Source organism: Nuphar pumila, chromosome 9, assembly GCF_984573655.1.
Source record: "Nuphar pumila chromosome 9, dmNupPumi1.hap1.1, whole genome shotgun sequence".
Lineage (NCBI taxonomy): Eukaryota > Viridiplantae > Streptophyta > Magnoliopsida > Nymphaeales > Nymphaeaceae > Nuphar > Nuphar pumila.
The window spans coordinates 14,684,790-14,756,878 of NC_143257.1; the positions used below are offsets into that span (position 1 = coordinate 14,684,790).

General features: G+C 38.1%; 1 protein-coding gene across 4 annotated transcripts; it reads left to right on the top strand.

The window, feature by feature from the left end:
- The first annotated feature begins 7,855 nt into the window (after nt 1-7,855).
- On the top strand, nt 7,856-47,255 carry LOC149828452 (uncharacterized). Of its 4 annotated transcripts, XM_090017583.1 has the most exons (7): nt 7,856-8,044; nt 8,158-8,433; nt 34,950-35,200; nt 35,297-35,387; nt 46,036-46,102; nt 46,916-46,954; nt 46,987-47,255. In XM_090017583.1, the coding sequence occupies exons 2-7, from the start codon at nt 8,378-8,380 to the stop codon at nt 46,999-47,001; spliced, it is 519 nt and encodes a 172-aa protein (XP_089873709.1). In that variant the 5' UTR covers nt 7,856-8,044; nt 8,158-8,377; the 3' UTR covers nt 47,002-47,255. The 4 variants fall into 4 exon arrangements, with proteins under 4 accessions (XP_089873709.1, XP_089873710.1, XP_089873711.1 ...); XM_090017584.1 differs by lacking the exon at nt 46,036-46,102; XM_090017585.1 differs by having other exon boundaries at nt 7,857-8,044; nt 34,945-35,200; nt 46,916-47,255.
- The last annotated feature ends 24,834 nt before the right edge of the window (nt 47,256-72,089 follow it).

Consider the following 72,089-nt stretch of genomic DNA (forward strand, 5'->3'; position numbering starts at 1 on the left):
CGTGGGAGAACATGAGATGCCCATCACTTGGATGGGCTCCACACTTTTTTTCGATATCATTTGTATCTCAAATGGATGGCATTGGAATGGTTTAAAATGAATGTCTTACAATGAGCCTATTCATTGTTTTGATGGTTGTCCATTTTTAAGATGAACGACATCCAAGGTGCCTCTAACGCGATCCTTACTCGATGCTGCAATGGACGTGATGATGTTAATGTTTGACAAATAAATAAGGATAATATCTGGTGTTTACATAAATATAATCAATTTTTTTAATCCCAAGGAAAACCACTTCACTCACTTTTGAGCTAATTAGTGTAAAAACCTTGGTCTCCTATACCCACCAAACATTATACCTAACTTGGACCATGTGACAAGAGAGGTGCCCATTTTGGGTTTGAACTCATGAGCTCCTTCAACTTGGTGGCTCATATATATATATATATATATATATATATATATGTATGTATACATGTACGTGCAAACACATATTTGTGCCCACCTTAATATGAATTTTTGGCTCTGCCTCTGGTTTGTCCCATCTTAAACCTTGTTTAAATATGGTCTTGCTTGGTTTAATCTTAATTTAGGTATCAATTAAGCTCTACCCAATGCAGGGTTTTTTTTGAACTAAGTGAAAACCCCCTATCATCAACTGCATATTGGCCAGCCTTCGGTTAGTAAAACCCTATATATATATATATATATATATATATATATATATATATATATATATATATATATATATATATATATATATATATATATATATATATATATATATATATACATGCGCGTGCAAACACATATTTGCGCCCACCTTAATATGAATTTTTGGCTCTGCCTCTGGTTTGTCCCATCTTAAACCTTGTTTAAATATGGTCTAGCTTGGTTTAATCTTAATTTAGGTATCAATTAAGCTCTACCCAATGCAGGGTTTTTTTTGAATTAAGTGAAAATCCCCTATCATCAACTGCATATTGGCCAGCCTTCGGTTAGTAAAACCCTTGTGGTCCCCTTGGCCACTGCGAAGAACACCCAGCTTCGACCTTGATGCCACCTGTTGGTTTTTAACTAAGCCCAATCTTAATTTGGCACAATAGCCTAAAAACCTAATTGAAACTTACCCAATCAAATTGGTATGAAAAGGTCTAACCTGAATAATATGCATTATTGTCTATTTCCTTATCCTATGGGCTTGGTTCTCCGCTGGTTACTGAGTGGTGCATTTGACTAAACCCAACATTGAACTCACATGAATTGACCTTAGGCCATTTGGGCTAATGAACTATAGTGATAAATCTCCCTAGATTTATGAAAATCTCACAAAAATATCAAGAGAAATTACTCAAAAGTTATAAATGGTAATTTCTCATGAGCTTTTTGTCAAAAACATAAATATCACATTTTAAACATGATACTTAAAAATTTTGTTTTCTATTCCTTGCATCTGCTAGGGTTTGCCCTATACCTTTCTCCTCTCCTTGCATTCCTTTATAGGAGGCTGAAATTAGGAGGATGTCAAAATTACCTAGAGGTTGTTAAAGTTTTCTATTTGGCTCACGACATCTCCCACCTATTTTTTGCAGATGATGTAATGCTTTTCTGTAATCCTTCAGAGGACCAAGTGTAGAAGGTTCAGAGCATTTTTTTGGAATTTGCATGTGGCAAGCATAAAAATAAATAATAAAAAATCAGTCATTGTGCCTTTAAATGTGAGTTCGGAAGTGGCTTCCCAGATTTCTCAAATAGCTAGGTGGCAACTGAGTTGTTTACCATTGAAATACTTGGGTTTACCTTTGTGCATAGGCAAAATGAACTCTTCTTTTAGCCAACCTCTTATTGCAAAAATTCAACATCAATTGGAAGCATGGAAAATCATGTTATTATCATATGCATGGAGGCTACTTCGGATTCAAAATACTCTTACTGCAATTCTTGTGTTTTGGATCTTGTCTTTTAAGGTACCTAAGAAGATGATGGCTTAATTCGAAACCATGTTCATAAACTTCCTATGGTTAGACTCGGATTTCAGGAGAAGGCCAAATTTGGTGCCGTGGGAAGTGCTTTGCAAACCAAAAAATGAAGGTGGTATTGGGATACGTAAGATTGACGAACTGAATATTGCTTACCTGGCTAAGCTTGCGATTGATGTTTTCTTTGGAGACTTTATCTGGGTAGAGTTTATGTGATCCAAGTGTCTATATAACAAAAGCTTATAGGGAACCAATTCGGATGGAAATTCTGGAGTTTAGAAGGGGATCCTATGAGGATGAAAGAAGATTGAACCTATGATGTCTTGTCAGGTTATGGATGGGACTATTACTCAATTTTGGATATACCCTTAGCTGGGTCCCCACTACTATCTCTCATCCCTGAGGGAGAAAGACACATGATTGTTAATATGAAAAAAACTTGTGTTAAGGATTAGTTTGCGCTATGTGAGAATCGACTTGCTCCTTTTCTAGGCCTTCAAAGTCTATGGCCTAAATTAATTGGTTTTCAGCTCTCCCAAGGCCTTGATAGACTGTGGTGGAGAGGCTATGAGTGTGCTGCGAAATCAGTAGAAAGGATATCTGGAATTTCATTCAGAAAGACACTCCATCTCATGAGTGGTATGATTATGTGTGGCAAAAAAGAGTTTCACCTACTGCATGGGTTGCTTATTTGGCTGACCTTAAATTCTTTGAGAAAAAGAGGGCACCACATTTTGACCTTTTTTGAGAACTAAAATGGTGGATGACATCGTGTTTCCATCCTTCGTGGCTTAAGCCTTGTTGAGACATTACACTGAACAATTTGTTGTAATAGAGAGGCCAGTTACTCAGAATAAATTTATATCAGTGTTTGTAAAAACATGATTGATAGTTGATAACTATTAGTCACCTGAACCTAGTATTCATGTGATCAGATGTGCATCATGTACCTATAGAGGGTGGGATCTTCTCTCCTTTGCCATCTACAATAGAGATAAATTTATTTGCTTAGGAGGGATGAAGAGAGCTTCAACCTCAAATTTTATTGAAGGAGATTGTCTGCATTTTGTTATCGTCACTTCAACAAGAAACACGTGTGCATGATTTCCATCAACCAAAGGTGGTGCAGTAACGCGAGGGGAGCTATCAAGGGACACCGATCGTCAATCTGAGTGGTTGCTTGAAACAATTCTTTTTTCTCCAAGGATGTTTTATGTAAAGGCCCTCTAATGACAATGAACTCTATTCTTTTCATGATTCGATCTTGTAATAATTTGATTTGGAAAGACAAGCCACTGGATTGGCTATTCCCTGGTTGAGATAATTTATAAATGCATTATTTTTTAATATAAAATTAGGGTAACCCCCCAAAGTTCTTGTTTAAAAAATAATATGATATTTATGTTTCTATAAGCTATTTATCATGAAAAATCATGTGGTTTTTATTTTTAAATATTTTAATTATATTTTCTACTAATTTTCTTTTATACAACAACAAACAACAACTACGCCTTCATCCCAAAACAATTGGGGTCAGCGATATGAACCAAAAAAGAAATTCATTTTGGGTCTTCAACATGAATCCTTTTCCTCCAATCATTTCTATCCAACGCCATGTCCTCGGTGAGGTTCAAAGCATTCATATCCTTTCCTATCATCTCCATCCAAGTCTTCCTAGGCCTACCCCTACCTCTTTTAACTAATATATTTTCCCATTTCTCCAACCTTCTAACTGGAGCATCATTAGGCCTTCGCCGAATATGTCCAAACCACCGTAAACGATTCTCTCGCATCTTATTCTCAATGGGTGCAACACCTACCTTCTTACGTATCTCTTCGTTCCGAATCTTATCTTTTATTGTATTTCCACACATCCATCTAAGCATCCGCATCTCAGCTACACTCATTTTTTGAATATGATGTCTCTTGGCAGCCCAACATTCCGTACCATATAGTAAAGCGGGTCTAATAGTCGTCCTATAAAACTTTCCCTTCAACCGCAATGGCATTCTACGATCGCACAACACTCCAGTAGCACTTTTCCATTTCATCCACCCAACCTTTATCCTATGATTTACATCTCCATCAATTTCTCCATACTTTTGAATGATAGATCCCAAATATTTGAAATAATCATTCACCGGTATATCTTGCTCACCAAGCTTCACTACACTCCCATCACTACTTCGTTGCTTACTAAACCGACATTCCATATATTCAGTCTTACTCTTACTCAACTTAAAACCTCTAGCTTCCAATGTCTGTCTCCATAATTCTAACTTAGCATTAACCCCAGCTCTAGACTCATCAATCAAAACAATATCATCAGCAAACAACATACACCACGGTACATTTTCTTGAATTGATCTCGTAAGCTCATCCATCACTATCGCAAATAGGAAAGGGCTTAAAGCAGATCCTTGATGTAACCCAACCGTTATCGGAAAATTGGTTGTCACCCCTCCACAAGTGCGGACATTGGTTACTACTCCTTCATACATATCTTCAATTATACTAATGTACTTGAGAGAAACACCTTTCTTCATCATTGTCCACCAGAGAACGTCCCTAGGTACTCTATCGTATGCCTTCTCTAAATCAATAAAAACCATATGCAAATCTTTGTTCCTCTCTCTATATCTTTCAATAAGTTGTCTAAGAAGATGTATAGCTTCCATAGTTGATCTTCCAGGCATAAAACCAAATTGATTCTCCGATATCATGACAACCTTCCTCAACCTAGACTCAATCACCCTCTCCCAAAGTTTCATAGTATGACTCATGAGTTTTATACCACGATAGTTTGTGCAATCTTGTATATCACCCTTATTCTTATATAAAGGCACCAAAGTACTCTTCCTCCACTCATTAGGCATCTTATTTGTTCGCCAAATCAAGTTAAAAAGATTTGTCAACCATTCTAAACCTTTCTCTCCCAAGCATTTCCAAGCCTCGATAGGTATACCATCTGGGCCAACTGCCCTTCTTGACTTCATTTTCTTCAAAGCCTCTGCAATTTCTTTCTTTTGAATCTTGCGCATGAAGTCACGATTTATCTCATGAAAAGGAATGGAGAAGTCTCCAAGATCTTGAGCATGACTATCATTAAATAGCTTATCAAAATAATCTTTCCATCTCTCCTTAATCTCCTCATCTTTGACTAAAACCCTTTGCGTTTAATCTTTGATACATCTAACCATACCCAAATCCTTCGATTTCCTATCTCTCATCTTTGCAAGCCTATAAATATCCTTCTCGCCTTCTTTGGTATCCAACTTGTCATAAACCTCCTTATATACCTTAGCCATCGCGTTTCGAACAACTTTTTTAGCTTCCTTCTTTGCTATCATATACTTCTCCAAATTCTCATTATCACGACTCTTACTTAGATTTCTATAACACTCTCTTTTAACCTTAATAGCTAATTTGACATCCTCGTTCCACCATGATGTATCCTTACCTAGTGGTGCACCGCCTTTAGACTCACCCAATACCTCCTTAGCTACTTTTCTCATACCACCCGCTATCTTATTCCACATTGATTCTGAATCCTCCTCGAGACACCAATCAACTTCCTTAACTACCTGCTCTACTAACATTCCTTGTTTAGCTCCTTTCAGTGCCCACCACTTAATTCTAGGATCTATCCTATGTCTATCCCTTTTGCGGCATTGTCTAATTCTAAGATCTAAAATTAAGACTCTATGTTGTGTAGCTACACTTTCTCCTGGTATAACCTTACAATCGATGCAACAACTCCTATCTCTCTTTCTAAGTAGGAAAAAATCTATCTGACTCGTATTAACCCCACTTTTAAATGTTACTAGGTGAGACTCCCTCTTCCTAAACCAAGTGTTGGCTAAGATCATATCATAGGACAAACCAAAATCTAAAATCCTTTCTCCACTTTCGTTTCTTTCTCTTATACCGTAACCTCCATGGATACTCTCAAATCCATCCCTACTAATGCCTACATGTCCATTAAGGTCACCGCCGATGAAAATCTTATCTCCATAAGATATCTTTTGTGCTACTCCGTCTAAATCTTCCCAAAATTGATGTTTAACGGAATCATCTAAACCTACTTGAGGTGCATAAACACTAATAATATTAATAATATCCATACCTAATACTAATTTAATAAGTAAAATTCTATCACCCTTCCTACGGACCTCAACTACATTATCTATAAACTGACGACTCATAACAATCCCTACTCCATTCCTATTCCTATTTATTCCTGTATACCAAATCTTATATCCCCAAGGTTCTATCACTTTAGCTTTCTCACCTACCCATTTGGTCTCTTGAAGACATAAAATATCAATATTTCTCCTACACATAACATCTACTAACTCTACCAACTTACCAGTTAAAGACCCTATATTCCAAGTGGCTAACCATAATTTTATGGTCTTGGACTAACTTCTTTACCCCCACCCGTCCAACAAAGTGAGGGAACCCTTGCCTATTTGACACCACACCCGGGCGCCGGTGTGACGCGTCGCTTCTGGGCGACGACCTAGCAACCCTTGCACATTTATCACTGCCTCCGGGCCTAGAGAGTACAGCGCGTCGCTCAGTAGGGAACGCCCCAACGAAATTCTCATATTGGTTCATTTTCATAGGATATGACAAAGTTTTTATGCTGGCTGTCACAGGCCTACCGCAACCCTCCTCCTTTATCCGGGCTTGGGACCGGCAGTGTATAACTACACAGGCGGAGTTCTACTAATTTTCTTTTATATTTTAATTTTTTTATTATAGAGATTTTGCTTAAAAATATGAGATTCTAAAAAAAAAATTTATTTTTTCCCAAGTTTTTGGCTGCCCATATTCTGTCGTTTATAACTTTTGTCACCATGTAATGGGCTAACCCTGTTCAACTCAGGCCTTAAGCAAATGAATTAGGTCTACATCTAAATCCTTTAATAAATAAAATAAAAGTATTGGATAACTAAAAGTGATGAATACATATATTCATAAAAGGTTAATTGTGGCCACGAGTTTTAAACTCATGAGTGAACATCCTGTGCAACACTGGCCTAGGTCTCCTGAGTGGCAGCAAGCTTAGGGAAAAGGTGTTGGCCCCTTCATTTCAGGTTCGACTGCCACTTAGTGGGCTACATGAGGGCTTGGGGGTGTCAGTGACCTCACCTTGCAGGTGTGAGCCCATTATGTAATTGGGGTTCTCGGTGAGAGTTGTCACTAAAAAAAATTTTTGCCATGAGGTCACAATTGGGTTGAGGTTGTCTTGATGGCAAGGGACCTAGGATTTTATGCTAACAATCTTGGTGGTTAAAGTTGTTATTTTCCTTGTTATCATGTTTGGAAGCAAACAAAAGTCTCAAGAAAACAAAATTGCCTATGAGATGTTTTGACATGATTACTTTTTTAACTTCACTTGTTTGTATAGCATGAGAGATAGATAGATAGATAGAGAGAGATGAAATAGGGGTGGGTGAGTGGAATATGAAGCTGTTGAATGAGATGCATTGTGGGTGAATGGTAGACCTAATGAAAAAAGCAAATATCAAACTTTTTTAAAAAAACTTTCTTTTCCATTTTTTTTTACCATTTAGAATGAAAGAAAAAGATACAATTTTTTCTTTTCTATATACTTTTTTTACTATTTTTTCACTTCCAAACGTACCATAAAGGTTGAGAGAGAGACAGATTTCAACCAAATGTATATATGAAATAACCATATTCAATGCTCCACTTAGTTATCCATAAAGAGATTAATATTTCAACCAAGTATTTAATAACTATGATTAAATACTTAATGCTCTTTCAAGTTCTAACAGGATATGTCCTTCAAAATAACAAAGTTCTACCGTGATATGATACTGCAATAAGAGACAACTATTGGCAAATGGACAGTGATTACGTAAACGATCCAACCAATAAGAATAGAACAGACAAAAATCAAGATGGCATCCCTCTCTGCAAGGGAAGGTTTTCTTTTTTCTGTTTTCTTTTTTGATGTTTGACCAAATTTTATGAAGGACTGATTATTTTTTGATGTTTGATCGAACCAACGAAGTGATCGCGTTCCGCATGAGGTATAAATTTTCATATTCCTGTTTGGTGTGCATTGTCAATCTTCCTCCTTTTTTTTGATGGAAGTCTCTCTGTGGAATTAATGCCCTAAATCTAATACGGTTTTGCCTCTCAGCTTCCTCTTTCCTTTTCGTTTTTTCTGTATTTTATTTTTTTGCGGGAAATAAGAGGAGGAGGGGGGTTGAGGGATTCGTCTTCCTCGTTGGTGCGGAGATTTGCGTTCTGATGAGGGATTTCGCGGGGTTTGCTGTTCCATCGAAGCCCTAGAGAGAGAGAGAGAGAGAGAGAGAGAGAGAGAGAGAGAGAGAGAGAGAGAGAGAGAGAGAGAGAGAGAGATGCTACTCCCCAGATCTTTCGTATCGTGGATCGGAAGGTTGTTTTCATGTATGGGGTACGTTCTCCCCTTGCCTCTTCTTTTTATCATTAATTTTTTGGGTGCTTATTAGTTTGTGATTGATTGTGTCTGAGAGTGGAAGTAGGGTTTGATTTGAGTTTCAAGTTTGTGTGAAACATTTAGCCTTCAATTACTCTTTTATTCTTCTTCCTCTCTCTCTCTCTCTCTCTCTCTCTCTCTCCCCCTGTATGTGCCCCTGAATTAGTTTCAACTAATAGAAGATCTTGTTCTTTGCTGTAAACTGATTATGTTTTTCGCCTCAATGCTTTAGTAACACTGGGGGTTCAGTTTTTTGGGCCGAAAGGAAAGTTTTTTTTTTTTGTTTTTTGGCCTGAAAAGATTCGGTGGGTGTAGGGAAGAAATTTGGTGGTGTTTTAGGGGAGTAACATACGGGGATGAGAAGAAATAAATTTTCCTGCCGAAATTTTTTCCTTTTTGGGAGATGACATCCGTGTGTGGATGTTGCTGAAACCCCGGATCTAATTCAGAAATGTTAGTGCTTTTCTCTTTCATTACTTTTTTCTGTTTTATTTTGTATTGTCGGTTTAAATGCATTTGAAAATATGTGAATTAGTGTTTTTTCTTCTACTCTAATTGGTTGGTGAATTTTGTTAAAATATGTGAATTGGTGCTTTGTGTTCTTGTCTAGTTGTTTGGTGTTCTTTGTTTTTTTTTGCTGATAATTCATGAGAGAAACAGCAGGGCAGTACATCCTTTTGTTGCACACTTAATTTCCAAAGACTCTTTGTTGTTTTTTCATGTTCTATTTGGTCTTAACTTGCTCAACTGATTGGGCTGGGAAGATTTCGAAACTTCAATTGGTGTTGAGTTTGTAAAGTTCTATGTTAGCTTCTGCTCTGGTTTACTCTCTATGGAGTATGGGTGTGGGTCTGGCTTTGTTGAGCGGACAATGGACACTTCATTATTTCAAACCAAGCTATACAATTTATTCAATTGTGTATTTGTTAGTGCTAGTTATGATTTTTATTTTTTGGTAACTTGGTTTGTTTTCTACAATGGGTCATCGTTGACTGGCACCATAGTATATGACCTATGAGATGCGCTCCTGATAATTGGGCATTAAAATTTTAACTATCATTATGACATGATATTACCAAAGTTAAGTAATTTTGTCAGTACCATCTAGGCGGATCATATGATATACAATCTAGCCTTAATTAATTAGTTAATGCAGTAGTTTATTTAGATGCTATAGCTGAAGGCTGGCACAAGCTCGTAGGATCTAAGCACATGATATCTCATTCTTGCTTCCATGCATGTCTTGAAGAACACTGGATGCATGTCGTTGGTATAACTTTTAAATTGGGAACATATTCGAATACACTGACATATCATTCATGGTCTAGCTGTTCCTTTTGTTATATTCATGGTTTAGGTGTTAATGTTTCATTGGGTACACCTTGGAACTCAAGAGGATTTTGATCCAATCTCCAATAAACTATGGGTAACAAGGCATTTATGTTTTATTAAATATCTCCCTTACATTTTGTTGAAGTCTATAGGGAGGCTGATAACTATTATTTCTCATTTTTTATGTCTTTTCCCATCAATGAGAAGGCACATAAGTTAGATCAGCTGAAAATCCACAATTAATGTGTTCTAGAGCTTGAATAACATCACTCTGTGAAAAGCATGCTCAACAGATGGATGATTCTTCTAGACCAGTTCCAATTCCTCTTGTAATTATAAATAAACATCACATTCATGTCATGGTAACAAAACAAAACATTTCTTATAAAAAATCTCGAAGAGTTACAATTTAGTGGTTGATTGTACAAATTTTAGTATAAAGAATTTTCAACAAGTGCACTATAAGGCATACAATTAATCAATAATATAGCGATGCTTACAGTTTCATTTAGAATATTTTTGGAGCATGACTGGTAAAGAGAAGTGCTCTAGTAGTTTCAACGATATGCCTATTTTTACATTCAGCAACTCTTCTCTGTTCAGGGTTGTAGGGATGTGATTTCTGATGAGTAATTCCTTTTTCTAACTAAGTTTTGAAATTGGTGGCTAACATACTTGAATCAGGTTGTAGGAGTTTTCTTTTGAGAACTGAGTTTCAATCATAACACAAAATATTCTGAAAGTAATTATGTCACTTATATTTTTCGTAACATACATCCGTATCTGTCTCATACAAGCATATATAAATGTAACAAAATAGGTGGGTTCCCCTTTTGAAACAATTATTCAAGAATTCAGTTCAACAACATTAAGTGGTGATCTCCCTAGGAGTCTAGGACCAAATGACAATCCATGACTCTGTCAATTTGTGACTCTTGTAATGCTTCATTGATCTTTTTGAGTTCCTAACAACATTCAAAGCATGTTATAGTCTAGAGCTAGAAATTTGGCCAAGTTCACAGTCATGAATCTTGAACTGTCGCACAAATCCAGAATCTAAAGAACTTTGACAACCCAAGTCCAATAAGTCAAAGTAGTGTAGATGTGCTCTCATATGATTAGTTTCAATCCTCCTTGATAGCTGATAGTACATAGCAACTACTAGGAGAAAACACATCATAGTTATAATGAGTAATTTGTCCAACACATATCAAAATCATTGTGAGAAGACACATGGTATACTTTATTAGTAGGCTAGAGGAAGTAGTGGAACCAACTTTCAGCACAGATATATGATTGCTCAATTTGCATTGAAAAACACCACAAAATGGTCTATAGTTGGTAACAATAACGAGGGGTCCATATTATTATTCTCAAGAACTTTCTTACTAGACTTGGCATTTTTTATAGATACTGACATGAGTGATGCTCCAAATCTCTTCTTTTTCAAGCTTGGCCATGTGAACTTTATGTCTAAGTTTTTTGCAATAATTACACCTCACTCCTTTCATGTTACCTTGAGTAGTGCTACTCTATGTGAACTTAGAAGTATTTCATTTAGTAGGATGTCTAGCAACAACTACAAGTGTGTTCTCAGTAGACCTGACACCAAGTGATTTAATCTTAGTTTCCTCTTTATTTTTTTTTCATGACGAGGAATCCTCATTGAGAACTAGGTCACTTAATGGGCCCACCCTCCTGTGAAATAAACCCCGGGTGGGGTCACCGACACCCAAGCCCTTATGGAACCTATGAGTTAAAGGCACCTACACACCCTGTGGGAGTCAAACCTGGAACAAAGGGGTCAGCATGCGAACCAGGCGGGTGTTAGTCTCCTCCTTTGTGAGATTGGCCAGTGTGTGTGGTAAGGAGGGAATTGTGTGTCTATGGAGCATTGCACTTCTTGATTTATTGAATTCTATATGAAGTGCCATGAGAAACTGTGAAGATTATCCTTTAATTTACTTTCTTCCATACAAGCCTTATACTCTCTTGCATCTGCACTTTGCATGCTTGGATGTAGTTTCCATAAGTGCAAGAGCATCCAGTAACTGCTGCATCTTTGTAAAATCTCTTAATAGACTTATTCTATTGTTTAAGGGTTGTAAGTTCTTTCACCATCTAATACTTTTTCACCTAGTTTGCTTGTTGATATACTTGTTCATGGAAACATCAAGCATCTTTTGTGTATTGAGACTTTGCTAAATTAATTGTCATACATTGTTTGATTGCACCAATACATCAAGATTTCATTTTTGTTTTATTTTATCTTGCACTGTCTAATCTGATTATGATAATCTACATCTATCTTAGGCTTGACCTTTGTTCTGTCTAGATAGCCTCCAACACTTCACCATCTATCTCCATTCTCATGAATTCAGCCCAAAAGCGGGGTTTGTTCTATCCAGTTTGACTGGAATCAACCGTATTGAAACTCCTTTATCAATATTGGCCAAGCAAGGAAATCTAAAAAGGAAGCAAGAAGAAGAAAAGAGAAACTAGAGAAGAAGAGAACACCAGAAGTATTCAATGCATTACCAAAAAGAATGGGATTACCAGACTTATGGGAGTTGACCTCCCTAGACTCACAAAAAGACAAATCTTTGACTGAGAACCTAAAGTTATTTTACAAAAATACACCAATAATAATAATATATACACTTAGGGAGGGGTAACACTATTAAGTATTATCAAATAAAACACATTATACAAAGCATTCTTTAACACTTCCCCTCAAGCTTCAGTTGATGTAAAAAAAATCATATCAAGCTTGTGAAGGGATGTCTGAAAAGCCTTAAAAGGCAAACACTGCAAGTTGGTGCGCCATTCCAACATATATAAGTACAATAACTACTTGATATGCTCTACGAGTAAAGTGACAATTAATTTCAATATGTTTGATCCTTTCATGAAACTCAGGATTCTTTGCTATTTGAATTGCACTTTGATTGCCACAATTGAACATCGTCCTCTCACTCACTTTAACCCCCATATCTTCAAATAGCCATCTTAACTATACCATCTCAGCGGTAACTTGGGCCTGAAGTGAAATGAGGATCTTCCAAGCACGAACTTAGATCCGCACGAGAAGGTGTCTAAAAAGACACTAAAGCATAACCCTTAAAAAAGGGTATAATGGGAAACAAAAGAAATAAAATATTCTTTTATTGATATGAAAAACATCAAATGCTTAAGAAGCATTGGAACTATTTTACAAGAGGGGCTGCACCCCTATATATACAAGTTTGAAAAAGAGAAGAAGAGGAGAGCTCTTAAGGAGCTCTCCTTGTAGTCGTTGGAATGGTCCAACGGTTAGAAATGTAACCGTTGGACCATTCCAATGGTTACCTTTCTAGTTAAGTTCTAAGTGGAACTTAACTAGATAAGGTTAGTCTAGTTCTATTAGAACTAGACACTAAAAAATACAAAAAAAAAAAAATACAGAAAAATATATATATAATAATAATATAAATATTATATATATATATATATATATATATATATATATATATGTTTTACATTTTAACACTCCCCCTCAAACTTACGGTATAATGAGCGAAAGTTTGTCTAAGAAGAAGTGAAAACGAGGAGCAGCGAGAGGCTTTGTAAAGAAATCTGCTAACTGATATTTTGAAGTAACATATGACAGATCAATTGTCCTATGTAGATATTCCTCTCTGACGTAGTGACAATCTATTTCAATGTGTTTGGTGCGTTCGTGGAATGTTTTGTTACTTGCAATGTAGATCACACTTTTGTTGTCACAACACATTTGTGAAGTTTTTGTTGTTTTAGCTCCCATGTCAGCAAACAGACGCCAGAGCCAAACTACTTCCATGGTCGTGGTTGTCATGACTCTGTATTCAGCTTCGGTGGATGATAGAGTGACCTTCTGCTGCTTTTTGTACCTCCACGAGATTAATGATTCACCTAAGAAGACACAAAAACCAGTAGTTGAGTGTCTGTTATGGGGATCACCTCCCCAATCAACATCAGTATATGCAAATAAATCAAGGGAGGAGGACGAAGACAAGAAAAGTCCCCGTGACAGAGAGGACTGGATGTATCTGATAATACACATGACTGCTCCCATATAAACACAGGTGGGAGCGTGTTGAAACTGACTTGCTGTGTGAACAACATGTGCTAGATAGGAAAGTGCCCCAACAAGTTGTCTGTAAGGGGTAAGATCTGCAAGAAGTTCTCCATCATCAATCTTCATTTTAACATTTACAACTTCTGGAGTGTCTACTCTCTTGTCATTAGTAATACCAGACCTAGAAACAATGTCAAAAGCGAATTTAGTTTGAGACAATAAATATCCTCTAGGTGAATAGGCAACTTCAATGTCTAAAAAATATCTCAATCAACCTAAATCAGTCATTTCAAAGTGAGATTTAAGAAGTGTTTTGATCGTTTCAATTTCCTGTTTATCGCTTTCGGTGATGATCATATCATCCACATAGAGAAGAATCCCAATGATTCCTGCATCAGAATTCTTAATAAACAAAACAATGTCAGTTAAACAAAATTAAAAACCAATATCAATCATAACCCGACTAAACCTATCATACCAAGCTTTTGATGCTTGTTTAAGTCCATAAAGGGCTTTATCCAAGCGAAGGACTTTACCCTTAGGAATACTGAGATCTGGAGGGGGTTCAATGTATACTTCTTCAACTAGCTTTCTATTTAGAAATGCATTTTTGACATCCATTTGAAAGATAGACCATTTGATGGAGGTTAAGACAATTAAGGTTCTGACTGTTGTCATACGAGCCACAGGGGCAAAGGTGTCTTCATAATCAATGTCATATTCTTGGGCATACCCTTTGGCTACTAATTGAGCTTTATATCTTTCAAGGGTGCCATCACTCTTGGTTTTAATTTTATAAACCCATTGACATCCTATAGTTTTCTTGCCTGAGAGAAGATCTTGAATAGTCCATGTAGAAGCCTTTTCAAGTGCATCTAATTCAACTTTCATGGCTTCTATCCATTTGACATTATTTTTTGCTTGAAGATATGTAGATGGTTCTTCGTATGAGTGAATTAATGCAATGACAACCCTATACGTAGGTGAGAAGGACTCGTATGACACAAACTTTCCTGGAGGCCTCGAGACTCGGGATGACCATCTAGTTAGAATGTCAGAATATCTGTCAAGTGCACATGGAAGATTAGGCTCTCGTCGCCTGGAATACTGTATACTAGTGTCTCTATGTGTAAAACCCTCGTTTTCCAAAAAAAAAAAATTGGAGCCGGGTCGGACTCGGACCCGCTAGGGTTATCAGGGGTGAGGGTTTCTTTTAAACTCTCTTCTACCCCTGTGCGCCGCACTTCCCCTCTGCCTCTGCGTTTCCCTCTCCACGCAGCGAAACAGGAAACCCTTCGGGGTTTCCCTGTTGGGCTCCTCCCCGATCCCCATTAAAGGCACGTCGAGGGGAGGGAGGGCTTCCATTGCCTGCGCCTCCCTCCTCCTCTCTTGCTCCCGGCGTGCGACCGAACCCCAACGCCGAAGACCTCACATCCTCCACCTCTCGAGGGAGCCAATGTCGCCTCCTCCCTCTTGTTCAGACCATCGCCGTCAGCGACGACGACGACAACCTCGAAGGTATGCACCTTCCTCCCTTCTCTCTGTGTGTGTCGGGAGGCCGACAGGAGGCCAATGACCTCCTGCTGCGCCTCCCCTCTCGCTCTGCATGTGTCAGAAGGATGATAGGAGGCCGACGACCCCTTGTCGCGCCTCCCCCCTCTCTCTGCATTCGCTAGGAGGTTGGCAGGAGGCCGACGGCCCCCTGCCTCCCCTCCCCTCCCCATCTCTCTCTCTCTCCTTTTCTGTTGCTGGCAGGTAGGGGCTCGCCCCCTGCCGCCTCGTGGAGTTTCGGTAGGTAGTGGACGCCCCTACTGCCTCTAGGATCCCAGCAGGCAGGGGTGATGGCTCTGCCACCCTTCTGTTTTCGATAAGCAGGGGCTCGCCCCCTGCCGCCTCTCGATTTTCAGTAGGCAGGGGCTCGTCCCCTGTCACCTCTGATTCCGGCAGTCAGGGGTGACGCCCCTGCTGCCTCTCAGTTCTCGGCAGGCAGGGGCTCGCCCCCTGTCGCTTCTGTAATTTCAGCAGGTAGGGGCACGCCCCTGCCGCCTCCCTTTTCTGGCCGACAGGCAGGGGCGATGATCCCCCTTTTCGATAAGACCAATGGAGGCTCCGCTTGTTTGGTACGAGTTGTTAGTGCACGTCACCATGTGTTAGGACTTTGCAAGTTCAAAACTCAAAGGGGTTTTGCATAGTGTGATGAAGTTTAGGCTGCTAGGCAATCTGTCTATGTTCAAATCTCAATGGCGTCGTCTCTTGTGCAAGCTAAAGCGTGGTGACTCCCTAAGAGGGAGGGTAAGCCCATTGAAGAGACTGCCCCTGTTTGCGATAACAGAAGGTCGACAGGGGACTTAGCCCCTGCTGCCTTCTGTCTTCTCTGCAGATCGGCAAGGGCTGGGTCCTCCGTTGTTCTCCGCCACCCTCTGTAGCTTCTGCAGGGGCAAAACCCCTACCTCTGCCTCCCTTAATAAATGCCAGGTTGGGTCAGGCTCGTAGATGAGTCAGCCCGTCCCTCTAATTTTCTTTCAAATGGTTAATTGATTACCTTTTTCGCAGCTGGCACAACAGAGCACGCTCGCCCCCGTGTCGATTATGAGGTACGAGTCTTCTGTTTTGAATATGAGTGAGAAATCAAATGTCGGTTCGATTCTATGCAAGATTTAGACGTAAAATCCATGGAAAAATGAGTAGATCCATATGTCTACTCTATAATACATGAGAGAGGATCTATGGATCCTCTTATGTATGTTTCTTTTATGTCAAAACATAATTTATTTCATGATAAAATAGCTTGTGATTGTGGCTGTGTTATGGTATTACCGATTTGCATAGATGTGCCTTCGACTCCTTTCATTCTTACGAAAATAAAATTCTATACATGCTTAGTGTTATGCAAAAACAAAGTTTATGTTATGATAAAGATAACTGGTTGTGTTGGCATCATGATAAAATTGATCCCCATGGATCGATTCTTGATTCTCTTTATCTTTTCAAATATAAATCTGTATATGTAGACATGCATATATTCGTCCAGATGTAATATGCATATGTTGAATGCATGAATTCATCTAAGTATAATATGCAAACATGCAAGTGGAATGCATATGTTACCTATAAATCTTGTTGGAGTTGTGTGTATAGCCGTACATGCATATTAGTGTTAATCATGCCTAATGCATACACTTGAAGTCACGATTGCACCCAAGTAAATACAGGGGTCCTTAAATTTGGATATGCATGCGTACTACAAGTTTGATAGCATGAATTTGTTTACTTTATGAAAAAAAAAATTATTTTTCTTCCTTATGGATCCTATGCTGATATATATATATATATATATATATATATGACAAGTTGGATACCAAAGAGGGATAAGGTATATAAGGAGGTTTATGACAAGTTGGATACCAAAGAGGGCGAGAAGGATATTTATAGGCTTGCAAAGATGAGAGATAGGAAATTGAGGGATCTGGGTATGGTTAGATGTATCAAAGATGAAACACAAAGGGTTTTAGTCAAAGATGAGGAGATTAAGGAGATGGAAAAATTATTTTGATAAGCTATTTAATGGAAGTCTTGCTCAGGATCTTGAAGACTTTTCCATTTCTTTTCATGAGATGAATCGTGACTTCATGCGCAAGATTCAAAAGAAAGAAATTGCAGAGGCTTTGAAGAAAATAAAATCAAGAAGGGCAATTGGCCTAGATGGTATACCTATCGAGGCTTGGAAATGCTTGGGTGAGAAAGGTTTAGAATGATTGACAAATCTTTTTAACAAGATTTGGCGGACAAATAAGATGCCTAATGAGTGGAGGAAGAGTACTTTGGTGCCTCTATATAAGAATAAGGGTGATATACAAGATTGCACAAACTATCATGGTATAAAACTCATGAGTCATACTATGAAACTTTGGGAGAGGGTGATTGAGTATAGGTTGAGGAAGGTTGTCATGATATCGGAGAATCAATTTGGTTTTATGCTTGGAAGATCAACTATGGAAGCTATACATCTTCTTAGACAACTTATTGAGAGATATAGAGAGAGGAACAAAGATTTGCATATGGTTTTTATTGATTTGGAGAAGGCATACGATAGAGTACTTAGGGATGTTCTCTAGTGGACAATGATGAAGAAAGGTGTTTCTCTCAAGTACATTAGTATAATTAAAGATATGTATGAAGGAGTAGTAACCAATGTTCGCACGTGTGGAGAGGTGACAACCAATTTTCTTATAACAGTTGGGTTACATCAAGGATCTGTATTAAGTCTTTTCCTATTTGCTATAGTGATAGATGAGCTTACGAGATCAATTCAAGAAAATGTGCCGTGGTGTATGGTGTTTGCTGATGATATTGTTTTGATTGATGAGTCTAGAGCGTTAGAATTATGGAGACAGACATTGAAAGCAAGAGGTTTTAAGTTGAGTAAGAGTAAGACAAAATATATGGAATGTCGGTTTAGTAAGCAACGAAGTAGTGATGGGAGTGTAGTGAAGCTTGGTGAGCAAGAAATACCGGTGGATGATTGTTTCAAATATTTGGGATCTATCATTCAAAAGTATGGAGAAATTGATGGAGATGTAAATCATAGGATAAAGGTTGGGTGAATAAAATGAAAAAGTGCAACTGGAGTGTTGTGTGATCATAGAATGCCATTGCGGTTGAAGGGAAAGTTTTATAGGACGACAATTAGGCTCGCTTTACTATATGGTACGGAATGTGTAGGCATTGCATCCATTGAAAATAAGATGAGAGAGAATCGTTTACGGTGGTTTGGACATATTCGGCGAAGGCCTAATGATGATCCAGTTAGAAGGATGGAGAAATGGGAAAATATATTAGTTAAAAGAGGTCAGGGTAGGCCTAAGAAGACTTGGATGGAGATGATAGGAAAGGATATGAATGCTTTGAACCTCACCGAGGACATGACATTGGATAGAAATGATTGGAGGAGAAGGATTCATGTGGAAAACCCATAATGATTTTCTTTTTTGGTTCATATCGCTGACCCCAATTGTTTTGGGATGAAGGCGTAGTTGTTGTTGTATATTGGATTGTGCTGCAGGGCCCAACCGAGTGAGCTCGGCTGGGGAGTCTGCTAGAGTCTTGGGTTGCGGGTGTGGCCTGGTTTGGCCATACTTTGATAGGCCACGCTGGCCTGGCCTGTTAAGCCCTTGGGGCCCAACCGAGTGGCTTTGCTGGGCAGCCTTGTGGGTCTGTTTTGAAACCTGAGCCGACTAGGTCGGCTGTGTGCAAATTAAAAAGTATATATATATATATATATATATATATATCATTTGGATTGTGTGCTGTCCGTTGTAGATTCCAGATTTTTACCTGCTTATGATTAACACGTTTTGCGTGATCAATATTCTAAAGCAATGTTACTATATGGGTATTTTGTGAATATGTACCAATCTGAATTGTTGGGTCATGCTGTATATATATAGTTACACAAGTAGTCACATGTGTAAAAAGACTTATGAATGAAGGCTTGCATGTGATGTGAGTATGTGGATTAAAAACATGCATTCGATATGAGTGAATGCATTAAATGAAAACATGCACTTGATATAGTTGCACATGAATTAAGTAAATACATGCTAATAAATATTTTTGTTTCATACGCATGATAAAGGTTTGTATATATGGATGTGCATTTAGAAAGCATGTGGTTTATTTTCTATATGATATGTTGGATATGAATGCATGCCTGTTAACATGTTATGGCAAAGTTTGTTTTGGTACAGGTGCATACATGATATGAATGTGTGCTGCCCTGAAGTTCAATTTCTAGACCCGGGTTATGTTCAATGGTGTGGATGTTAACATATGTTATGAATGAACAATTTCATGTGCCTACATTTATGGAACATGTTTAATTATCGTGCATTTATGAATTGGTTTCAAGTGCATGCGTATACATGAAATCGATGTGTGTTTGGCATGTACAATCCTGCATAAAGGTTCTCATGTACTTATGAATCATGAATGAATGCATGTGTGTTAAGTGATTTCATGAAAGTAATTTTACATGGAAGGTGAACACATGCATATGACTATGGTAGCTCATGCACATTGTTAAATTGGTACAAATGAATGTACATTTTGAATCATGTTGGTATCGTTACATAAATTGCTTATTGTTATGATTTTTGCATACGGTACATCGATGATCAAAATGAATCATCATAGGCCTGGAGAGCCTTGGGCTTTAGTTTGTTCTTTATTTACTTTTAATTGCATCACAAAAATCACATTCATTTTGATCTCACTATATATTGCATTGTTCTATGTGTTTCTACGGGCGTGAGTCACGTGATGGTTCTCGCAGGGGTAGATGCGAGCTCTTGCTTTTGCTTTTGCATGCTGAATTGCAAAACTCAATAATTGGCTTTTAATAAAAAGATAATGAATAAGAACAATGTAATATACGTTCTGGGATCTCCCATCGGAAGAATGAGAATCTTAGAGATTCGGTTTTTGGGGGCCACAAGGATACAAAAACTCCATTTGCTTTACTTGGACCCCTGAACCCGATATTGAGTTTCTTTTTCCTGGTCACGGTTTTAGGGAGAGTCCGTCATTTTACCTGGGGGTGGTTTGTTCGACACAACTGTTGTTTTGGTATACCAAGGAAGTGACACTTATGGGCGTGAAGTGTTCCTAGTGTCCCTGACATTAGATGCGAATGTCTAATGTTCCGAAGGTGATTCGGTTTAGGGCTAAGTTTAGAACCCAGTAATAAAATACAACTTGTGTGTTATGTTACCTTGGGAACCTAACTTGACCTCGGGTATTTTACCCGTTTGGTGTATCCGCGGGCAACAATAAATTAAAAGAGGAACTGAAATTGTATGCATTTTATAGAGAATGCATATGGAAAGGAAAACTTCAATGATAGATAATAAAATGTTCATGCATTGTACATAAATCATGCATAATCCTGCTATGCATTAGGACATGCATATTTTATCTGTTGTCTTAATTGTTACATGTTGGTGGATGCATGATGCTTAATTTTTAATGCATGTGAAACGTCCTGCTTAGTTAAATTGTAATTCCTGTTGTTGATTTATGTTCTTTCATGCTTAATGAATGTTCCATGTTGCATGAATGCTAAACTGAATTATATAATTGTCATAGTTGCATTCCTCTAAATTATTGCATTAAATTGTATATGTATTTTTTATGCTCATTTATTTCATTAGAGGGATCTGTACGCAGAACTCTTCGGATTTTTGACCCCCTCTATTTATGGTTTTTTCTCAGCCGTAGGTGATCAGTGAAGCGACTGACTTCTGGGGGAGGTTACGGGTGTCACACGCTTGCTAGACAGATCACAGATGTACATCGTGGCTCAATTTTATTTTATTTCCTTTTCGTTTCATTTAGTTAATATTGCACTCTGCACATTTTCTTTATGCACTTGTCTCAAGACTTATTACTCACTATTTCAATAAATGAATAATGGTTTGGTTTGGTATGGATGATAAGTGTAAGCTCTATTGTGGTGTGTTTGGTTATCCAATTGGGAGTGAAACTGTAAAGGCTCGGGTCTTTGGAAAGATTTCCGCAATGGTTTTCAAAAAAAAAAATGACATTTTCAAGGGGTATGAGTTGGGGTTGTTACACTATGAACTTCTTCATTGTCAACCTTATGATCAAGATCAGTAATTCCCTGATCATTATCAAAGTTATAGTCAAGATCATATTCATCAGATTTTGATGTGAGATCTAACAAAAAAGTGTACTTAGTGATTTCCTTTGGTTTTTCAAAATCAAAGAAGCTCTCCTTTTCGAGAAAGAAAACATTTCTAGACACATATAATCTATTATTTTTGAAGTCAAAACACCTATAACCTTTTTTATTTTTAGCATATCCTAAAAAGATACAAGGAATCGCACGAGGAGAAAATTTATCATTTTTGTCGGTAAAAATGAAACACTTGTATCCAAATATTCTCAGTCTAGAGTAATCTGGAAAAACATTCATAAGTTTTTTAATGGGAGTTATATTTTACAAAAAAGAGGATAGCATCCTATTAATCAGATAGGTGACAGTTAAGGCAATTTCTGTCCAAAAATCTTTTGAGACTTGATTTGCTATTAATAAAGTCCTAGTGGTTTCCATAATATGATGATGTTTGCGTTCTGCCAACCCATTTTGTTGAGGTGTGTATAGACAAGACCTTTGATATGTGATGCCATGCAAATTGAGATAATTTTTAAAATCTGTGGATGAAAATTCTCTCCCTGAATCTGTGCAAAAAATAGTAATATCATTTTGAAACTTGTTTTTAACCGTATTATAAAGTGTTTGAAAGTATGAAAATACTTTAGACTTATGTTTAAGAAAGTAAATTCACGTATGTCGGAAAAAATCATCGACAAAAATAACGTAATAAGCAAGTCCTCCTTTAGAAATTACTGGTGCAGGACCCCAAACATCCGAGTGTACTAATTCAAGTGGTCTTAAAGAGATAAAAGTTCTGTTCTGAAATGATAATCTTTTCATTTTGCCAAGAATATAATCTTTACAATCAAATGATTCAGAGTTACAAAATTTCCTTAAATTTGGAAAATGTTGGATTTTGGCTATATGTGGATGACCAAGTCTTTTGTGCCACAGTTCCAACTCAATTTTTTGAATGTTATAGCAAAAGACATTCTTCGGCATTTCCAAAAAATCCATGTAATAAAGTCCTCCTTCTCTATGGCCTTCCCCAATCAGCTTTCATGACTGACGATCTTGAACCCAACAACTATGAGAAAAAAAATAAATATTACACCTATAATCAGATATTTGAGATACAGATAAAAGATTTAAATTTAATTTGGGAATATGTCTAACTTCTGGGATAGAAAAATTCTTAGTTTTATGATTTTTTTTCAAAATTTCCTATTCCTTCTATTTCAAGAGAAATTTCATTAGCTGTAAAAACTTTTGACACATTTGTTTTATTTTTAACACATTCGGATAAACTTTGATTATTTGGAGTCATATGGAAAGAAGCACCAGAGTCAAGGAGCCAAGAAAAGTTACCTGGATCGGAAAAAGATGAGTCAGCTGCGCCAGTTAAAGCTTCAGATGAAGAGGAGGCTCCTTTGATGAGAGGTTGGAGAATCTCCATTAGTTGAGCCATGGAAACTGGTGCATCCTGATCTTTGGGCTCCGATCCAACAACCTTTGATGAGAGGTTGGAGAATCTCCATTGTTCCCGTATGAACAGTGGTGGGAACTTGCTGAAACTGGCTCAATGTGTGAATTGCATGTTCAATGTCTAGTCTCGTAATTGAAACATATGACAGTGCACTGACAAGTTGTCAGTATGGTGTTGGATTTTCGAGTGGTTCCCCATCAATTTTCATTTTGACATTTACAACTTTGAGAGTGTCAACCTTCTTATTATCTGAGATACCAAATCTGGCAACAATATTCAATGCAAATTTAGATTGAGTCAGCAAATAACTTCTAAAAAAGTAAGCAACTTCTATACCAAAAAAATATTTTAAAAACCCTAAATTAGTCATTTTGAAATGTGTTTTGAGAAGTCTTTTAATGTGTTAAACTCCTTGTTTGTCACTTCTTGTGATGATCATATCGTCCACGTAAAGGAGAAGAATAATAATACCTGCATCAGAAATCTTAACAAATGGAGCTGTGTTAGTTAAACAAGATTGAAATCCAACATTAAATATAACTTGACTAAACCTGTCATGCCAAACCTTTGAAGCTTGTTTAAGGCCATGCAGAACTTTATTTAAACGAAGAGTCTTTCTTTTAGGAATAGTTATGTCAGGTGATGCCTCTATGTAGACTTCTTCAACCAATTTTCTATTTAGAAATGTGTTCTTATCATCCGTTTGGTATATAGGTCATTTCTTCATAGAGGCATGGGCTACTACGGTTCTAACTGTGGTTATCCTAGCAACAGGGGCAAGGGTTTCCTCATAATCTATTACATACTCTTGGGATTATCCCTTAACAACTAACCTAGCTTTGTACCTTTCAAGAGTTTCATTACTCTTGGTTTTTATCTTATATACCAATTGTTTTGGGATGAAGGCGTAGTTGTTGTTGTTGTTGTTGTTGTATACCCATCGATAACCTATGGGTTTCTTTCTTAGAGGAATATCTTGGACAGTCCAAGTATTCACCTTTCTAAAATATCTAATTCTACCCTCATGTCTTCTACCCATTCAGGAAGTCTCTCTGCTTCAACATAATTTGAGGTATCTATATAGGAATGTATCAATGTAATATAAGCTTAATAATTGGGTGAAAAGGACTCATAGGACAAAATTTTTAGGGGGTTTCGATACTCTAGATAACCTAGTTTGTATTTTATTATATTTCTTAAAGGCACATGGATGCTCAGAACTACTACGCCTGGAGTATTGAATACAATTTTGATCTCAAGGTTGTTCTGCACTTATCTCATTATCATGAGATTCTTCTTCATTCACCATATCATTTCTGATATCCTGATCCTCATTAAGATCAACATCATAGTCATCAAACTTTGGAATGAGATCCAACAAGAAATAGTACTCAAGTATTTCCTTAGGATTTTCAAATTCAAAAAATTTCTCTTTTTCTAAGAAAGACACATTTATTGAAACATATAATTTCTTACTTTTAAAATCAAGTATCTATAGCCTTTTTGGTTATTTGCATATCCTAAAAAAATACAAAGAATAGCATGAGGAGAAAGCTTATCATTTTTTAACACTTGCACCCAAAAACTCTTAATCGAGAATAATCAGGAGTAAGTTTAATTTTTTTTCCAACAGGTGATATATTTTTTAAAATGACAGATGGCATTCTGTTAATAAGTTAAACTGCAGTTAATGTGGCTTCGGCCCAAAATTCTTTAGGTACTTGATTTGAAATAAGCAAACTTCTTGTGGTTTCTATGTTGTGCCTATATTTTTTTTTCAACCAAGCCATTTTGTTGTGGTGTGCAGGGACAAAATTTTTGATGTGTAATACTATTTGCTTTTAGGTAATCTTTAAAATCTTTTAATAAAAATTCTCCCCGTGAATCAGTGTGAAAGATAGAGACAACCTTTTGATATTTATTTTTTACCAAATTGTGAAATATTTGAAAGTATGAAAAAACTTCAGATTTACATTTAAGAAAATAAATCCATGTGTGTCTAGTAAAATCATCAACGAAGATTACATAATATGCAAACTCAATAGGTGTTGGACTACAAACATCTGAATGTATTAACTCAAGCGATCGTGTAGAGACAAAAGTTCTTTTTCTTGGAATGACAACCTTTTCATTTTGCGCACATGTAAAATTTTTAAGATTACAAAATTTTTTTATATATGAAAAGTATTTGGATTTTGGATACATTAGGATGGCCAAGTCTTTTATGCCATAAATTTAAATTCAGTTTCTGAACATTACAACAAAAAGTATTCTTAGGTATTTCCAATAATACATGTAGTATAAACCTCCTTCTTTATGGCCTTTCCCAATCAGCTTTCTTGACTAGCGGTCCTGCACTCGACAACCAATAGAAGAGAATGAAACATTATACCAATGGTCAGATAATTGAGAGACAGATAAAAGATTTAGGTTTAGTTTGAGAATATACCTACTTTTTGGAATAGAAAAACTTTTTTAAATGTTTTCGAAATTTTCTATTCCCTTTGTCTCAAGAGATGTCCCATCAACAGTAAAAACATTTGACCTGCTTGCAGTCAGAGATGCCAACAGAAGATACCACGACTCTGACTGATGAGGCTCCTTTGAGTAGAAGTTGAAGAGCTTCTACAAGTTGAGTCAAAGACATGCTTCTAATGTTTTATTCTTGAGTAGCTTTGAGCTCACTTGATTCTTGTGTAATTGAGGTTGCCTTCTTCTTATAGGGTCTCTTTAATTTAAGACAATATGTCTTGACATATCCCGACTCTTGGCAATAATAGCAAATGATTTTTTTCTTCTTAAACTCATTGCCTTTTTCATAGTGATCGTTGTTTGGTCTCCCATAATGTGGTGGTTTGTAAGCATGAACATGGTTTTCCAGCCTAGATACGGCTAGGACGGAGTGATCATCATCTTTAGATATCTTTTTTAGTCAATTTTCTTTTGTACTGTGATCTTCAATGGTATCTTCAATAGAGGGGGCTTTTCCTCTATGAAGAAGAGCCAATTTAGTAGACTCAAACTCTGGTATTATATCATTAATAAATTGATAGAAATGCTCTGTTTCAATTTGTCTTTGGCAAAGTTGTATATCTTTGGGACAATGCTATCTAGGCTCAAGAAGGGCCAACTGGATCCAAAGATCGGATAACTTACTAAAGTATTCTCTAATATTTTTTTCTCCTTAGTCATAATACATATTTTGTCTTCTAGATTGCATATATGTGCAATGTCTTTAAGAGAATACATTCTCTTAAGATAGTTCCATGCTTTGTTTACATGTTCAAATTTCGCTAGACTCAAGCATTTTTTGATGTCAACACTACTAATGAGCCAATACATACTCTTGGCATGCCTTATTCTCCACTCTTTTTATTTTTTTCATAAGTGGTCATAGCATTGGTTTTCTCTACCTCCGTAAGCGGTACTTCTTCCTTCTATCTTAGTAAAAATTAGCTTAGGTTTCGAATTGGACCCACCCACTAATCTCTACAACCCTTTTCCTCATATTAGATGCTTCGTGATCGAATCCCTTGTTATATAGTTTGTTTCATTGAGCTTGATGGGGTTTTATGGTGGCATGATCATTGTCATCCATGTTTACAAGGGCTAAAGGGGGAAAAAAAGTACAGAAGGAGAAAAAGAAAAGAAAATAAGAAAAGATCACAAGCACTCAACTACCAAGAGAGCACCTATAATGAAGAGCACGAACCCACGAGCACTCCACTAAGAGAGCACCTCCAATGAAGAGTACAAACACTCCTCCACAAAGTGAGTACCATAGTCTCACAAGTACTTAAATGGGTCCTGCAAAAAGTCTCTCTTTCAAATCTCGAATAGCACACTTCTTAATGCACCAAAAATTCACCTTGATCTTCCAAGCTCTGATACCATAAAAAAAAACAAGGTCCTCCGAAGATGTTCACCAAATCAACAAAGTGGGCACTCAAAGAGTTCCATCAAAGCACCAAAAGAGCATACACAAGCTGAAAAATGGGCTCACATAAACACCCACTAAAAAGGCAAGAATAAGGAATAAAAAATAATATTTTATTCATCAACATACATGCAAGAAGCATATATTATAAGGGGAGTCATCTCCTATTTATATACACAAGAGGGAGTCTCTAAGAGACGTTGGGGCAAGTCCAACGGCTCCATTTGGAGCCGTTGGGCCAGTCCCAACGTCTCTTTTGACTGGCCAACTTTGTGTTGACTAGTAAAAAAGAAACTAGAAAAAAAAAGAAAAACAAAAATCTAATTTTAACCTAGTTACATTGTAATATATATATGTGTGTGTGTGTGTGTGTGTGTGTGTGTATATATGTAATGCCCCAAAATCTTGGACTTGAAACCTTTTATGAAAAAGGTTGAAAGCTTTAAAATCGATAATTTATCAGAGTTTGAAACAGGAGTTCAGCGGAAAATCATGTTTGAAATAGCAAGTCCCTAGACTTTGGGCGCATTACAACGCAAATTTCTATTTACAAACCGATTTGCAACTCAACTATATTTATTGAAATAAACAGAGCTTTGGTAACACAGTTTTGATAATTCAGAGTTTAATTTAAAAGAAAGGCTTTCAAAGGAGCTTTATACCATATTTACCAAAATGTCCTCAGGAGCGTAACGTCAGGAAAATGGTCTCACCTTGAACTCATCACGTCATCTTGCCATCGCAAGTTGTCTCAACCTGTCCACCACCTGCCCATGAAATGGGTCAGTTTCGCGAAAAACTAGTAGGGGTGCAAAAGACAAGGAGGAACAAAGACTGCAATAAGCAAGATAATACCTCAACTAAATAGGAAAAATAAAACAGAGCTAACCATACATGCTATCGAGTATGGCAAGTAAAACTCCAGTAAAGCAAAGTAGTATCAGATAAAAGTGCTAAACAAGCAAAGTAAGCAACTGTAGCAGTCTGACTAACTCTACAGGTAAGGAGTAACTAACTCCACCAAGTAGTTCAAGCACAGTAAGTCGAGTAATAGAATAACCATTGACAATCATAATCAAGCTTACCATGCATGCAATAACCATTGAATTCTTTAGTCTACTGACAAGTAACTACATTAATCATAAAGTGCAAGTCATTGCACAACAAGCAGTTTATAAGCTACATCTGATAAGCAATCATACGGTAACAGTTATATAGAAATCACAAGGTGTAGGCAACTTGTAAGACAAACAACTACATTAGTTTTAGTTGTACACAGTTCATAGATTACGAGTTGTGAGCAGTCATATTCGTCATAAGAGACGCAAGCCAACAAGTGCTAGATTACAACAAGCATGAACAATTCCACCCGATAGTAAAGAAAGTCACATGCAAATACATTGCAACTAGCGTAATGCTATTATCATAAGCATTTAACCAGTACAAGCAGCTAAACGGTTAGTTATTACTAGCAAGGAACTGCGTAAGCAGCTCAACCAACTGGAGCAGCGCCACAACAGGCGTGCATAGTTCAACGAGTGGTATATGCTGAACTACGAGGTAAACAAGCAAGTCATGTCACAGTACGCATCTCATAATAAGATGAGCAGGTTATATTTATATTCTCATTATTAGCGGGCTACTATGGGTACACACAGGCAAAACGTAGAAACAGTCGAGATCGATCCGGGGGTGTATTATGCTATGTATTTTATGATACCCCGAATGACTGACTGAGTCCGCTCTTAAGGGGATTGCCAGTGACTAAGAGAGTAAATCTCTAGAGGCATTCATGGCCTATGGATGCATCCAAACTTCTGCAGAAATGACCTGAAGGCTATCTTTATAGCATTTTCCCTAACTCTGATGACTGGGGAAGCCAAGTCATTTGCCCGTAATAGCCATTAATGGCTTGTCCATCAGAGTTTTGTACCATCCATTATCTCTTTTGATGAACCATGTCGAACGAGCACGACGGGGGTTTCTTAACCGTCGCCCCATTCTACATGCTCGGGACCATTATGCTCGCTCGAGCATCTTGTCTGTGAAGGCGCATAGTCACCATTATGTGAATTACATGCGCCATTGCGCGTTTCAGGTAACCAGATACCTCTCATCCTACTCACCGCAGTACGCAACGTACCTGTTCAAAAGTACAACTACGATAAGAAGGGTCAACTCATTGTGAGGGTGAAAACATCACCATATTGTGATCTCAAACACGTGCTATTGCACGTTCGAGTTAAACACAGACCTCTCCTCCTGCTCCTCGTAGTCCGATATATCATAGATGACTAAGGGTACGACTACGAGGAGAGGGGCATGGATTTCTCAGAAGAAATCCACACAACAATGCTTTGTTGATAAGATATGGTGTAACCATTCAAGTTCAAACTTGTCATGCTCAGGTCCTTTAGACCGTCACGAGCCTCTTGTCTATTAGGTGAACATCGATATTACATGCTTAACAGAAAGCATCAAAACACGCCTTGAGGTTATTACAAACCTTTCATCCTGCTCTTCATAGTTCAAATGTATCGTACATAACTAAGAGTACTACTACAAGGAGAGGGGCATGGATTTCTTAGGAGAAATCCATCAACAATAATCTCGCGAAAGAAGGTAAAGCACCAACTATCTTAGCTTGGCTAGAAAACCCAATAACTAGGTTTCACCTCAAAGGTGACATAGCACCGGTCTAGTAATAGCGCAGGTTTCTCAGTAGAACCTTCACATGCACATGCTCTTAAACAAGGTTATCCGAGTTGTATCGGATACGCAAATTGAAGTTGTAAACACTTCCCTCAAATACATCGATTTGGGAGATCCAACTGCTATCTCATAAAAGACTTTTGAAATATGCTTTTCAAAACTATACGTTTCGAAAATAGGTTGGTGCTTAAAAGTCATCATTTGGAGAACCAAGTGCATAAGTGAGCATCATGTCTTTTAAGACAAATGAACAAGTTGGAATACGCTCGAAACTGCACTCAGTGAGTGCAAGCCAACAATGAGCAAGCCCATGCACGTTACAGTGCGACGATAGAGTATGATCAATCCGCAAAGTGCGAAACTGTGTGTCAAGCGCAAAACCTCGTAAGCAGTGCACAAAGTGTAAAACCGTAACTCAGCTAATCAATCAAGCAGATACGTGAACACTCAAAGGAATGCACGAGATACGAAACCGTACTTTGGCCAAATCAAACATGCAAGCAAATGAGTACACAAGACAATGCACGAAGTACGAAACCGTACCTCGGTTAACCAGACATGCAAGCAAGCAATATGCAAGGTAGAAGAGCATACTGAAAGGAAAGCCTTGGCACATAAAGCGCGGGGCAACAAAAAAAAAAGTACATAAAGTAAATGCACAACAAAAGCTTGGGCACATAAAGCGCGGGGCAACAGTAAAATAAAGTGCAAAAAGGTAAAGAGAACAAGGATTGTGAAACCACGTCCTTGAATTAAAAGACATGAAATGTAAAGACATGAATTAAAAGCTTAGGCACATATAGCGCGGTGGCAACAGAAAAGGAAAGTACAAAGAAAGTAAAGAGGACAATGATCGCGAAACTGCGTCCTTGAGTTAAAAGCCTTATGTATATATTTTATACGTATACATATATCATCGTCCTCTTTCATTTTTAGTTATCTTTCTTTATTTTAGCATTTATCCGTTCATTGTTCTTTTACGCAAGAATCCCCTACCTTGAGGGGTTGCGGTCCAACATACGCTTGCGAGCGTAGGTAAGCACAGGCTCAAGCTGCGAAGAGTGAGCCAGCTCCGCCGTTCAACCTGCGATGCTTAGAAAGTTAGTGATATGTCGTTAAAAGAAGAAACACAATAAGCACATGCCGAGCCCTAACCCATTATCACAAGATCACAAGGAGGGGCTTGGTTCCTCGCTTACAGGCAACAGAGGCTGAGAATTTGCACCCTGCCTGCAAGGGTGTCAGAGGCAGGGGCCTCACTCCTGCCTGGCAAAAAGTAGCAGGCAAGGAGCAGGGGCTCCCTGCTTGCTAGGACAGAGAAGGCAGGGGAGGGAGCAGAGGTTCCCTGTCAAACCTATCATAACAGGACAGGGGGTGACACCCCCTGTCGGAACACAAATCAAGACAGGGGGGCGTAGCCCCCTGCTGGAAACGAGACAGGCAGGAAAAACCAGAGGCGGCAGGGGAGGCAAAGCTCCCAACCAAAAATCGAGAGACAGGGGGCGGAGCCTCTCACCGGGAAGAGCACACAGAGGCAGGGACTTCCCATGCCAGACGAGTAGTGACAGGGAGTGGCAAGGGGGTTCCGCTCCTGTCGACTTACCGAGAATGGCAAAAGGCGGCAGGGGCTCGACCCTTGCCGGCTTGCCAGCAAGAAGAACATGCGGCAAGGAGCTTGGCCCTTGCCGACCCGTCGGAACCAAATGGAGGAGGAGGGCTTTGCCCCCCTACCTGCCTGACAGGGAGAACACAGAGGCAGCGGCTCCGCCCCCTGCCTGCGGGAAAGGAGCAGAGACAGGGGTCAGGCCCCTGTCTGCCCGATAAAAGCAGAAAGATAGAAGAGAGGAATAGGGAGGGCTCGACCACTCCCCGCCAACCAGAACACAGGGAGGTGGCAGGGGCTCGACCCCTGCCCACCCAATCGAGAAAAAGAGAAGGAGACGACGACAGGGCTCGACCCCTGTCGTCGTTCCCAGACTCAGGGAGGTGGCAGGGCTTGACCCTTGCCAACCTACCGAGAACAAGAAGAAGAGAGGTGGCAGGGGCTCGACCCCTGCCGACTTACCTGAACAAGAGGCAGGCAGGGGGCCCTTGCCACCCTGTCGTCCAAGGCACGAGCAACCCCTCCCCCGGAAGCCCTATGCCCAAGAGAAGAGGCGACGCAGGCGGCAACCCTGCCGCCTGCCAAAAAGGAGAGGGGGAAAGAATGAGGGGAGGTGCTCAACACCTCCCTCCCTGGCAGACCCAGAGCCACCACGATGGTGGCTCTGGTCCACTGACCCTTGAACAGGAGGGTCGAGGGAGACAAAGAAGAGAGAAGGAGACAACGAGGAGGGGTGCTCGGCACCACCCTCCTAGTAGACCCAGAGCCACCCACGATGGTGGCTCTGGTCCACCGACAACAAACAGGGAAAAAGGGGGAAAAGGGATGGGGTTTACCTGGGAAGACCGCAACGAAGGGAGAGTCCACGAATGGCACATGTGAAGGCGATGGCGTTGGGGACGTTGGCCGAGCTGCTGGAGCAAGGGCGATGACAGTCGGTGGTCGGATGAGAGGGAGAGACAAAGAGAAGAGGAAGGGGGACGACGACATTGTCGCCGACGTCTTCCTGTCGTCGGACACGGGTGGCGAAAGGGAGGAGAATAGCGGCATTGGCGGCTGGACGGGAGAAGAGGCGGCGAAGTTGGATGGTCGTCGACGGCTCCGGTCGTCGGTGGCCGCAGAGGAAGGGGGATGTGAGACGGGGATGGGAGGCAGAGAGGAGAGAGAGAGAAGGGGCGAGGGTTTTGCCCCAAGCCTCACCGCCTGTGTCTTTAAAAGATGCAGTCTCTCGATCCTTCGAGAAGCCGGGTCGCGGGTCCGGGTCGGGCTCGGGTCGAACTCGGATCCGGGCCCGACAAGGCAGACCAACCTCGACACGTGTCTGACACGTGCCTTGCACGTGACACGTGTCCGACATGTTTTTTTTTAAACGGGCTTTACCGTGTGTGTGTGAAGAATACATACATATATGTATATATAATTTTTTAAGAGTGATATCCGACCTAGAGATAGTTAGATAGATCATGCTCCCAACTAAACTGACAATCAATTTCAATATGCTTGGTCCTTTCATGAAACTTGGGATTCTTTGATATTTGAATTGCAGTTTGATTGTCACAATGTAACGGAGTCCTCTCATTCACTTTGACCCCCGTGTCTTCAAGCAACCATCTTAACCATACTAGTAGTGTCTCGTTACCCGTATTGGTCAATCCCAAAGTAGCAACTCTCAATACCCAACAGACTGAGTCATCAAACTAGCTAACAAACTGATAATCATCCAAACATCACCTCAAACATGCAACCAACATGTTCTGAGCATAAAACTTGACAAACACAAATACCCCATTCAAGCAATATACTCAAAACATTCACAAAACTGTTTATCGCCTCTGCAACTCATCGATGCCAAAGAATACTTCAGATTTCACAAAAATACAGCCTCAGACAAATACCCAACTCAAAGACGATGCCAACACAAATAATAGGAGCCTCAAACAGATGAAAAACATATCATATACCACAGATTTTTGAAATCTGGTCAGAAAACTACCCATTGCAGAAAAAATGTTGAAAAATTCATATAAAAGCCAAATCTTTTCCAAATTGGATGAGGTTTGATTCAACAAACTTCTAAAATCAAACCCTACTGAGACCCCAATTCTGTTCTTCTCTTGATGATGTCAGCTGAGGCTAAGGCTGAGACTATAGCAACTCCTATGCTGCTCATATGCTTCTTATCTTCCTCAAATGTGGATCTGATACCATATTTGATATTGGCCAAGCAAGGAAATGTAAAGAGGAAGCAAGAAGAAGAGAACAAGTATTCAATGCATTACCAAAAAGAATGGGATTACAACACTTATGGGAGTTGACTTCCCTAGACTCGCAAAAAGACAAAAACTTTGACTAACACCTAAAGCTATTTTATAGAACTACCACCAATAATAATATATACACTTAGGGAGAGGTAACACTATTAACAAATAAAACACATATTATACAAAGCATTCTTTAACATATCCATTACTACTTTCTATCACCCAAGCTGTTCCCCCACTTAATATCCAATATAACCTACCACAATGTGGTAGTATCCATCTCACAACTTATATTAAATAATAATACTTCTAATACACCTGTTCTAAACTTCTAATTAGCTTCCCCAGTCAGTTTACTGCTTTTAGAGCTGTAAACAGGCTGCCTCCAGCTAGTGACCACCCTAAAACTCTTCAAATCACAAGCAACACAACTCAAACGGCCAAGCAACTTTATTTTCAAGCATTCTTTAGTAAAATTGATCTTAAAGGAACAAGTCCAAGCAAACAAACATCGGAATCTGTCTAATAATCTCTAGATTTGAAAACAGCTCAAAGAAGTTCATACAAAACCTTCCAAAAATCATGAAATTTGCACATAAAATCATATAAGTTAATAATCTAGTTGATGTAAAATATCCCAAACCCAAAAAACATCACCTCTATCTTGGTTGTTGAGCTTCTAAGGATGCCCTTCAAGTCCTATCACTAACCACTAGATCTCATCAACCACCTTTGCACACCTCATTTTCTTCCTTTTTTCTCTTGAAGATTTTAAAAACAATCTTCTTCCCCTTATTTCTTTTGTCTTTGATACCGTATTCATGTTGCAAAAAAGGAGAAATATGATGAGAAATATGTTACTTATTAGAGTTTCATCTTACTTCTTAGGTATATATACCATTTACAAAGTTTGACCCTTTTGTGTCTCACTGTACTTGCTGATGAATGAAAATATTCTTATAAAAGAGTCGTAAGTGTAGAAAGGGGTACAAGGTGAAAAGATGAAAAATGCCATTGTAAAAAAATGGTAAAACTGCCCTTATCCAATATATACATAGCATAAACAGCATATGATATAATATACACAATATTTCTTATTACATTGCCAACTTGCTCAACATTTATGATTTTAGAGGAAAATTGCTCGAGCCCATACCTCTTAATTTGGCTTTAAATGCATCTGGTTTTGCTTTCTATGGATTTCTTACCTAATGCTGGTGTTGCTGTTTTAAACATGTGGTCTCTTAGGATTTGCATTCAAACATCATGTGTTTATGGCTGCTTTCCTATGTTAATGTTGTATAACTTTGCACTACTTTGGATGCCAATACTAATCATTTAATTGGTTTACACCTGGCTTGCAACAGAGCAGAGGCTGTCTTGGATCCTGTGCAAAGCCCACTCCAATTATTGCTGTTGATGAACCTTCAAAGGGGCTCAAAATACAGGGTCGTAGAGTAAAGAAGTCTGGTCTATCTGAGGATTTTTTGAGCACAAGCACTTATGAGATGGACAAAAGAGTTCAATCACAGAGAAGCATCTCATCTATAAGCACATCGAACCAAACCCTTGATTCCCATTGTGGTCCAAGCAGTACAAATGCTACTGAGTTTGTGAATCATGGCAAGTTGTAACTTCATATCATGATTGCCATATCCAATGTTTTCTAATGTTGCCAATGCTGTTGTTTCTTGTCTTCATTTTTCATTCTCTTTGCAGGTATCCTTCGTTGGATTCAAATTCGGCAGGAGTGGCTTAGAAACAGTAAGCCAGAAAAGCAGCCACCACAAGTGCGAGAGCCAAGGCTAAGGTATTGTGTCTGTTTTTCTCGATCTGCTAGAAGTCCAAAACATAGTGATTAGGTGCTTCCTTCTATGCATGTTTTGTTATTTCTTTCAATTCAAACATTGAATATCTGAATTTGTCTCAATCTTGATGAGATGTAAGTTGTTAGCATTGGATGTCTGATTTGTCTTAATCTTCATCAGATGAAAGTTGCTCATACTTTCATCTATGGAACTTGTTCCAATGAGATTATATATATATATATATATATATATATATATATATATATATAATGTGTTTAGTTGTTTTGAACATGTAAAGTGAAAGTATCATTAACAACACATATTACAGGAATATGTAGTACTTGAGAATTAAAACTTCAATTCTTGTGTATTTACTGGGAAAATGGCCTGCATGTGAACAGCATAAAAAAGTTGACTACCGAAAATGTTAAATTAACAAATAAGAAAGAAGGAAAAATTGAAATACTAAATTTTTTTAGAAAAATTAATGTGGTATTTGGGCCATGCAAGTTCGGTTTATCTTAATGTATGTTATTTAGATCAGGGTGATTATCATTTACATTTAATAAACACAAGCAAAAAAGTAAACAAAAATGCCCTGGTTTTAAAAATAGAGGAGATGCCTTTCTTCTTATGCTTATGTTCTTAGTTTATATTGTACTATCATTACAAATTAAAATTCGTTTTGGTTCAGTAGAAGGTCCGAGAGTAGAAACTGACATGGTTAACATTTGGGTTCAACTCCAAACTATTATGATCCGCGCATTTATTCAAATCCAATTCATAGGTTTGTAGACAACAAAATTTTATGATTCACAATTGCTAATATCTTTTGAAGACAAGTGTTTGCAGGTACCCAACAAGAATTGGACACCCTCACACGGATGCCAGAACGGACCGTCGTCCATCACGGGACAATAGAATGGACCGCCGTGCATTACTGGACGGCATAATGGGACGTCATTCACTACAGGTTGACATAGCAGAGTGTCGTTCGCTATAGGATGACAGAGCAGAGTGCCATTTGCTACGGGATGGTAGAGCAGAACGTTGTTCGCTATTGGATGACATAGTCATTTCGCCATCTGCTATACCGAACACGCGAATAAGCTTCAAGCCTTATCCCTATCTTATCCCAACTGCCCTGCACGTCTTTTAGGGTGGGAGGTCTCTTCTTGGACGAGTTTTCGTACAAGAAGACTCTGGTAGATGAGTAATCCATATCTCATGCCGAACTCTATAAATAGGGGCTCACCCCTATACCTTGAACATCTGAAAATTATTAGAAAATCTAGAAATCCCATACTTAAGTGCTGGCCCTGCGAAACAAGCCTACCCAAGCCCTGCAGACACTTTATCTGGCCGCCAGTGGAGAACACTCATACCTACGTGGAGTTGTTGACAGACCAAAAGCAGTTTGAACGATAAAACAAACCTTCGAGTCTGAAAAGGGTATTTTTCAGATCCCTATTTTGCTTATTTCAATTTCATATGATCTTTTGATTGGGTGCTTGTCCAAGTTTTGTATTTGTTTGCATACCTCAATCCCTATTATACTTTATTTGGGCAACATCTCTCTTATGATGAGCTGCATGTTTTTGGTTGTGTATGTTACGTACATATTGATTCATCACTGCGAAATAAGTTTCAGGATAAGGCCGCTAAGTGCAGATTTGTTGGGTATGCGGATGAATACAAAGGCTATCGATGTTATGACCCTACTACAAAACGTATTAGGACCTCCAGGAATGTTGTTTTTGATGAACAAAATTTTCAGATCAATGACTCCGATGAGTTGCCATCTTGAGAATTAGAGGTATATGATCCATGGATGAGCGCAGATCTTGTTGCTAATACAGGAGAATCATGTCAGGCGAATTGTCCTTCCTTCGGCTTGAGTAGAGAGTTGGATGACTCACAGATGCATGTTGAGCCACCTCCAGTAGAACGTTTTTCTGGACAGATATACACCAGGAGGGAAAAAAATACAGGGCCGAGGAATGTGGAAAGCATCGCCAATGATCCGGCTCAAAGGTTATCACGCATTAGGCATCCTATTCAACGATGGGTGAGTTATGAGACCTTTTCCCTTGACTTTCAGTTGTTTATGTCTCAACTCACAAAACAGGAGGAACCCACCTGTTTTAATCAAGCTCTTCAGTCCCGTCATTGGACTGACGCTATGAATGAAGAAATGGAAGCACTTCATGAGTGCCAGACTTGGGAAATAGTACCTCGACCGGAAGGAAAGAATGTTGTTGGCTCAAAATGGGTTTATAAAACAAAGTATAAACCCGAAGGTAGTATTGACCGATATAAGGCGCGACTTGTTGCTCGAGGGTTCACACAACAATATGGTGAAGATTACGATGAGACCTTTAGTCCGGTAGTCAAAATGGGTACAATTCGTGTCATCATATCCCTAGCAGTCGATCGAGGATGGAGGCTTAGCCAGATGGATGTTAAAAATGCATTCTTGCATGAAACTTTAAAGGAGGAAGTATATATGGAGCAACCACCTGGATATGCCGAGAAGGACCCTACTGCCTGGGTGTGCAAACTAAGGAAATCTCTGTATGGGTTGAAACAGGCGTCTCGTTCTTGGTTTGAAAGTTTCTCTATGCAAATCCAAGGCTATGGTTTAGAAGATGCTCTCTGGATCACTCGCTCTTTATTTATCAAAAGACAGACATCGTTATACTTCTTCTTATATATGTTGATGACATTGTGATCACTGGGAGTTCAAATAACCATGTGCAAGACGTGAAGCGATTTTTAATGAAAACTTTCAAGATGAAAGATTTAGGGGAGTTGAGGTACTTCCTTGGTGTGGAAGTTGACAGACAACAGGACACATTGACACTCATGCAACAAAAATACACTCTTGATCTTCTGAAAAGAGTCAGGATGACGAATTGCAAACCAGTCAGTACTTCCAGTATATTACATCAAAGCCTGAGCTCTGAAAATGGCCATCTTTGTGTCAACACTACAACGTATAGAAGTCTCGTGGGGATGGTGCAGTATTTGACCTTTACCAGACCTGATATAGTTTATGTTGTTAATCAGGTATCCCAGTTTATGCATGCTCCAACGGAAGGTCATATGGAAGCTGTGAAGCGCATTCTACGCTATTTAAAAGGAACTATAGGAGACGGACTTGTTTATCGCAAGAGCAATAACCTACATAAAGGGCATGAACTCATCACTTATACAGACGCAAATTGGGCAGGAGATCCAGATGAGAGACGGTCTGTATCTGGATATTGTGTATATATTGGACACAATTTAGTGTCCTGGAGCAGCAGAAAACAAAAGGCAGTGGCACGATCAAGTACAGAGGCTGAATACAGGTCGATGGCTGCAGACACGGCAGAAGCTACATGGATTAGACACTTATTGAGTGACCTTGGGGAGACACTTATTCGATCATTTCTTCTATGTGATAATCAAAGCGCAATAAACATTGCGTGTAATCCTGTTCAGTATAGCAGAACGAAGCATATTGAGATTGATCAACATTTTATACGGCAGAAAGTCGAGATGAAGGAGATAGAACTACGTCATGTTCGAACAGAAGATCAAGTGGCAGACTTGTTTACCAAAGGGTTAACAGGATGCCAATTTTGGCTATTGAAGAGCAAGTTGTACATGCTTTAAAACCACGTACAACTTGAGGGAGGGTGTTAAATATAGTATGCGTATGGATCTGGATCCAGATCCATATGCACGTTATATCAAAACACGCAGAATAATGTTTCATTAATGGCAATATTGTAATATCATATTACTTATGTTTATATATGAATTAGGGCTTGGAGGTCGTGTATTCTTCTGCCGCCCCAGCCTTTTTTCCTTCTCTCTGTCTTTCTTTCTGTTTCCTGTGCATGTGATGCTTGAAGAAACTTACCTCACTCATATTCTTATAATCTTACCTTAACAATGTGAAGAACAACGAATCAAAATCCAAAATACCGAGGGGTTTCGAAATTTTCAAAGACTGTTGAAGCTAACAAAACATCAAACACTTGGTGCACGGTCAAAAATGCCAAAAGCTAAATTGGGCGCTTAAAAGAAAATTCCATCATGCTACCTGAGAAGCTTTTCTCAATTGAGAAACATCCGTTGAAATATTCATTTTTCCCCCTTTAGAGACTTGCATCCTAGCAAGCCAATCCCAGCAGCTCTCATCTCCTAAAAAATTTCACGCATCTTTCCCATAATCTCCTCTTATTTCATCTCGTAGAGACACATCAACAGTATCGAGAATCTGCAAAAGTCGCTGATGCAAACTCATGCTAGATGGAATAGCCTCGACAGCTTCATTGTAAATTGTTTGGAACATGTCAGATCCATGCTTTCTAAGTACATCTAGTTCATTCTCTGAATCGAGTTCCTGGCCATCAAGAGCAATTTTTTCGAGCCTTTAACTTATGAAGCTAATTTAGCTCCATTCGTAGATATTCAATCCATAGATCTTCTGATTATTGGCAAGCTCGCAATCCGCTTTGCATTAAAGCACGAGCAACAACCACATGTAAGTTGTGGTCAAATTCCCAAGCAGCAGTGTAAATCCAAAGACCAGGAACTTTTGGATGAAAGCGAAGTGCTTCAGCAAGGGCCCGTTTCATACGGCCATGGCGGCGTTCTCTGTAGTACTCCAGGTACCGGAACTAGAAGTTGAGGTTGCCCTTGAAGTGGGTGGCCACCTTCTGATAAATCTCGAGGATTCGAAGGACGCTGGCAACATCGAAAACAGATTTCTTCCACCTCTTCTTGGTGTCCTTGGAGGCACAGATGATGGACCTCTTCCTAAGCTTCCTGAGGGTCTCGTAGTCGATGTAGGCGATGAAATCGTGCTTCAGAGGCAAGAGGCCTAGACTTCTCTCTGATCAAAGGCTTTTCTAGCTGAGGGAGGAAGGTCGAGGGTGGCCGTCTGATAGAGGTGGGTGCTCCTCAAATGGGTGGTCTGGTCGGCTGGGTGATAATGCATGAAAATGCATTCATATTTATTATTAAATTCATGCATTTATGTGTCTATTATTGTTTTGATGCCCGTGTTTTTGGTGTTTTAGGTGTCAAGGAGTCATGGTTCGAATTTCGTCCAAATCAGAGCTAAAATGACAAAGTTATAGCCGTTTTATGGTTTTAGATCAAATGTCAAGGAGAGCCGGTTCCAGATCCGGCCCAAAATGCCATCTTACAGATCTTGGATTTGATCCACACGTGTTTAGTAGTCCACTCAACTCAAATCCATTGTGGTTTGATTAACAAAATTTCTACAATGCCCCTCCTAGGTGCCACTCTTGTTTTTGCAAATTATGATAAATTTAGGTACTCTTTTGAAATAACTTTTAAATTAAGTGTGGTTTTGGTAATTGTTTATTAAAACCTAGAATTCTAATATAAATAATAGCAAGAGAGGGGCGTGAGGAGCAGCTTGACCCTCTCAACAGTCTACCCCCTCTTCTTTTTCCCCTCTTTCCTCCTCACGTGAATCCCAAACCCCTCTTCTCTTCTTCTTTCCAATGTCATATCCTTCTTTTTCTTTCTTCTTTTCTTTTCTTTTTCTCCTTCTTCTTCTTCTTCTCTATTTTATTCTCTATTTTCTGCAAGATCAACGTGAAAAACACCTCCGGAGGTTGGCTGCATGCTTTATGAAGCCAAAGCTCACTCTCTCTTCAACCCAATCCATCGGGAGACGCTGGATCGGATGGTTCATTATCTTCTTCCTCTTCTCCTCTATCGTTAGATCTAGTTTTTAATTTCGGTTATTTTTCTGATTTTCTTTTATTGATCAGATTAGGTTTAATTAATTCTTATGCTTCCAACATATATTTTGAATTTTTTCTTTGTAATTTTTTTTGTAGAATAGAAAATAAAAAAAAAGAAACTGACGGCTAGAGTTGGCCATCGCCTAACCTAAGCCACCGGATAGATCTAGTTAGTCTTCTTTTATTTTCTGTATTTTATTTTTAATTTTTATTTTCTCTGTTATTTAGGAGATTAATTCATTTTCTTTTCCTTTAGTTCTATTATTTAGAATATATTTTTTTTCCAGAAAATAAATAATGAGAGCATTTGTCGAGTTTGTGCAAGATTGTTAGTTTTGAATTTCTGGTTTTATTTATTTTTTATATTGTTTTGCATATATCTGGAGATTTCGGATGTATATATTTCTGCAAATTTTCGTCTGAATTCGAATCCATTTGGTTGTCTGTCACGTTGTTTTCCCGAAATCTGTTCAGAAATATTCTGTTTATCGGTTTTGTGTTATTCAGTTTGTCGTTGTCATTTTATGTAACTTTTTATGGATTTTTTTTTATTTCGTAAATTGTGTTGGATTCTTGAGCATGTCAGGAACGTTTTTGCAAAATTTCATTAGAATCTGGCACCGTTTACTTGCCTGTCTTTATGTTTTACGAGAATCTGTCCAGAATGGCCGATTCTCCAATCGCGTAGGGAAAAATTATAATTTTTGCACTTTCTAAGTTTTGTTTTGTGATTTTTTCAGTTGGTGTCGTGTCCTAGAACAGAGGACACTTTATTTTAGATAAAAAACCAACATGGTTATGTTGGGATCTGTGTTTAGATTCTTTTAGTTCTTTTATTTTATGTTTAATGCTCTCATTTCTTCGTTTTTCACTAGCATAGTCGTGTGTAGTTCGTTGTTTTGGTTATGTGTCTTTGTTTGTGCAGGTGGCTGCCGTGAGCTAGAAGCGAGGCTAGGTGGTGGGCATTGAGGTGGACGCACCAAGATTCTCAACACCCACATATAAGGATCGTGGTTCGCGAGCAAAGGCGTTTTCATTTACTCTTTTTCTCTTTATTATTTTAGTTAAGTAGGGCCTTAGGCCAATTTTAATCAGGTAGTATTAATTTTTATTTCTGCTCGAACATCTTGTAATAGGTTTTCGCGCTTGTTTGCTATATTTTATTTTTTTGTTTTTAAGGCAATAAAGATATGATTTTGTGTGGAATACTTAGATTTTGTTCCCGTTCCTTGAGTTTGACCCGAACTTTACCACTAGTGTGAACCGGTTTTTATTATTTGGTGTTCGGTTTATCCTTTTAAAAACATATTTTATAAAACTTACACTATTGTGTCTCACGAATAGGGAAAACACAGAGTGGGTGAGAGGGAAATGAGAGAAGAGAGAGAAGGAGGAGAATGGGATTAGGGGTTTGTGTAAATAAGATGGGTAGAAGAGGGGAAGAAAGGGTCGGGTGCGCTAGTGGGCCCTAGCCATGGAACCTTCCTTGCTTCTAATGAAACCAGGTCCAATTTGGATCCGATTTGGGTCCAAATTGACCAAGACTTAAAAAAAAACGATAAACAATAGAAAATTACATATATATTTGTCACAATTAAGTATACACAAATGGTCTAATTTATCCAAAATATTGTCTAAAGCTAAATCTTATAATTAATTAAACTTTTATTTATTATTGAAAACCTTTAAAACTCTATGTTTGGATCTAACCTGTATATAGAGTTCGGGTCCATTTTAAAATCCCCCAACTTTTTCAGATTAGTTTCTTACATTTTATTTGTATTAATTACTCATCTAAATTTAAATGGTCCAAGGATTTTGGTATTTTCAAAAATAGCAACTTATTTCTTAGAGTGTTTCTCATAAATTATTTTATGACTAAAATGCCCTTTTGATAGAGTTTCTTCTTAAACTACTGAAATACATCTAGTTAGATTCAAAACACTTCGATAACACCTTGATGAATCATAACTCACTAAAATAAGTTGTTTGAATGATAGTTTAAATATTTTAAGTAGTACTTTTGATTATAATGACCAAAATACCCTTTATTCGAATTTGTTTCAAAAACCACTAAATTGTGTCTAATTAAGTTCAAAAGACATTGAAAACACCTAGGTGAGGTTGCGACTCTCTCAAACAATTACTTTTCATGATCATTTGAATATTTTAACCATATTTTATCGAAAGATATTTTTAAAATGACCATTTTAGCCTTATTAGTCAGAAAGATATAATTAAGCCTATAAAATACTCAAAATTGACATTTAAAATAAAGAAGCATATTTTTTTTACTCGAAGATAAGGCTAATTCTTTATTTATTTAATATCTAAAAAATTTACAGGTTTTACAGTCACCTTTTTAGAGGAAAGTTTTTTTGATAAAAATGTGCCTAAGAGAGAAGATTAATATATATATTCTTAGAGTTGAATTCTAAGAATAATAGTGATTTAATATCAGAAGAGAATCAAATTGATAATAATGAACTTCAAATGCATACTCAATGTGGTGGACATCATTGGACATCATGATCACTCTCAAATTATTTAATATAAAAGAAGACAAGAGAATTACCATCCTAATGCCTGAGAAAAATATTCCAACCTAGAAGCCCAAGAAACAAGAAATATTAGGCACTCTTAAAGAAAACATAAATAACCTGATAGATTCGTAACATATGAGTCCTTTGCCCCTCAATACAAAGCTTGTCTAGCAAAAATTTTCTCTTACTTCAAACCAATCTCATATAATAAAACTAAAAGCTATCCAGAATGACAAATGCCATGAGTGAAGAAATAAGAGCATTAGAAAAATCTGAAACTTGAGAATTGACCAACTTACTACCTGGGAAGAAATCAATAGAATGTAGATAGGTCTTTAAGGTTAAAACTAAGAGTGATAAAACATTGGAAAGATATAAAGACAAATTAGTAGTCAAATGGTACTTACAGGAATATGGGATAAGATTATAATGAGACTTTTGTCCTTGCCGCTAGAATGACCATTGTTAGAACACTTATAGTTGTGGTTGCTATTAGAAAATAACCTATCTACCAAATGGATGCCAAAAATGACTTATTTATTGGCGAATTAAAAAAAGTTTATATGGATCCACCACCTAGGTATGATATTCCGAATGGAAAGGTTTTTCATCTTAACATGGCCTTGTATTGTCTCAAACAAGCACCGAGGCCTGGTATGATCGCTTTAGTTCTGTTATGACTAGTCTTTGATATTTTTCATGTTATACTGACATTGCTTTATTTGTTAAGGAATCTGCTTTAAGTATTGCAATTTTGCTCTTTTATGTTGATGATATGATCATAATAGGAGACGATAAACAGAGAGTAAATCATATTAAGTATGTATTCAAACAAAAATTTGAAATGATTGATTTAGGCTTTTTCAGATTTTTCTTGGGGATTGAAGTAGCTTATTCTCCTCGAGGATATTTGTTAACTGAATCTAAATTTGCTACTGAGATTATTGATAGGTCTGAACTAACTAATGAGAATAGAGTGGATACACCCGAAGTTATCAATGCAAAGATGAAGATTGATGACGGAACCCCATTGGACGATCCCATACTGTATCGACAGATGATCGGTGCCTTCACATACTTGACTATTACCTGACCAGACATATCCCATAAGTACACACTACTAGTCAATTTTAGCACTCTCCTACCTCAGTTGATATGAGTGTTGTGTGTATATTGTTAGATATTTAATAAATTCCTTTTAAAATAGGACTATTATTATCTTCCTCATCTCTTCTTGAATTAGTTGCATATTCTGACTCAGACTGGGGAGGAGATCCCAATGATAGACATTCAACCATTGGTTTCTGTGTTTTGGTAGAAGATTCACTGGTGTCCTGAAAATGCAAAAAGCAACAGAAGGTGTTTCTTTCATCCGCAGAAGCCGAGTATCGTACTATGAGCACCACAACATCAGAGATTGTTTGGTTGAGGAGTTTACTAGAAAACATGGGAGTACCATCAACAACACCATCCAAATTATGTTGTGATAACAAAAGTGCCATATACATTTCTGAGAATCATACTTTTCATGAGTGCACTAAGCACATCGAGATGGACTGCCATTGTGTCAGAGAGTAATTTCTGAATAATATTTCGCTGTTGCATGTCATGTTTGAATATCATCTTGCAAACCTCTTCACTAAAGCCCTTTCTTCTCCTAAGTTTCATTTCTTGTTAGGCAAACTTTCGTTGATCACATCGTAAGTTTGAGGGGAAGTGTCAATGTATGTACATATAGGGGGTATTTTAGTCTGTCTTTTTATATTTTTTTGGGTATTGTGGTCATTGTATATATTCTCTTTTGTTTTATTTTCTTTTTTATTTTGTTATTGTACATCTTAAAATAGGATAGGGATTTTTTTGGTCTTTTGACCATAGAGCCATTGGGATCTCCCCAACAACTACATTTCTAGCCATTGGGGAGGTCCCTAGGGCTACACATGTTCTCCTTTTTGTATATAAAGGGGTTGAAATCCCTCTTCATGTATGTTTTTGCTTAGAGAATTTTCTCAATACAAATCTATGTTTTTATGTGTGTTGTGTGCCCTTAAGTAGCTGATTTGTGTGGATTTGTGTTCATATAATTGACCCTAAGTGGTCATTGTAATCATATATGTCCATAAGTGACATTTGAATCATTCTTGTACTTCATTACACAAAATGCCTTTGATTTCCTTGTTACTATGGTTCAATATTGTTTCAGTTGTGACCCTTGTGATCCAATCCTCATTCATTTTCCTATTTTGTATATCTCATGCATATTCGCTTCCATTCTATATTCATTTTGTCTTTTTGTGCTTCTGATACATTTGGTTGGAACACCACTGGAGCAGTTGGAATGCAACGTATGAAAGTTTACTAGGGACAAACAAACCCTTCCCCCAGCCAATCGCTCTTTCAGTAAGTTTCTTCCTTTTCGTTCTTGATGATTCACTTTTAATTTGCTGACTTGCAAATGTATGGAGTATGGTTTTCTCAAAAGTGGTTCTAAAAAGATTTTCTATTCCACTAAATAATAGCAATAATAAGTTGACATTGTCAGTCAATTAAGAAAATTATGGATTTCAAACACAATGTAGGTCCTCCCATTAGCCGTAGCGGAGTGTTCGGGAAGAAGACATACTAGTTTTATTAACAGATATGCTCGAAATAATCTTTATGTTTATAATATAGCAATCTTTTAAAATAATTCTACAGTATGAAATTCAGAACAATTTGCTGCATTCAAGTGAGGAAATACAATTTTATCATATTGAATTGTCATATTTATAGTGTTTCTAGAATCTGAATTGCTTGCATTGGATAGTTAATATGAAAATTTCAAGCCATTTTCAACTTCTGAAGAAGCTCATAATGGACTAATCTTTACTGGTGTCCACGACTCCGTGTGGTGCTTTACATAATCATGTTAGATGCAAAAAGTCCATTTTAGTTTCAAAAGCATCCCTTTTCCTGGTTTTCTCTTTTTTATATAAAACATTGTTATGATAATATACTTAAGCCTTTCCTTGTTTCCTTTCAATCATGAACAATAATTTTTACATTTGAACAAGGTCAAGCATGTTGTTCTTAATGAAACCCCCTTGAATGTAAAAAAGAATATGTTCGTTCATGTTTTGGCATTTTTTGAATAGGAACTTTTAGGAATATGTTACCTGCATGTACAAAAAGCAGCTAGTTCTTATGGCTGTGTCATGATTCCTTTTTCTACAGGAAATGGTTGATTTCCTTGTTGATGTGTGGGAGGTTGAAGGTATGTATGATTGATTGCATGAAGTCAGAACGGTATGTATGATTGATTGCATGAAGTCAGAACGGAGCAGCCAAGCAAATACCAGTTGCTGTTCTCTTTCAACGCTTTAGTTCCCATGCAGTCCAGAATGCTTTTGGCATCTACAAATTCAGGGCTCTTACCACACCAGTGACTGTTTTGTGGTAACTTCCCATTGTTATTCTACGGCCTTGACAATTTGACGTGTGTGCTTATTATATGAAAAGGCTGCTTGGGTTGGTTCGATTAATCATTCATCATGTTCTGTCGGAGTTTGTTGTATGTTAATCAGCGTTCTTTAGTTTGTATATGGAAATTGCAAAAGCAAGGACCAGGACTGGCAACGTCCTAGCACCAGTGATTTCTAGGCCATCAAGCACTCTGTTCTCTTGTTTTGGTAATAGCCTCGCCGAGGTGCGGTAGTTTTTAACTTTGTAAAAGACTAAGTTTCAAAAATTAGAAAAATCACCCTTGACTATCATTTTGGATAATCAGAAATTGTGAAGTTTGGTTTCACCAATGGTGGAACTGCAGGTTCCACCAGAAAAGCAGCCCATGGGGATTGTCTGCCTGCCTGCCAAATGCAACCGCATACATTGACAATGATGTCAACACCTAAAAACAAAGGCAGGCGGTCAATCCCCATTGGCTGCTCTTCTGAAATTTCGCTATTGGTGAGCCCAAACTTGATAATTTCTTATTATTCAAAATGAGGCTCTGTTTCGGAGCCTTGCATGAGATGAAAACACCATTTCCATGTGTTGCCAAAATGTGGTACTGAGGGATAGAGTTGCCAAAAACATCCTCTTGTGGATAGTGTTGAAATGTAGTGTTAGGGCTGCCAGCTCCATTCTCAATGCAGTGTTTTGACAACACTACTTCAAACAGAAGATATCATGACAGTACTGGGGAACTACAATGTAACTCCAACAAAAGGCTCCCAAACAGAGCCTGAAGGTCAAGGTTCCCTGTTTTAATTGAAATATCGAGGGTTCTCACCAGCCATCATGCAGTGCCCTCATCTGTGCAATAATGCTTTTCTATTCCGAAGGGTTCGTTCACGTTAGTTTTCAATGTCATCTCCAGATATCTACACAGCAGTTTACTCACATGCTTTGAAACTCCTCTCTCCTCTCTTAACGAAAATGGGGCCGACATCCATTCGTGGATGTTAACCATGACTTGCACTAGTCTTACCCTGCATGGGAGGATGTTAAGATAGGTGCTCACTCTCACAAACACGTGAGACATGTATTATCAAGTCGTAAGTCCTGCTCAACTTTGAAAATTCTGATGACATGTTTGGATTATGGAATTCCATTTCCATGGAATCCTCTCTCTCTCTCTCTCTCTCTCTCTCTCTCTCTCTCTCTCTCTCTCTCTCTCAGCCCCATCTTTGCTGTTTTACTCTTTGCCTCTATTTCTAGCATGCTGTCTCCAGGCCAGAGGGAAACGGTTTCATTCCAAACATTGATAATCAAGTGGTGGTCCTCTGATCTGTGCTCAAATCTGATATGAGAGAGACGCCGCTAAGCAGGCAGAGCTGAAAGCTTTGCATGGGTGCTCTGCTAGGTGCAAGTTTATGACTCCGTTTGGCACTATAATCTGTTTAGGACGACAACATACACCATGAGAATGGAGGAAGTTTATACACAGAAAGGTGGTTTTGCTACCTTCCTCTCGGTGGTTCTGTTTTCTTAGCTTTTCTTGGTCGTTTTTTTCTGCTTTGTTGTTGGGGTAACTACTCAAGTCACCCTGCCAACTGTTATATGTACTTTATTCCTTCATTTGGAATGTTTTTTTTTTTTTGTAACAAAAAAAAAAACACTGCACATACATTTAGGCACTAACTTCAATCTTTGAGTCTCATTTTTAAAAGTATTTTGTAATTTGAATGATGATTATCATGGTTGGATGAAATAATGGCCTCCTTGGTTCCCACGACTCAGTAATTCATATTTGACTGACTACAATTGCTTGTAGTTTGTGGGTGAGCGGTCAGTCGAACCACAAAACAGTTGGTCAAAACCTTTCTTACTCAAACTTTTCTTTTTTTTCGACAGAGAAAGCTGTGGTTAGTCCGACCCCTACCAGTTATACAATCATGCCATTTGGGGTCAAAACCTTTCTTACTCAAACTTGTGCAAAAAGTTCGAACATACAAAAGCCAATTCTCTCGGTGAATAATGTAGAGGTTGGAGCTAGTCGCTTGATCAAGAACTACATAAATTCCTTGGTATAACTCATGTGACAAACAAGTTATAACCCTCTTATGCAAAGTATTCAAGAGAAGCATCATGGTAGGAATTTGGAAATGCTAGAAACTGAAAGAACTTGTGGGTTTGGCTATTGGCCTAGCCTAAGGGAAAGTGAGGAAATCTTGAGAAAAAACACCATATACAGATTGTTGTCACGGTGTTGCAGGGCAAGTTGACCACACTTGGATAAAGTATTCAGCGAATCTCCATTCTTCATAGAAATTCACTTCTATTCATGTCTCTTCTTTTGTTGTTTTATTTAATTCCTTCCCTTTCTTGTATTAATCTTAAGTTAACAAATTGGTTTTCATCTAACATAATCTGATTAATTTTCTAAGCTGAAGAGTTGGAGATTGAATTAGCTGACATTAACAATTCATGTGGGCAATCTATTGCATGAAGCGAATGAAGGAACAGAAGGGTAACATCTAACACCGTGCAGTTGACAATGCCCACACGGCAAAAGACTGCTTGCATAAGCAAGATCTGGAACATCATATGGGATTTGATTGACCGAGAGAAATTTCTTTCATGTACTAGTGCTTTCCTCCATTCTTCCACCAGAAAAGATTGGAATTAGGTAGGGTTTGCCATGGTTGTTGGTGCAATATAAAGTTATCCTTGATGGTTCATCATTCTTAAACCATAATCAAAATCAATTTTGTGCCAAAAATATCTAGAGAAAAAGTGATGCATTTAGTGTTGAGCCATTGTGTATGGCTCAATTTGTGGCCACAAGACTAAGGAAACGCATATGAGTTGCCCATCATTATGGTGGGTCTCATCAGGCATGAACTTAACGCAGTGTCTTCCCCTCGCTATATGTTTTCACAATCTTGTAAAAGTAGGAAAATATAGTAAGCCATATTTTATCTAAAGAGATTTTTAAAATGACCATTTTACTCATATTGGTCAGAAAGATATAATTAAGCCTATAAAATACTCAAAATTGACATTTAAAAGAAAGAAGCATATTTTTTTTTACTCAAAGATAAGGCTAATTCTTTATTTATTTAATATCTTTACAGTCACCTTTAGAGAAAAGTTTTTTTTTAATAAAAATATGCCTAAGAGAGAAGATTAATATATATTCTTAGAGTTGAATTCTAAGAATAATAGTGATTTGATATCAGAAAATCAAATTGATAATAATGAACTTCAAATGCAAATTGATAATAATGATCAATGCGGTGAACATCATGATCATTCTCAAAATATTTAATATAAAAGAAGACGAGAATTACCATCCAAATGCAACCTAGAAGCCCAAGAAACAAAAAAATATTAGGCACTTTGAAAGACAACATAAATAACCTAATAGATTCGTAACATATGAGTCCTTTGCCCCTCAATACAGAGCCTGTCTAGCAAAAAAATTTCTCCTACTTCGAACCAATCTCATATAATAAAACTAAAAGCTATCCCGATTGACAAATGCCATGAGTGAAGAAATAAGAGCATTAGAAAATTTTAAAACTTGAGAATTAACCAACTTACCACCTGAAAAGAAAATCAATAGAACGTAGATAGGTCTTTAAGGTTAAAACTAAGAGTGATAGAACATTGAAAAGATATAAAGATAGATTAGTAGCCAAATGGTACTCACAGGAATATATGATAGATTCTAATGTGACTTTTGTCCTTGCCGCTTGAATGACTACTGTTAGAACACTTATAGTTGTGGTTGCTATTAGAAAATAACTTATCTACCAAATTAATGTTCCTGTCTTTACTGCTTTCTGTCTTTACTCCTGAGATTCGGTTAACAGATACACCAGAGTATGGTTTAAGAAATCTCATACCAAACCCAAGTCTGACCCAGGTTATGCTTAAGACTCTTTTTTTTTTTTATGAAATGCATAAGAAATGTTATTTTCGGAGGCTTGGTTTACATGGATCTGGGTATGGTTTTCTCCTATGAAAGACCTGGTCAGACCTGAAACCAACACCACTTATTTAAATTTGGGTCGACAAACCCATTCCTAGGATAGGTCAGGCCCATTGACACCCTTAATGTAGTTGATGAACATTCATGCAATAACTAATATGATCCATTTTAAAATAACTATCATTAGCCATAAGCTGCCATTCAAGGTTTAGATCACTAATCTATCATGATTCACACATACGGGATATTTTTTATAATTTTTACATTGAAAATTTGTGGGTCTTAATTGGAACTCGGGTTGGGTTCGGATCTGATATACAATTTTACAAACTATACCCGGATTCATGTATTAATCAGACCTTAGGGTCTAGACCCGAGTATTAATCAGGTCTTCTTATTTATCACCATACCCGAACCCTATAGGGTTTGGTTCGGGTCAATTCTGAGTAAACCCGGCCCGTTGACACCCTTATTCACACCCTATGAGATTTGGAGATCATGCACTTTTTTGGATAAAAGGGATGATAAATCTGGATTTATCCACTTTAGAGAGAGAGAGAGAGAGAGAGAGCTTTATAAATTAAATCAGAAAATATAAACATAAAAAGATACTTGTGCAAAAAAAGGAAAAATAAGAAAATATAAATATAAAAAATGTTAAGAGTACATTCTGTCCTACGATAGGGTCGGCTGTCCCTAATAAAGAGGTGGGCCCATGCCTTCCCCACAGTTAAAAGGGTGCCACATGGTGGCTGTCCCTAATAAAGAGGTGGGCCCCATGCCTGCCCTACCGTTAAAAAGGTGCCACGTAGCGGCTACCCCTATATATAGTTTAGTGGTAAGCATGTTTGGTCGTACACCCACCTCGGTAGCCCAAGTGGCAGCGAGCTTGGGAAGAAGGCGTTGATCCGTTCGTCTCATCAGTGTACGAGTGCCTTTAACTAGTGGGCTTGGTTGTCAGTGACCCCACCTGGGGTTAACCTCACAGGGTACCAAGCGGCAAGGGTTTCACATCATCATTATAAAAAGAATGTAACGTCACAGTTAGGGGTTTTAATGGGTTGGGTTTGGTTTGTATCAAGATGGAACTAGACCTAGACATTAGTTAAGATGATAGTTTCGGGTCTGGATCTGGGTTTAATCAAATTCACTATAAGAGAAACCATACCCGAATCCTATAAAGATTACATGAACCAGACTCAGACCATTCCCAGCAAATAAATATATATTTTTGTCAATTTTACATTGAAAAAATTATGGATCATAGTCAGAACTCGAGTTGGGCTCGGGTTTGATATAAAATTTCACAAACCATACCTAACTCCATATATTAATCTGGTCCTTTGGGTCTGACCCAGATTCTAATCAAACTTTCTTATTTATAACCAAACCCTAACTCTATAGGGTTTCCACTACAAGAAAATACGTTGTTAGCGATGGACGTTAGCGACGGAAAGATTCCGTCGCTAACTAGCGACGGATTAGCGAGCGACAAATATTCGTCGCTATAATTAATGAATCTTATGAAAATAGCGACGGAAGATAGTCTGTCGCCTAGTCCGTCGCTAATTAGCGACGGACTGTTTTGTCGTTACGATCGCATCATTTACCAACGACGTTAGCGACAGAATCTAGTCCGTCGCTATTTAGCGACGGATGTGGCGACAAAATATAATCCACCGCTATTTTCATAAATTTGATTTTACGTTGGCTTAGCGACGGAATTAATCCGTCGCTAAGCCGTCGCTCACTTTCGAATAACCCTAATCCCAGGTAGCTTTTCCTTTTCTTCTTTCGTTGCTCCTGCCGTTCGCCGCTCCCGCCGTTCGCCGGTCCCGCTCCTGCCGTTCGCCGATCCCACCATCCGTCGGTCCCACCGTCCGCCGGTCCCAACGTTCGCTGCTCGGAGAAAGGTAAAGGACGCCCGACGCCCCCATGCCGTTTCCGGCAGGGGGTTAACGCCCTCCTGGTTCTGGCAGGGGGTTAACCCCCATTTTCATGCAGGGGGTTAACCCCCTGCCGTTTTCGACAGGGGGTTAACCCCCATTTTCACGTAGGGGGTTAACCCCCTCCCGATTCACACAGGGGGTTAACCCCTTGCCGTTTCCGGCAGGGGGTTAACCCCCGTTTTCACGTAGGGGGTTAACCCCCTGCCGTTTCCGGCAGGGGGTTAACCCCCTCCCATTTCCGGCAGGGGGTTAACCCCCTCCCATTTCCGGCAGGGGGTTAACCCCCTCCTGTTTCCGGCAGGGGGTTAACCCCCTGACGGAAAACGCAAGGGATTAACCCCTTGCGTCCACTGTCGTTTCCAGCAGGGGGTTAACCCCCTCCCGTTTTCGGCAGGGGGTTAACCCCCTTCCGGAAAACGGAGGGGGTTAACCCCCGCGTTTTCCGGCAGGGGGTTAACCCCCTGCGTTTATTGCAGAGGGCTAACCCCCTGCGTTTTTCGGCAGGGGACCCTTGCCCCCTGCCTTTCCGGCAGGGGGTCGACCCGGGCAGGGGGTCGACCCGGGCAGGGGGTCGACCACCTGCCGTAACAGGCTGGGGGTCGACCCGCTGCCCGAACAGGGGGTCAGTTAACTCCCTACGTTCCGTAAGGGGGTTAACCCCCTATGTTTCGTAAGGGAGTCGACCCCTTGCCAGAACAGTTTTTTTTTCGTGGTGACTTCATTTTAAAACAATATTTTTTTGTGCAGATTTTTCAACGGAACTCTCTTGTGCCCCGCCACCCGTGGTAAGTAAGTGACAAAAACAATGCAAATCGGGTAAATACCCGTGGTGAGTAAGTGATGCAAGCGTATCACATGTTATTTAATTTATTAGATGTAACACTTTATTGTTCACACACTCACTTAGTTGTTGATATTTAGGGTTACTTTGTTGGAGTTCGGAGATCATGCTGAGCATGATTTTAATGTATGAATATGGAAGTGTTCTTATTTTTGGAGTACGGAGTCCATGCTAAGCATGGTAGTAGTTAGTGAGATATTGAAGTGTGTTTGCTGCAGGTACATGTTTGTCATTTGTTTGATATGAATGATTACGATGTATTGCAATGTTTGATGTAATTGTATTCATGCTTGCATGTAGTTACTTTCAATTTGATTTTGACTTCCATGTGAAATTTTATAATAAAAGCATGCTTCAAATGATTGTATCGTGTCATTAATAGTTTGCACATGAAAATATTAAGTTATCAATGCATGCATCAAAATTCTTGTTATTGTTTGACATAATATATTGCGTGATAAATTTGATATTTTCTTCATTGTAGCATTCTGATTGTTTTCTTTTAATTCATTAGGATACTATTTGTAACATCATACGACAGAATGACTGCGAACGGTAAATGGATGTACCGTAGGATAGTGGACAATGAGTTATCGCATGAATATATGGATGGTGTTGACAGTTTTATTGAATTTGCAATGGCAAGTGTCAGTACAGTGGATCCCACAGGTCAGATTAGGTGTCCCTGCAAGATTTGTAAGAATAATCGATTTGTAGAACCTCATAGCGTTAGACATCACCTATACAGGAAGGGTTTTGTGAGTGATTATCAGAACTGGATGTTTCATGGAGAAGAATTTAGAAACGATTTTGATGCACGGGTGAATGTGGTGCACGATAATCCATATACGGATTTGATATTTGATGTCGCAGAAACAGAACTAGGTTCTGCTATGAGTTCTAGTGATGTAAGAACTGCCGTAGATAAAGAATCACCAAACGATGCAGCTAGTAGATTTTATGATTTACTTAGAGATGCCGATGAGCCACTTTGGAACGGTTGTGAGAGTCACACTATCTTGTCTGCAGTTCTTCAACTAATGAATTTGAAGTCCGAGTATAATTTGAGTCAATCATATTTTGACCGTTTGTGCATGATTGTGAAGAGTATGTTGCCCAAAGATGAGAAATTGCCACAAAATTTCTATCGTGCGAAAGTTATGGTCAACGCTCTAGGTATGGGTTACAAAAAGATTGATGCTTGTCCAAATCACTGCATGTTGTATTTCAAGGATCAGGAAAACGACATATCATGCCCGTCATGTGGGCATCCTCGGTTCAAGCCAAAGACAAGAGGCAATGGCAGCACGAGATCAAAGGAAGTTTCATACAAATCGTTCCGCTACTTTCCTATCACTCTTAGATTGCAGCGATTGTATATGTCTTCAAGGACAGCTAAACACATGAGATGGCATGCAAATAAAGTTTGACACGATGAAAACAAGATCACACATGCTGTTGATGCTGAAGCTTGGAAGCACTTTGATCGTACTCATCAGAACTTCGCAATGGAAGTGCGAAATGTTAGACTCGGTCTATGTACAGATGGATTTAATCCATTTGGGGGTAGATCAACTCCATACTCATGTTGGCCAGTATTTGTAACTCCATACAACCTTCCACCAAGCTTGTGTATGAAACATCCAAATCTTTTCTTGTCTCTGTTGATCCCTGGTCCGACCTCACCTGGCCAAAATCTTGATGTATATCTAAGGCCATTGATTGATGAACTAAAAGTACTGTGGGATGACGGTGTTACCACGTATGATGCCCACAAAAAACAAAATTTCAACATGAAGGCCACTGTTCTATGGACAATCAGTGACTTCCCTGCATATGGTATGTTATCTGGTTGGAGCACACATGGGAGGTTGGCTTGTCCGTACTGCATGGAGGATTCCAAAGCTTTTAGATTGAGGCATGAAAGGAAGCCTTGCTAGTTTGAGTGCCATCGTCGATTTCTACCCAACGATCATCCGTTCCGACGTCAAAAGAATGCATTTAAAGCAGGCACAACTGAAACGGAAGGTCCATCCTCAAGATTGTCCGACATAGAGATTCTAAGAAGATTGCGATACTTTCCAGATGTATTAACAGATGCCCGCAATCCTACACCCTTCCGTGGATTTGGGAAGGATCACAATTGGACGAAAAAATCTATTTTTTGGGAACTACCGTATTGGCCGACCCTATTGATACGACATAATTTGGATGTGATGCATGTAGAGAAAAATGTGTTTGATAATGTGTTCAATATAGTAATGAATATTAAAGGAAAAATGAAGGATAATCCGAAGGCCCGTATGGATTTAAAATTAATATGTAAAAGACCAGAATTGGAACTCAAAGAGTATAATGACAAAGTACTGAAACCAAAGGCGAAGTACGTGCTCGAACCTGATCAAATAAAACATGTATGTCAATGGTTGAGACAACTGAGATTTCCAGATGGATATGTCTCTAACATTGCTCGGGCTGTGAAGATTGACAATGGACAGTTATATGGGTTGAAGAGCCATGATTGTCATATCTTTATGCAACGATTAATACCCCTAGCATTCCATGATATGTTAGACAAACCTATATGGGGGGTATTGTCTGAGTTGAGCGGATTTTTCAGAACATTGTGCGCATCGGAGGTCGTTGTATCAGATGTAAAAAATCTCGAGGACTCTGTCATCACCACTGTTTGTCTGCTAGAAAAGATATTTCCGCCAGCATTTTTCGATGTTATGGAACATTTGATCATACATCTGCCATATGAACTAAGGGTTGGTGGCCCTGTGCAATATCGATGGATATACCCATTTGAAAGGTATATGTTTTTTTATATTTGTCTCTTTAATGACAGATATTTAAAATTTGAAATGTATATTATTGTCAGATGCATGTTCGACCTAAAAAAAAAGGTTCGTAATAAAGCCAGAGTAGAAGGCTCTATTTGTGAGGCGTACACTTTAGAAGAGATTTCAAATTTCTCATCTATGTACTTCGAACCTCATATTCCAACACGTTACACATGCCCGCCCCGTAACGATGATGGAGAACAAGTAATTGTAGTTGACAAGCTGTCGATATTTCAACTACTTGGGCATGCATTTGGTAGTTGCCGATCAAAGCTATTGACAGATCGAGAGCAAGATGCAGCACACATCTATATTCTTTTTAATTGCTCAGCGATCGACCCATACATCGAGTAAGTATATGTATATGCAACTCAATTATAAATCCTTTTATGTTCTATATGTGGATACATGGCTCGGTAATATAAGTATTTGTGGTTTGCAGACGATTTGATCTGGAGTTGCAAAGTGAAGTTTCACATCTCACTGATGCAGAAGTACAAAAAGAACGTGAAACTAAGTTTGTGGAGTGGTTGAAACAGTTGGTAAAGAAGCTAACATAAATTTTGTACTTATAAACAACACTAAGTTACTTAATTGATCGTGATCACAATCATTGTTTATGTCTGTGCGTAGGTTCGCCATGGTGATGTTAAAGATCAAGGAATATGTGATTTAGAAAATGGTTCGACCAAAGTTGTGCAATGCTACAACGGGTATATCGTAAATGGTTATCGATTCCATACAAAAGACTACGGTATAAACAAATCAACGATAAATAGTGGCATGTGTGTCAAGGGTAGCAGCTACGGTGAAAATGAACATGATTACTACGGTGTTATAGAGGAAATAATAGAGTTGACTTACTTAGGCATGAATAACAGGGTTACGATATTCAAGTGTCATTGGTTTGATCCAACTACAACAAGACTCGACAAAGCTTCAGACATTGTGGAGGTGAATCATAAATCCAGGTTTGGAACATATGAACCATTCATATTAGCCTCGCAAGCTCAACAAGTTTATTATACTTCATATCCGAGTATAAAAAAGTTAGATAGAAATGAATGGTGGGCAGTTTGCAAGGTGAAATCCAAACTATACCCCGAGTATGATCAGTTACAGGAAGATGAGTTAGCTGAAGACAGTGATTATTATCAATCAGATGATGTCTATGACTTCGCTTATGGTCACGATGTTGCGCATGATATGCATGTCATATCTTCATTGGCCGATGAAACATTCATAGAGGAATGTGATCCAAATGATGTACCAAGTGGATGGGCAAACAATAAAGAAGAAGAAGAAGAAGAAAGTCAAACTAGTGACGAGGAAGAATTCTCAAGCTAGTGAGCAAAATCTTATACTACAAACCTCTATTTAAATGCATTGTAATACTTGATGTGAGTTGTATTGCAATACTTGGTGTGAATGATTAAAAATTTTATTTGAATATATTGTAATACTTGATACAAATGATTCGAATGCATTGTAATACTTGATGTGAATGATTTCAATTATCTGAATGTATTATAATTTATGCAACGAATGATTTGAATTAGTGAAATACTTGATGTGAATGATTTGAATTATTTGAATGCATTGCAATGCTTGATGTGAATGACTTGAATGCATTGTAATACTTGATGTGAGTTGTATTGCAATACTTGGTGTGAATGATTAAAAATTTTATTTGAATGTATTGTAATACTTGATACGAATGATTCGAATGCATTGTAATACTTGATGTGAATGATTTCAATTATTTGAATGTATTATAATTTATGCAATGAATGATTTGAATTAGTGCAATACTTGATGTGAATGATTTGAATTATTTGAATGCATTGCAATGCTTGATGTGAATGACTTGAATGCATTATAATACTTGATGTGAATTATTTGAATGTATTGTATGACATATGTTATTTGTTAGAATATGGTTCGTGGAGGTTATAGTGGTCGCTCATCCAGTAGTAGTCAGGCTCAGCCTTCATCTTCACGGGCTCCTGTGATAGGTATATCATATAACTAATTGGATGCTTGATTAGTTCAAATGCGCATTCTGAGAGTTTCTAATGTATTTTTTTACAGATGATGTTGCGCCTGTACACGACCCACCTACATCAGTTGATCACACAAGTCAACAGCCAACACAGGAAACAAGGTCTTCTCAGACTGGCACAAGAAGACTCATTCGAATAGTGTATATCGATAATCGACCGTAAGTATTTTGTTTTCAATTATTGCATATCTTTTAAATATTTTATATTGATATTTACTATGTAACAATTAATCTGCAGCACAAGGTTTGAGTCACAAGAAGTAGTACGGGAGATTAGGAATTCACTTCTTTAACATCTACCAGGACCAGTTGCTCAATGGAAAGAGTACCCAAAGGAGGTGTTAGACAGATTGTGGTCCTTATTCATAGTATACAGTTGTTCCTCATAGTTAATGTGTTTCATATTTAATTTATTTAAGCAATGTCTACTAACTTTCTGAAAATATTTGTAGGCTTCGAATCGCTTCGCAACTACGGTGGAAAAAAATGATGCAAGGAAGGTGTGGCAGAAGGTGGCTGCCAATCGATTTGTAGACATGCTGCACACTATGAAGACTGCAGCAAAAAAAGCATCTGGCGTAGTAGATGATCCATTACTGTGGAAGGGCCATGGTCCTATTACTATCAGGAGAGATTACTGGGATGAAATGTGCGATAAGTGGGCGGGAGATGCATTTAGAAATCGCTCTGCGAAGGCTGCACAAAATCGATCGAAGATGCCCGAAGCCCATCTACACATAGGTGGATCTAAGACATTTGGGAACCACCTAAAGAAAATGGTAACTCATCAATATATAATATTAATTTTATAAGTATTGTTGCAAACTTGTGTACTAAATCTTCTGTCATTTAACTTCGCAGGAAGCAAAAAAAGGAGGCAGTGTACCATATAAGGATGTGTTTGTAGAAACACATAAACGGAAGACCACGAGAGTCTTCGTATCAGAGAAGGCGAGAACGACAACGGTATGTATTAATTCTATTAATAATCATTGCGATATATATGCAAGTTATCATAATGTTATCATTAATTATTAATGAATACTTTAAACATTATTTTGTAGGAGGCATATGAGCAATAGATGGTAGAGCGATATGGCGATGACGCTACTCAGCATCCATCATTTGATCCTACAGCATGGGTGACTGCAGCAGGTGAACCCAAAAAAGGTCGCGTGTTCGGGTTTGGGAGTAATATGAACACTTCACCAGTTATTGATTCTTCCAGTTACGGCTCACCGACTTCTTGCGCCGACATAAGCTCCAAGCAGCCGACTATTCTTTTCGGTGATGATGTACGCCAGATCGTTAATGAATCACTGAATAACTACTTCCAATACATCGTCGCCCCCTTTCTCCGAAATGAGATCAAGGTCGCTGTTCAGGATAGGGGATCTTCGATTCCAGGTCCCTCTCAGGTATAATCACATATTCAGTTTTTTGTCTGCCTTAAAACACATATGAGCATAATCGAATCACATATATAACTTTTTGCCTGCCTAAGAACACATATGAGCATGTTATAATCACATATTCAGTTTTTTGACTGCCTTAAAGCACATATGAGCATGCTATAATAACATATAGAGTTTTCTTATTGCCTTAGAGCACATATGAGCATGCTATAATCACATATAAAGTTTTTTTGCCTGCCTAAAAACACATATGAGCATGATAGAATCACATATAAAGTTTTTTTGACTGCATTAGAACACATATGAGCATGCTATAATCACATATTCAGTTTTTTGACTGCCTAAGAACACATATGAGCATATTATAATCACATATTCAGTTTTTTGACTGCCTTAGCACACATATGAGCATACTATAATAACATATAGAGTTTTTTTACTACCTTAGAACACATATGAACATGCTATATATCATTTATGATAGAATCACATATAATTTTTTTTGCTTTGCCTGCCTTAGAGCACATATGAGCATGCTATAATCACATATTCAATTTTTTGACTGCCTTAGCACACATACGAGCATGATCGAATCACATATACAGTTTTTTGTCTGCCTTAAAGCACATATGAGCATGGTAGAATCACATATAGAGTTTTTCTAGATGCCTTAGAACACATATGAACATGCTATAATCACATATTCAATTTTTTGACTGCCTTAGCACACATATGAGCATGATAGAATCACATATAGAGTTTTTTTATTGCCTTAGATCACACATGAGCACATGATAGAATCACATATAGTGTGTAATTTATTTCAGTATATTTTGTTTATCAATACTGACTGTTCTTTTCTTGTGTAGGCTGTTAGCGATAATCAACGTAGTGGAGCTAAAGGGACAGATAAAGACAATGAACAAGAAGACGCACAAAATCTTGGCGATGATTAGAGGACTGTGTTGAAGAAGTTCTATTTTTTTATGTTTCCTAATTGTAATTGTTGAATTGTAAATAATTAAACTTCTTAATTTTAAGGTGGAACGATTAATTGTTGTAGATTCTTGTTATATGAAATTTTTTGTGTGGTTTGTTTTTTATTTACAGGAAATATAAATTGTACAGTTCTCGGTATTTAATTTTCAAATAATTTTTTTTAAATTTTTTTTCGTGTTTGCGATGGAACCATCCGTCGCTATTCATATTAATCTAGCGACGGCATAGCGACGGAAGTAAATCCGTCGTCAAACCGTGGTCGCCGTTTAGTATCGACGGATTGGCAACGGAATATAGCGCTCATTATTCCGTCGCAATTAGCGACGGACCTGGCGACAGAATAATTCCGTCGCCAGTTAGCGTCGAAATATTCGCGACGTAAGCATACTGTCGCCTCGTTGTCGCTAATCCATCGCTACCCATGTTAGCGACGGATTAGCGACGGAATGTAGTCGTCGCTAATCTACTGCTTTGTTGTAGTGTTCCTACTGGTTGGGTTCGGGTCAAACCCAACACATTGACACCCCAAGGTTTTCTTGAGAGAAGGGATAAAAAAGAAAAAAGCTTAGAAACCTGGAACCCCATTTTGGGAGATAAAACTGGTGTTGGGAATGGAGATTATTTTCAACTACATCTTCATGAGGATGTTGGCAATTCCACCCTCATCTCTCATTTTCATCTCCTCTGCAACACTGGCTCCCATACAAAGCATTAATGATGGGTTTAGGGATGCAAATACTTGGGATTTTGAACAGCTAAATACATGATTATTTAGATCCAAATAGGATCCTAAACAATCAAAAATTTCAAAACATTCATCCGACCCATTTTGCATCCCTAAATGTCTCTCTCTCTGATGCATAAAATCTTGGTAGATGTTTATGCGATCTTGCGTATGCATCTTAGTGATCTTCCAACCCCTTCTGCTGATGCTACATATCCTTTGTTGGGTATGAGCCCATGAGCCCATTTTATCTGATGTTCTTTTCTCTTGTGTTTTCTTTATTTGTTTTGGCTTTTGCTCTTGTTCAGTTTATGGGTTCAACATTTTGTTGATCTTCATGAGTGTTTTGTTGATCTTCATGAGTGGTAATGTTGAATTACTTTCAGCTCTCTCTCTCTCTCTCATTACTATTAGTACCAAATTGTGATGCAAACTGCATCTATTGTATCATTAATCAAGTTCAAGCAGATGCAGGATGGTAGAAATTCCTAGTTCCTTGTTGTAATTATTGAGAAATACCTTGGTTTAGTTCAATTTCCCACGTCCATTTTAAGGTATGGAGGGTTTTTGCATCCCAAGACATGACTAGTCCATCATTTTACCACTGAGTAAATTAAAAAAGCCTTAGTTGGAGGTAAAAAACTTTCACCTTTTCCTCGTTCTCCTTCCAATGTAAAAGGAGAATATTGTGATCGGGAAGGCAGGCATCAAAGCAGAGAGCATCGTACTATTTTGATTCCACCACAAGGACAATAATAACAACAACCAGCAAAACAGCATGGCCATCTGCAGGTTGGCATACTATTTGTTGGCCCTCCCTTCTCCATATTGATAAACAACAGAAAATGCCACCTTTCTGGCCTCATTTACAACTATGTAATCTGGACCGTTGATCCTGATGAAGATGTTGGTCTATATGTCAGTGTGGTCCATACACACCAACCCAGCAACATGTTCACTGATGGTGATGTCTCATCTTACCATATATGCACAAGGCTTGCCTCATGCTGACATTGTTCAATGAATACTGATATTCTCAATCAATAATGAAGGTCCTCACATCCAGACAAATTGGGGGATGATCAAGAAGAGCAGGTGTCATCACTTCTTCAAATTCTAAATAGTTAAAAAGTACCTAAATTAAGATAAAAAAGGAAATCAGTATTCATCCACAGCAGCAACTTTGGATCTCTTAGATCTTTCCAGTGTCATATTAATGACCAACAAGGAAAACTTTATTAAAAGCCCTCCTTTTTCTTTTTGTACTATTAAGCTATGCCGTCATCATCCCACACACAATAATTAAAGAGTAATTAATAATGGCACCTATAAAAAATATCTAATAATGAATTTCACCACTGTTATAAAAAATGTGCCTTGATGAGCAAAAGGCTGCCTGGTCTTAAGGCGCAAAAGACACGATCTTGCCTTGAGGCGCGGCCCTTTGTGCCTCAAAGTGCAGGCCTGACAAGCAATTCTTTTTTTTTTACAACAAGACTTTTGAGAAAGAATCAAAAAGATTTTTGTAGGTTAATCTCATATATTTTTCAGTTATTTGAGTTATGTAATCAGTTTTTTAGTATATTATTATATTTTAACTTTTTTTTGTTAATCTCATATATTTTTTCAGTTATTTCAGTCATCTAATTAGTTTCTTAATATATTTTAACTTTTGTTGGTTAATCTCATATATTTTTCAGTTATGTAATCACTTTTTTAATTACTTTTACATGTTAATCTCAGATTTTTTAGCACTTATTTGAGATTTTTTATTTCTTATTGGTTGTTATTTCATCAATAAAGCATTTCTTTATTTATTTGTATTTTTAGATATTTTTTATAATTTTTTTAAAGTTTTCAAAAAAAAAAATGTGAAGCTTATGCCTCGCCTCTATTTTTTGTGGAGCACCTCGCTACATCTCAACGCTTTTCACAACACTGATCAATTCCACAGTTCTTGTGCCAAAAGTCTTCCATCTTATGAATTGAGGGACCATGTGCAGCTATCTCCTACACATGAACTTTGGGTGTCGATTAACCTAATGCTGTCTAAACTAAAATATAGACCTGTGTGGCTTTTAATTGTTTTCCCTTCTATTGTGATGGGAGCACCCACAAGTACGAATAGGAGTGGGCAGCCAGTATAGGATAAGAAGTGAGATAAAACTGTTTGTGGTTCCCTTCATGTTTTGGCTCATAAAGAGCTCGTTCGAACTCATAAAATAGGCTTGGCAAGCCGAACACAAAGAATTGATCGGTATTAAACTTGACTTGGTTTATATAAGCTTGTTAACTAGTAATTAATACATATGTTCTACAAATATTTTGTATCATGAAGTGCAGTTAGTTGAAGTGTTTCACAAATAAGCCACTCTGAGTTTGACTCCGTAGGTTTAGATTATTATTTTTATATCTTTAAAAAAGTTTAAACTTGGCTTGCTACAAGAATGAGCCGAGCTTGAACACCCTCTGTTAGGTTTGTTTCTCTCGTTTGTCATCTTTAAATCCGGGTTTCATGCTCATTGGAGCTTTGTAAAATATAAATTTTCACGTGGGGAGTGAAATAGGGATGACTAGTAGGAGCGTTTGAAGGTTTGTCAAGCTTGGCCCACACAAGCTTAACTTCAATGAGAGGTGCTTCATGTGCAACCTGTGAAGGTCACTGAAGGTGGGTGCCGTGTCCCTTGCACAACCATAACTTTGACGGCATGAGGTATCAATTCCATCAAATCTCCTTTTAGCTGAAAACAGAGCGTTGTCGTGTGTGAAAGAATCAATGAACCTAGCTCCCCCCACCCCCACCCTTGGCTTTTACCTCTAGGGGAAGATCAAAAGGGTGAAAAATTCATTCCTTTTTTCTTTTTTGTCTGTTATGCTAAAAGAAGATCATGTGCATGATGCAGTAGAGATCCGGAATAATGCAACTGAAGACTTGTGCTTTGACTCCCATCAAAGAATTGTAAAAGAAGGTGATGAGCAGGGTGGTGTTTATGCATGGTTTATATATATATATATATATATATAGAGAGAGAGAGAGAGAGAGAGAGAGAGAGAGGGGTGGGGGGAGAACAGATCAAGTGAAGTGATTTGGCACCACAATGTACACAAGGATCATGAGGTTTCATGGTCCTTGTGAGATGAAGCAATGGACGGTGAAGATGTCAAAATCACTTAAAGTGATTTGACAGATCACCTGATCTGTTCGGGGGAGTGGGTACGTTCATTGGGGATATGAACCCCATCGTCACCCTTGTAGACGAATAGTCAATGTATATGGTGGGATGTGCACTTCTTGCGCAAAACATGGGCCGTCTCACAGCCAACAAAATGCTCATAAGTGTAGAGTGAGATTTTCAAGTAAAGGTTTTCCTTGAAATTGTGGACTGAGCTACTATTACTTCCCGTTATATATATATAGTCACTAGAATATGAAAACTAATGTGGGAACCAGGATATGATTTTTTTGCTCTTTTCTCTTGAATCTGACCATACGGATGTGATCAGCTAAGTTTTATAAGAACCCACTCTTTAATAATCGGATTTTGATGCATAAACTAGATTTTTTAAGGCTTAAAATCAATGTCTAGTAATCTTCATAAATATTTAATCATTCAAAAATCATATTTTTCATCACATGATTGATTCCTAACAAATTCACCATCACATCCACGGATTTGCAAAAACAGTATCAATAATGCTCATATTTCTAGTTCTCATATTCTAGTGATTATATATATATATATATATATATATATATATATATATATATATATATATATGAGAACTAATGTGTGAACTGTAATTTTCATGGATTTTTTTATCTTTTTCTCTTGAATCTAACCGTATGAACGTGATCTGTAAGAACTCGTTCTTGAATCATTTGATTTTGATGTATAAACAAGATTTTTTTAAGGCTTTAAAATCAATGGCTTATAATCTTCATAAATTTTCAAGCATTAAAAAATCATAATTTTCATTGAAAATACATGATCCAACGGATGATTCCTACCAAATTCACCATGCCAAACTCATTCACGTGGCTGGATTTGCGAAAAAAAGTGTTGAAAATGCCCATGTTTCTAGGTCTCATATTCTAGTTAACATATTCATATTCTAGTGACTATATATATATATATATATATATATATATATATATTAAACATTACAAGTTTTTAAGTTTTTTTTTTTAATATTTACACAAAGAAACCACCCACACAAAACACAAAACTAGAGACCTAGTCACACCGACTTTGCCTGCTGTCATTAAGTAAAGTTTCTGTCCTAGCAACGTAAAAACTCTGCGAGCTTGCACCTTGTATCTATAGAGTCATCATGCTTCAACTTGCGCAAAGGGTGACACTCATGAAATTTGAAACTAGACCACTTGCCTAGGTCCTAGGTCCCATCCCACTGCCCCCAAACCCCTTTGGGGCAACACGTTTGAATAGGGGTGGCAAAACCTGACACGACCCACCAACCCGCCTCTTAGGCGGGTTCGGGTTGGGCTTAAACTAACCCGTTTAATAAACGGGTCGACCCGCCTAACCCGTTTATTAAACGGGTCGGGTTCGTGTTAGGGGTATGCCAACCCGGCTGACCCGTTTAATAAACGGGTTAGGTGGGTGGGTCAACCCGCCAACCCGACCAGTCAACCTGCCCGCTAACCCGTCAACCCGTTTACCCGACCCAACCAGTTTATTAAACGGGTTGGCGGGTCGTGTCGGGTTACCCGTTTAATAAACGGGTCGGGTTTGGGTTGAGGTATGCTGACCCGTCAACCCGTTTGAAAAAGCAAAATGTAAAGCAACTTTGATTTTTGCAAGGTCTTAGTGGAGATGTTTTAAATTAACACAAGTGGGTACAAGGTTCTCAAACCCACGAGAGAGAGAGAGAGAGAGAGAGAGAGAGAGAGAGAGAGAGACCAACTGGGTTGACAATTGGAAGAGTGGGGGAGTGTTTACTGTAACACCAAGTGGGTTGAAAACTGAAATAGTGGGGACGGGAGCGTTTACAATAGCACAAGTGGGTACGAGGATAGACCGTAACCCTAAAAAAAGTACTTCAAAGTAGATGTTTTTTTTTTTTAAAGAATTAAAGTAGATGGTTTTACAGCTGTACATGTATGCACCCGAAGAAAGAGAAACGGAGCAGGAGAGATTAATGGGGACTGGCTTCCGTAATAATCCAAAAAACAGCCCTTGAGAAAAGAGCAAATATATACACATTCCGTAATTCAAGTTCTGTAGATAACAACGCCAAGAGACATAGAGTACAATACTTGTATTACTATAATCCGAGTTGGCCCTTGGGGCGGATGAAAGTTTAAGCATCATAGATTAATACATTGAGAATTCAACGTGGTGCAAGAGATTCAATTCTGCTTAAAAAAATAAAAAAATTTGGCCGTATCACTAAGATATGAGAAGATTAATCGATTCAATGAATCGGGCGAGAAGGATTCTCGTTTTGAATCCATCAGCCAAGTTTTAGGTAGAAAGAATCGTGTCAAAAATATTAAAACAATATTATAATATTAAAAATAATTTTGACCATTTTTTTAGATTTCTTTGAAAAATTATATGATTTTTTCATCGACACGATACGATGTGATACGATATGTCATGATACGATACGATATGTCACGATACGATACGAATTGGCCAATTTGCAACGATACTGACAGCATCAGGGGATATTGTATTTTTGATTAAAAATGGGACTTACAGTAAATCAATGTTATCAGTATCGGTGTGTATCGACCTGTATCGGCTGATACACATGGTACCGGTAGAAAATCCCTACGCTGCAAACCCTAATTGGCTATTTTTTAATTAATAAATGTAAAAAATACTAAAACATAAAATTTTAATATTATTTTAAATTTATTTTAATGAGTTTAACATGTGTATGATTGACAATAAAGTTTTTTATTATTTTTGGGCCGATACACAGTAGTAATTAAACCAACTTTTTTTTTAGAGTATATCAAACTAAGTGGGGGTGTGAGGCATGACATTCATGTGCTTTCTTTCATGAGGTTAACCCTAAGGTATCCAATTCACACTAAGGATAACCCATTAGAATATGTTAAGTGGGTGAACCTCAGGCTCCTTCCTTCCCCTTTTCTTGCTCCTTGTGATGGCACAGGAGCTATGCATGCACCTGTGAAATATTCGTACTCTTGATGGAGCCCTCCATGATCACAGCCCTTTGGCCTTCTCTCTCAGGGGGACCCACTTGCTTGGTCATGACCCCCCCCCCCCCCCCCCCAAAAAAAAAAACAAGGGGTCTTCCCAAAACCTCTTTCCTTGTTGATGTTGTGGGGTTATCTCAATCCCTGATTGTGACACCAAAAGTAAATTTTTTAAAAGATCTTTAGGGATTATTATATAGGGGGACCCTCTAAGTTAAAGCCACAAAATACCCTTGATTATCCTTGGGCCTAGTTAGGTTTGGTAAGCGAGAATAATGAACCCAAATTGAGGGAGCAAATTATTTGTTTTGCTTTTTCTAAGAAAGGAAGGAAAAACAGATACAAAGTCTAAAAGAGATCCACTTGAAACACATGAAAAAGATCAGAATTAGATTTGGTAATAGGAAAAAGCCACGAAAGGTTATTAATTAGAGCCCCATTTAGCTGCGGCCATGCCAAACACATATTGAGGTGTTCAAACTTGCTTGGTTTTTTTGCGGCGAATTAAACAGAGCTTAAACAGGCGGTGCTCTTGGGGGCTAGGATGGTCAATCTGGTGGCGCCAATTCTACTGGCGATCATAGTGTTTCTGGCTCTTGGGCCTAGGTAATAGGTTGTTGATAGTATTTGCCTACTCAAAACCTTTTTAGACCTTTAATGATTGATGATAAACAAACTATTCTTCCTTTTCAATCATTTCATTTTGTGTTGAGAGACAAAAAATCTTTCGGCTAATGTCTGGTTTTCAAGTGGGACATCAAGGCAATGAAATTAAGGTTTTATATTCGGCAGCTTTGTAAGCGATAAAAGCTTTCTATTAATCCAATATTTTATGTGCTTTCGTTTAGCGAGTTCTTGGTGTGTTTTTCATCGCAATAACATTTGATGTCGATTCTGAGAAGAAGACCGTGGATGGTTGCTAGTTGTAACTTGCTTATGAAAACTTGGGATATATGTGACATGCCTAAATTTCAAGGTTTAAGGTCTATTATATGGTATGTATTAGAGTGCATGGTTTTCCACCTGCTTATTGGGTGCAATGATGTCTTCTGTCTTCTGTTTAATAGCGAATGCTTTTAAGGGAGAGCTGGTTGCTGCCGATGAAAGGACTCTTGATCAAGTTCGCTTGCACTTTGCAAGGAATTTCGTAGAAGTATAATCTAATTCAGAGATATCTGATTCAATCCCCATTGTCTTGGGCGGGTTCTGTAAGGAAGACCTTCATATTGAAGTTGAATCTTACATGCATATCTGTGACGTGTGTAAGGCAAGATCGCATGCTACTGTATATTGTTCGCACAAAAAATCTAATGTGCCTGGTCTTAGCAAAAGATGGCAGCAGTAAAAGCGTAAAGCAAAAAATGTATGGGTTTCAAAAGTCTCATCTGAAAATCATAATTTTTTTAAGACTCTTGAGAAGAATTAGTTAAAGGAAGAGGTTGTTGCTCCCCCACAACTAATTTCTGCTATTTAGATTGATGGTTGTCATGATCCGAAGAAAGAAGTATATGTTTATTTTCTTACTCAAGATATTGATAGCCTAACTTTTCTTTCCTCTACGCTTGTACATCACACCACATAAGATATCATTGAAGAAACCTTTTTTGACAACCTTTTTTATTTTAACACACCACATAAGATATCATTGAAGAAACCTTTTTTGACAACCTTTTTTATTTTAACCTTTTGTTATATTAAGAAGTAAGAGGTTGAGATAGTGGTTAAGAGATCATTTACATGATCTTGATCCATTACCTTCAAACATAGTCTCTAATTCATTGATTAAGAGGACTCACTGAATCTTTGCAGAGATGCCTTTGTGATGCCCAAACTAGTCTTCAAGTTAGTGCTCGAGAGTGCTCAAAAGGTGCGCAGGCCATAAAGAACTGAAATTGAGATGTTAAATGTGAATTTCAAGTAATATGCCTGAGGTGTTTAAGGAAAAGGATTTCGAGATGTCTTTAGTCCATCTTGTTGGCCCTTTACCAATGGGATGAGTGAGCACCATCTAATGTAATCACCATCTCATCGTGACTGATATCTTGGATGTAATTCTTTTCATTTTGAGAGTTAATACATAATTATGTTTTTCTTTAAAAAAAAATAGAGCTTGACCTCAAAACGCCGAGCACGAAAAAAACATATTGGATAAAAGCTGAAATAATAAGATTTTTTTTTGAAGGCAGGAAGTAGGGATGCAAAAGGTTCCAATCGGGAACAGCTAAATATATGGGGATTCAAATCAAATTAAATCGGATTTGGAACAGCCAAAAATTGCCAAAAATTGCAAAACCTTCATCCTAGACACGGCCTATGGGCATCCTTAGCAGGAAGTAATAAGATTTTCACTCTAGGCTTAGTGTACCAAGGATAAATTATTTCTTTTACAAAAAGATACATTGTCTCAAAAGCTGAAAGCAATAATCCTTGAAGTCTAAAGATTTTGCCTGCAAGTCAAACAATTTGACCCAGTTATTATATACATATCATTATGTGGTATAAAATATATTAACGAGCCTGACAAATGAAGCGGGCTGAACACGTTCATAGCTTGCTTGTCAAGCCTATTTTACGAGTTAGCATGGGCTCTTCAAAAACTGAGCACAACCACCTAGATTAGCTCATCTCATTTCCCAACCCTACTTTTCCCCCTCCTCCCTCAACTATCAAAAAAGGACATAATGGCAAACCTAAAAATAAACCTTTCTTAGTATAAATTTAACAAAAACAATAAAAACCTGTTTGGAATCTGTTTGTTAGGATGGGCGTTTATGCATTTGGTTTTCTCAAGGTAAAATCTTGGTCAAACTATCTTGGTGGTCCCGTTTGGAATCTGGTAGCTGGGATGGGCGTTTATGAATTTGGGATGGGAAGTGAGGCGCTCTCGCATTGATTTGAATTAACACTAAAGGCCTGTTTGGGATCCATAAGAGTTTTATGGAGTTTATGCATTTGAAGGTGGTAGCTGCCAAATCCATCATTTAGTGTAAATACAAAGGATAAAGAACCTCACTTCCCATCCCAAATGCCTTAACACCCATCCTAGTGCCGAGAATCTAAACGGCGTGTTTGACCAAGATTTTGCCTCGGGAACACCAAATGCATAAACACCCACATTGTGTTTGTTGATAACATGAAAGGACTTGGCAAACATGGTAATATTGACGCACACACACACACACACACACATTGTGTTATCTTTGATGATACTGCTAGCCTAACTAATCTTTGACTGGTTGGCATTGAAACTCAATAATTGCATTCCTATGAGGGGGAATCTTGTATTTGTGGCTCGACAATGCACTTCCTTGGGCCATATTCATAAACTTGGGTTCTGAATTAAGGTTAAGATCATATTAGATAGTAAGCGACATTAGCTAATATGTATCTAAAATTCAAGCGAAATCCTTAGGCCATCTTCATAAACTTGGGTTCTGAATTAAGGTTATGATCATATTAAATAGTACGCGACATTAGCTAATATGGATCTAAAATTCAAGCCCAAACGGGTCCGGCTGTGGTTCAGCTTCATGCTGCACCCTCGATTGGGGTTGGGGGTTCTATCTCGGGCCAGGTTTAAACTTGGGTATATCTAGCAAGAGGAGGGTGACCTATTATTTAATGAATTCAATTGAGACTTTGGCTTTTTCCTAGTTTCTACTACAAGTTTGAATTAGTATTGTTGATTTTATGGTATATAAAATGTTACACTTATCTTCAACTTTAAATTCATTTGAATTTCTGATTGTTTAGTACTGTATGCTTCTATAAGAAATGCATGTCCCACACGGTTCTAGTCTTCTAGATTGGCCGCCAAGTTCAATGGTTGGTAGTCAGTTCATTCAAGGTACATGAACATTGAGCTAATAATTTAATGAACATGGATCCAGAGTATCTTGATGAAACGATAACATAAGACATGGCCATGGCTGTTACGGGTC

Coding starts and splice junctions, on each gene's coding strand:
- LOC149828452 (XM_090017583.1), top strand. CDS start 8,378: ATGCTACTCCCCAGATCTTTCGTATCGTGGATCGGAAGGTTGTTTTCA. Junction 35,388..46,035: donor GTGCGAGAGCCAAGGCTAAG/GTATTGTGTCTG, acceptor CCACTGGAGCAG/TTGGAATGCAACGTATGAAA. Junction 46,103..46,915: donor CCCAGCCAATCGCTCTTTCA/GTAAGTTTCTTC, acceptor CTTTTTCTACAG/GAAATGGTTGATTTCCTTGT.